The 69931-nt window shown below is 47.9% G+C and overlaps 6 protein-coding genes and 1 long non-coding RNA gene across 7 annotated transcripts in view; 4 read left to right on the top strand and 3 right to left on the bottom strand.

The window, feature by feature from the left end:
- LOC135818505 (large ribosomal subunit protein eL18B-like) overlaps window positions 1-3804 on the bottom strand; it is a 4186-nt gene extending 382 nt beyond the window's left edge. Inside the window, exons 1-5 of the mRNA XM_065331892.1 lie at window positions 3706-3804; window positions 3543-3626; window positions 3354-3461; window positions 2990-3212; window positions 764-833 (exon numbers count right to left, since the gene is read on the bottom strand). Coding sequence (XP_065187964.1) covers window positions 764-833; window positions 2990-3212; window positions 3354-3461; window positions 3543-3626; window positions 3706-3708 — 488 coding nt within the window. The 5' untranslated portion in view covers window positions 3709-3804. The remainder of the gene's footprint in view (window positions 1-763; window positions 834-2989; window positions 3213-3353; window positions 3462-3542; window positions 3627-3705) is intronic.
- A 14305-nt stretch (window positions 3805-18109) lies between these two features.
- Window positions 18110-24485, top strand: LOC135818502 (protein 60A-like). Its single transcript, XM_065331888.1, has 2 exons — window positions 18110-19586; window positions 22932-24485. Exons 1-2 carry the CDS (start codon window positions 19025-19027, stop codon window positions 23840-23842), a joined length of 1473 nt encoding a protein of 490 aa, XP_065187960.1. The 5' UTR covers window positions 18110-19024; the 3' UTR covers window positions 23843-24485.
- A 3923-nt stretch (window positions 24486-28408) lies between these two features.
- LOC135818507 (uncharacterized) lies at window positions 28409-33269 on the bottom strand. Its single transcript, XR_010553694.1, has 2 exons — window positions 32908-33269; window positions 28409-30610 (listed from the first exon to the last, which is right to left on the bottom strand). It is a non-coding gene; the product is annotated as an uncharacterized LOC135818507 (long non-coding RNA).
- A 50-nt stretch (window positions 33270-33319) lies between these two features.
- Window positions 33320-35646, top strand: LOC135818504 (guanine nucleotide-binding protein G(i) subunit alpha-like). Its single transcript, XM_065331891.1, has one exon. It carries the CDS (start codon window positions 33522-33524, stop codon window positions 34581-34583), a length of 1062 nt encoding a protein of 353 aa, XP_065187963.1. The 5' UTR covers window positions 33320-33521; the 3' UTR covers window positions 34584-35646.
- Window positions 35647-36584: 938 nt separating this feature from the next.
- LOC135818501 (eukaryotic peptide chain release factor GTP-binding subunit ERF3A-like) lies at window positions 36585-50511 on the top strand. The gene is made up of 19 exons (XM_065331887.1): window positions 36585-36856; window positions 36988-37053; window positions 39523-39630; window positions 40385-40546; window positions 41539-41572; window positions 42213-42290; window positions 42953-43133; window positions 43393-43451; window positions 43932-44027; window positions 44489-44550; window positions 45022-45103; window positions 45436-45529; window positions 46210-46290; window positions 46567-46668; window positions 47977-48048; window positions 48237-48326; window positions 48633-48685; window positions 49142-49254; window positions 49417-50511. The coding sequence occupies exons 1-19, from the start codon at window positions 36712-36714 to the stop codon at window positions 49491-49493; spliced, it is 1755 nt and encodes a 584-aa protein (XP_065187959.1). The 5' UTR covers window positions 36585-36711; the 3' UTR covers window positions 49494-50511.
- Window positions 50512-54609: 4098 nt separating this feature from the next.
- On the top strand, window positions 54610-67700 carry LOC135818503 (cyclin-dependent kinase 11B-like). Its single transcript, XM_065331889.1, has 12 exons — window positions 54610-54746; window positions 57672-58097; window positions 58847-58968; window positions 59782-59887; window positions 60626-60747; window positions 61360-61467; window positions 61889-62005; window positions 63356-63418; window positions 65023-65111; window positions 65552-65618; window positions 65850-65990; window positions 66258-67700. Exons 2-12 carry the CDS (start codon window positions 57692-57694, stop codon window positions 66279-66281), a joined length of 1365 nt encoding a protein of 454 aa, XP_065187961.1. The 5' UTR covers window positions 54610-54746; window positions 57672-57691; the 3' UTR covers window positions 66282-67700.
- Window positions 67701-68419: 719 nt separating this feature from the next.
- The window catches only part of LOC135818498 (arfaptin-2-like), a 4268-nt gene continuing 2756 nt past the window's right edge, over window positions 68420-69931 (bottom strand). Inside the window, exon 2 of the mRNA XM_065331885.1 lies at window positions 68420-69350. Coding sequence (XP_065187957.1) covers window positions 69138-69350 — 213 coding nt within the window. The 3' untranslated portion in view covers window positions 68420-69137. The remainder of the gene's footprint in view (window positions 69351-69931) is intronic.

Genomic DNA, 69931 nt, shown 5'->3' with positions numbered 1-69931 from the left:
CTGTCAATTTTCTACTTGTGAAGCGACTTCGGCGTATACAACGAAATACGATGTTGAACCGACGCATGCACTGCCGTACACAATACGTGCCAATCCAGGATGAAAACGTGCAAAATTCAGCACATCCAGTCTGACCCTCCACGTTGTCGTACATCGTACTACACTTGACAGCCTTGATCTAATTCCGCCCCCTCCCGAAAACCTAGCTGGGAAGCGACATGGTGCGGGGAGTGGATCAACGGTATTTTACGGTATGTACACAATTCTGTATAAGGAAACTTGTCTACACAACCAAATGAAATGAGCGAAAAGTTGTGACGGACTGAACATATACAAAAATAGATTCTACAGATCCCAGTTTTTGAACACTTGAATTCATATCAGTTAGTCCATAAACTGTGCACTGTAACACCAGACGCAAGTTCACAATCCCATGACGAAACCTGTTTGAAGGTAAAACAATTCGTACACAAGAAGGGTTTGTATTTGTTCTAACTTGTTCTCCAGCATGCATACAACGTACAAATGATAATTAGTCAGGGGATACTATTATCTATTTTTTTATGTGTTCAAGAGTTCGGAAAATTGCCCTTACATGCTTTCAAGAAAAATGGACATGTATCCCGATGTGCAAGGATAGACTCGGATCAAGATGCGAGTACTATTTCTGGGGTCTATGCACAGAGTCTCAATTCATCGCTCAACCACAGCCACTCCAGGGTCGGCATTCACAAAAAAAGGGAAAGAGAGGACAAAAACTTACTTGGAGTTGCTGTGGGGTACACCTGGGGCACGACCGAAATGACGGACAGCCTCACGGGCAGCACGGGGTCCTATAAAACACACAAAACAGCATTTATGCATGGTGAGTGAAAACTGCAATATAGAGGCACAAAGGTGCATAAACAAGAGAGAGGCAAGAGTGCTCCACTTGGTCTGGCCCACGGCCAAAGTCACCTTTCCTGGAGCATGAGTCACACCGTACAAGGCAAGCACTGCTAGTCTGTGGTCGCGTGAACACTACAGGGTTCTAAACTTCCATTAAGAGTATGGTGAATTTAATTTTCCTTTTGAAAGACACAAACTCATGATGAAGGCAGTCTTCCAGAGCATACTTTGTACGACATGAGGCACAGTGTCTGGAAATGGTAACACCAACAAAAAATTTGCCACGGACCACGCCATTGACCAGCTAACTGCCGAGTTGCACACTCTTGTTCATGTCCTCTTGATGCAACGGATACAGACAGAATGCCAGTTGAACAAAAAAAATTCAGCTGCACAAGCGAGCACCAGTGACAACCACCATACGACACGCGTGCACAGATATACACGCTACGGTGCACCTTAAAGGGGAAGTTAAGGCAAAAATCAAAATTTCACCTATCAGTGTGTGCAGGGAGTTTTACTGCGTAGATCGGGCAGGTTCAGAGAGCTCAGGATGCTTACATTACAGATTCAGTGATGCTATTCCCAGGCAGCACAGTGCGTCAGCGCATTGATTATGAATAATGCCAGTGCAGTGCATGTAGTTAAAGGGGAAGTTAAGGCAAAAATTAAAATTTCACCAGTTGTAGTCTTCGGGGTGCTGAGTCGAATGGTCTTGGTCCGAGAAAGCTGAGACGCTCCCTTCCTACTTGAATCCCAATCGAACTCGCGCACTTCCACCGAAACTGGGTGACTGCGCCCTACTAGATGAGGATTTGTATGCAAAATGTCACTAAAAGCGCCATTTCGTTCTTATAAAAGCATGGATGACCGCGATTGGCCCATATGTTGTACTCTTTTGGACGCTGAGTCGACTGGTTTTGGTGCGAAAAGGCTGCGATGCAGCGTTCCTCCTTTATTCCCAATCGAACATGGTTGAACAAGCGGTCACGTGCTCCTGCGTACGCTAGTCACCCGGTCACCGTGCCTGCAGGGTACAACTTACTAGCCTGTTTGACCTTTTTTGGGTGCAGTCCTGTCACTAGAGTTGAACCTTGGTGTGAAAGTTGTCGCCTGCTGGCGTGGTGACCAGGTGATTTGGGCATCCAGGAGCACATACCGCTTGTTCAACCATGTTCGATTGGGAATAAAGGAGGAACGCTGCATCGCAGCCTTTTCGGACCAAAACCAGTCGACTCAGCACCCCGAAAACGGATTTCATTAACCAGCATTGTACAAATAGTGCGATGCAATTAGATATGCACGAGCACTCCTGTGGATAGGACCCTGGGCACAGAAGACTTAGGAAAATTGCCAGTTTGGTGCATCCGGGAAATTGATCAGGGTAAGGGTCGACAGAACAAAAGTACTACTGTCACCAGTGCCAGGCCATAAATAATTGTGTCTGACCGCCTCCCTGAAACTAATAAATTAGCTTTGCAAATGAGCGGTAGCACGTGTTGTGTGAGCATTGCACAAAGCGAAATCTTGTAAAGGTTGTCCTAGATTCCAACTGCACATTAAGGTTCAAATACTGGCATGAACCAATGCCCCACGAGTAGTAAGGCAGAACACGTAATGTTGTGGGGTACGGTGCATCACTGATATGTGGGGTTGGGAATGAGTGCCATGTGAGCGCATGAGCATGCAGACATGTATAGAACTGATGTAATGTTTGTGGAGGATTGTGGCGATATACTGATACAGTCAACTTCGCTTATAACGACATTCGGCGGGGCATCAAAAAAGTGTCCTTATTATTTTTTATTAGTGTCGTTATACCCGAAGTATCATTATGTGTATTACAGTTGGAAGGAACTTTGCTCTGGGCATGGAAATTCTGTCGTTATTCGCGAATTGTCGTTATATTCGCAGTCGTTATTAGCGAAGTTGACTGTAGTTCCCTCATCAGGTCTCCAAAGGCAAATTCTTTACACATTACATTCCTGTACGAAGTTCCCATAAGCCATGCAGTGGTGTGGACGCCAAACTCAGCTGATAGTAAAACGTCTGGGAACTAAGTGCAAATTAAGATTAAGCGTTCGAAGGAACATGTCCATACCTTGCAGAATGACGGTGTTCTGGCCACGGGGTGCCTTGAGGGCGAGCTGATCGAAGGTCATGATCTCACCACCGTTTTTCAGGATTCTGGCACGAGCGCCCTCAGTGAGGCGCAGGGCACAGACCTTCAAGGCAGGAATATCCAGAATGCGGACATCGTTGGTGATGGTACCGACGATGACGGCAGTCTTGCCCTTGTTGGCTGGGTTCTTCATCTTCTTGACCTGCAGGTGCACATTGCCAAGCAGTACGCCCAGAAACTCGCACTACTTTTCTCAACATCAAAATTCACTTCCCATTATAATATTTTCATCTGGCCATTGACAATAATTATTTTTGAACAAATAACCAATGGATTTACTTACCAGACGAGCGATCGACATTGGTGGCCTGTTGATGCGGCTCATGAATAGGCGCTTCAGCACAACCTTGTTGAAGGAAGAGTCGGTCCTTCTTGCAAGGAAGCGGTACAGCTACAGAACAGGCAGCATGAACGCACATCCATGTTCACTGTGATGTCCATCCGTTAGTGGAAACTACTACACAATACCTACCTTCACGAGGAGCTTGATGTAGACATCCTCGGTGCGAGGCTCCTTGCGGGCCACGGTACGGGTCCTTTTCTTAATGTCGATGCCCTTTCAACCAACAAAAGTACAGAACAGCTACTAGGTACGGCTCCATTGCTTCAGTTTTTCGGGAAGAAAGAAAGCTCACCATCTTTCCCAAACGCCGGCAACACGCAAAAGAAAGAAAGATTCGATTCTACACCATTTTGCGCATGCTCGGCACGCCATTCAAAAATGGCGACTCGAAAAACTTTGTGACTCTGCTCATGCAAACTCTGGATGTGGAGGAAGAGTAGAAATAAAAGGGTGGCATCTTCTATCTGGCCGGGTTCTTTCTTGCTTGTTGACCCTTTGTTCTTTACAAGACTAACGTAATGCTGCAGTGATTGAGTGTTGACGAGGAAGTTGTTGTAGTATTGCGGAATGGAGACTCAACGAGATCGGTCTTGAAAACATGTACCTGTATATTTCCGTTCCTGTCTTTTCCAAGCAAATCTACTTCGAAGTACATTGTGACTCTCATAGAGCGCCGTAAGAGGAGGTCGACGACTCTATCGGTGCCTGGTAGAAACTGGTACTTCTGGACTACATGCACCTGTGCTACCTTCTGTGACTTCTTCACTCTCCATCTCAACATGCAATATCACACATTTTGGTGTTTTTTGCACCATAACTGTTTCTGGGAAAATGAATTAGTTGAAGACACACCATCCTATGGAAAACATTGATTGTTTCTTGGTGTATGCTGCAGAGCAGTTCTGTACAAATCCTCAGGATCCGAACTACAGGCTTGTCGATAGTGGTTGGTTTGTGAACAGAACTTTTGAGAAAGCCCACCAATGTGCCGTAGGTTATAGGTTTGTAGTATTGTACGTTTGCCAGTACAGTGACCTGTCCTCTCCTGTTTCCAGCGAATGGAGGCAAGCGCGAAAACTTCTCAAGTTAGTTCTGTGTGCTCCTTTAGACCTACATGTACCCCAGCTGGCTACAGTAGTCGCGCGGCGAAGAACGTGGAGTCCAAGAACGCCACAGCTATTGGTTCCGGCAGCTTTTGGGATACATATGATCAAGAGTACATAACCCCCCCAGAGTGTGCAACTCCCACATACCCTGTTGTCCCGACAGAATTTCAAGTTGACGTCATTATTTATGACGCAATGCTCCTTGCACCAGTGATTTACAACATGTGTACGGGTGTCAATGCATCACACGTTTTTCTTTGCAATAATTTGTACAGGATCGATCGGCTTCGGTCAACCACAGGTTCCGGATTCGTCTGATAATCCGTGTACAGTGCGCATTGCATCATCAAAATGACGTCAACTTGAAATTCTGTCGGGACAGCACCCATAGTGGAGTTGCACACTCTGGGGGGTTATGTACTCTTGATATGATCAAGAGTAGATAAACAAGAGTGTGCAACTCAGGGATGGGTTGGCCCGCGGCGGAATTTTTTCGACAATGCACGCGCTGCGAGTCTTTTGGAAAGTCTTGCCTCGTGCACTTGGCCGGGCTTTACATTACGAAGTCGGTGCCCAGGACGTGCTCTCACACTGCTCTGGGGCAAAATGCGCGTTCTTCTGAAAAAAGGTGACGTCAACAAAACATTCCGCCGTGGGCGGGGGTATCTGCAATTGTGCAGAAGAGATCCGGAGTTGCACACTCTTGTTTATCTACTCTTGATATGATCCAGTAGAAATTGTTTCTAAGAACGCAGCCAGATTGCTGAAAATAAGAACGCCCCAGGCTTTCCCCTGGGAAACAACGTTCTTGGACACGGGACTCTACTGTATCTCGTCACCAATGTCACAGGTACTCTGGTCGTGGCCACACACTTCCACACTATGCTATCCTTTGTCATCACAAACTGAACAGCAGTGAAAAGTTTTTGAGTGACCTGCACTCCGGCTCACCTACATTGTACACTGGCAAGAGCAATGATTATGTGCTCAAATAGATCCCGAGTAGCTTTTCTGCTGCTTTCTGTGTAATAATTTTGCAAATTTGCCCACAAGTTCATGTGCATGAATGGAACCGTTTCACCCACAGATGCGTAGAGCTCAATTCTGAGTATTATGCTGTCCCTGTGGGAATTTGCGGAAAAATTCTCGAAAACTTGTGCAAGAAATTGCAGCTGAAAACAACAAAGAATGCGACGAAAAGTGCGGATTTGGGCCAAATCACGAATTTTTTTGCTTCCGCCGATTCACAATACAGTGTACAACTTTCTGCGACGCGATGTGCGACAGTTGCTTGTCGGGAGCTGTCGCGTACAGTTGCACGCGCAAGGCACCTATCACATACATGTATGTTGAAGAAAGGACAACTTTTGTGACGCGCGACGTACACAAATGGAGTACACTGTCCCCACAGAATAACGCGGACGAAATCCTAAAATGATGCGGGCGAAAACAGGCCATTATGCTGTCCCTTTGGGAAAACGCGGCCAAGAATTCAAAATTCCGCGGCAAATTTCGCGGGGAAGAGAGGGGTTTTCTGCGGCATTTTCTGCAAGTTTTTCATCCTCCTCGCATGAAGGAGCACTTTTCATACTATCCTTTGCAGTCACCGAATGAGAGTGAAGAATCTTGGAGAGACCTACACTGGCAAGAGAAATGTCACATGTTATGTGCTCAAACAGATTGCAAAGTAGTTTTTCTGCTGCTTTCTGAGTAGTAATTTAAGTAATTTACCCCAAAAAAATCGCTGTGAACACAGTCTAATGCCGATTTTAATGGCTCTCAGTGCAAGCTTTAAAACCGATGCTGCTTTCTGTGATTTTCCGGCCAAGGATAATGGCAGTTTCTGTGAAAATTGCTGCTGCCGCAGAATCGTGTTTTTCCAAGGGGACAGACACTTCGAAGCCAAAATACAATAAAACATGGACCATGCCAGAACAGGCGGGTGTAAAAGCAATAAGAGAGGAAAACACGAACACAAAATCATAATTTGTATGGCCATACACATGTTTTCATGGGCTTGTACATGTACATGACTGTACTTCAAGTACAAGTTTATGTGATGGCAAAAATCCATTCATTTCAAGTCCCAAACATACTGCACCTGGGATTATATCACAAACCGAGCTTCAGCAACCGACAGTGCTGCAGAAGTGGAGACAAGGTGATGGCAGTGGGCCAATCAGCAGGCACCGCGCAGACCGGCAACACTGGCACACAGGAGGGAGAAACCCAGCCGGGCACGAATCCAGGCTAAGACGGACGCCAGTAGGCGCTAGGCTTCACGGTTCTTCTCGGATAACATTGAGGCTATGCACTGATTGCCCATGCCATCATGTGCTGAGAAGACCACAGGGATGACGCCTACGCGATCAACGTGTCAGATCCTTTCTCCGTAGGCCCGGCACTTCTCACGCTCGTGTCGCTTGTAGCAGGATGCCGCAGATGATGAATGATTTGATGCAGCGTGCGGGTTGAAGACCCGGATGTCAAGGTAGCTCCGTTCAAACCGGCCGCCGTAGACTCCACTTGCGACATCATCCAGCCGACCCAGGTCTTCCCGCACAGCCGTTCGATAGCGCAATTGCTCCAGTCTCTCCGGAGGCGTGGGTTCGAATCCCACCGCTGCCACCATTGTAACTCGTATACTCTCAGCACTCAAAGCACAATCATACTTGTAGTTACGTAAGTAGTTATCATTCGTTCATTGTCTCACAAGGAGAAGAAGAAGACAAGGCAGTGCGAGTATGCGCACTGCTATCCATGCATTCCTACGGTGTACTATTTATGTGTATACAAATTACGTGTCATAAAGAAGCCATGCTACACTCCCCCGTCAAGGGCTGGAGGGATGGCTCAACATTGACGTCATGCGCCACACGACCGAGTAGCTGTGCCGTGAGATCTCTCACCTCATTGTGCCGCATTACAATGAAGCCAACAGTAGCACAGAAGAGAGCATGATCACCAGACTCAGTGAATGTTGCACCATATGAGCAGGCTGACGGTAGTCGGTCTGGGTGCTAACCATAACAAAGGGCCAGCCCATCACAAAACTGGTCTTTGGACAGGGCGAAGCCATGATGTGCCAGTGGGCGGCATGTGAGGCAGCTAGACTCTGGTTCCTTTCTCGCTGCCAATTGCACGTTGGCCTTGAGGAGATGAATCATTAATTTTGCGATTTCCATGGCACGGTGAGCCAACGACCTTCGCTATTCGCTCCTTACCTAACCTTTGCATTCCCTGACCATAGCCAATGACTTTCCCAGGATACCAGTCCGAGTGTTCATTTGGTGGACTAGTGCGGCAGGGATGTGCCTAGAAGCCGAGTATTGAGTGGAGAGAGATGTAGGATCCACCTGGGCAAGACCTCCATGGTGACAGGGCCCTTGAAAACCAATGAGGCTAAAGTACTCTTGGTCGATGTGCTGGCTAGTCAGCACAGGGATGAGCTTTGCAGTGATGTGATGTTCCAGTGATTCAAGCTGGTCAGCCACTCCTCCTAGTGTTCGACAGGTGAAAGGCGATTGTGCTGGAAGCCTTTGGTGAAGGTACTATGCTGCCTGAGGTTGTATGTGTGCATACTCTGTGGTGATAGCTACCTCAGCAAGCCATGGCATTCCTCACGCTTCTTCTGGACAAAGTACCGGCAGTACTCCGGTGTGCCGATGGCAGCGCCAAGGTATCTATGGCCCTCTTGTGTGATGTGGATCCCTGAGTCAGTGAACCAACTTCTTCTCCAACCTGCAAGTTGGCTGGACCGCGGTGCCAGTTGATGACAACCGAAACTCGGGCTAGACACAGCAGGCGGATGTTGGGAATGCATGCAGCATGGTTGAGGCTGTTGAAGGCGTAAGTGGCGTCAGCCATCAGCACGCCGTTGAGGTCAGGGGAGTTGTACACATCCGTCATGGCATGAATGGCAGCCTCAATGCCGCAGGCTGGGCCTGTGCAAATTCGATGGCTGCCTGCTGCAGGCAAAACTGAGATTCCGCAAGCAAAAGTGTGAACTCTGTGATTTCTGCAGATGAAGGCGATTTCTGCGGAAACTGATTTTATGCCATGAAATTCCATGGATTGACTTGAGATTTTGGTCCCCCCCCCAAAAAAAAACGATGTTCGTTTCAGGGACGACAAAATTAGATTTAACACCAGACTTCAAGCAACCCTTGCGGAATCTTCAAGCAAGCATCATGCCTACTGTGAGCAAGGCCGCAACTGGGCCGTCTGGGGTTCGGTTCCTCTCCCAACCACCTGGGTTCAGTAGCACGGGTACGTAGTCTCGCTCTCTGTTCTAGCAGTATGTGGGTGTGATATCGGAATACATGCACTGCGCTTCTATCTATCTCGGAAGTGATGTACATGTCCTTGGATGTGCTCCATGATGCATCTTGGTACGACTGTAGTGTAGTGTAGGCTTGGGTTATCGAGATCGCAAATACTAGATCAGGTCACATGGGTATGCATCACTCGTATATCCATGTCCAAAGTTGAGGAAATGGATCTGGACTACATCGTTCGACCTTTTAGAAAAGCAGATCTACTGCACTTACCGTGCAATGCATGCCATGCAGACGTTGCTGCCAGTTGGGCGTGGTTGCTCTGATCAAATCCTGCACACTGCATTCCTGTCTTGTTCGCCATCATTGCAATTCCAGCTTGAATCCAGGTCCTCTAATATTAGACAGATACACATGATGTCATGTGCTCAGGACTGGGTTAGACCCTGAGCCGGAAATAGGACACCCACATGTCAGTTAGTTCTCAGCTAACAAGGTCTGCTGACCTCCTTAGAGATCTCTGCATCAGTGCAGCAGGGTGCCATGCCGCCGGTCAACAGAGAAGATATTCTTCCATTGTAAGCAGTATAGTGTTACCCTCATTGACTAGAGGAACTTGATGAGAGCTGGAATGCATTGGGTTGGTTTACTTTTATCCGCAATTGCAGGGTGCTCCAAAGACCGGGTACGGGGTACGGTTTCGCGCCCGGGAAGACTACATAACACATACTGTAATGATAGCATCCTTCACATAGCCAGGTGTGTTTGAAAAGAGGCTGACCAGCACCCGCTTCCTTCCTAGTTCCTACATGGTTCACTGTATGTCTTCACTTTACTTAGTACCTCAGCATGACTTGTTTCTCGTTTCTAGTTGGTAAAACAAATCAGCGCCCAGGAAGGTTGTGTCTTTGTCAGTTGAGTGTGATGATGATGTGAACGGCAGTGCATTATCGATAGCACCAACAACCATTGTAAACACGATTTGCCCTGCGTGGTTTAGTCTTGACTGTATAGAATATTCTTTCACACTTTATTAGTGAGGTTTTGCATTCCGAAATTCGGCAAAAAGATTCGGCACGCGGGAGCGAGCTCGAAAATGCACACGAAGATTCGGCATGTTTGTTCGGAAAAAGCTCACTTTGCCGAAAATATTTTTCGGATGAATTTTCCTGTAGAAGAGCGCTAGCGCGTGATTTATTCAAAGAGGTTTCTTATCTCGGCATCGCTTCGCAGGCGTCTTGGGCGCATCAGCATCGCCAGCTACTTCTGATTGCTCTTCTCCACTGTCTGTCTACTCTCTATCGCCTGGAGTGTCCTCACCGTCATCTGTGTGGCTGAAAAGACTATGGCGATACGCATAAAATTTGACTTGGCCATGGAGTTGGTTTTTCTGAGGCGACTGAGGAGGCAGGTTTGGCCCTGGAGTCTTTGGGCGATCAAAGTTCGTTGGAATCAGCAAGAAAAGGAGCACGGGACAGGACGTTGCTGATGCTGGGGCTCACGAAATGAAAACACATCATTTTCGACTTGCAAAACAAACGTTGGTGCGAAAATTCGACATTTTGATGTTCGACAAATGACCGAAGAACGCCGAACCGAAATAATTCGGAATGCAAAACCTCACTACGGAGGATTAGCAAGACGAAATTCGCGTTCGCGTTCGCTCTCCAAAGAAAGTCGAACTCAGTGACGGAATTCGCGTTACGAGAAGGATTAGCAAACAGAATTCGCACATGCATGACGTTGACACGACGTAGGCAGTACAGCGTGGTAAATTTATGACTGCCCTGACACGAATCCACGATTCGTGTTCCGACTACTTTTCCGAAAGAAAAATGCGAAAGTTCGCAATCCAGTTCGCGAACTGAAAAAATGTTTGCGAACGCGAACGCGAATTTCGTCTTGCTAATCCTCCGTACTATTGATAGACCTGATTCTTATAATTTCAGATTATAGTGGTAATGGTCTTACCTCCCTGTTCTTTTCCTGCATCTTGGTTTACAAGCTGTGTGCATGCAGTATCGGGATCTCCACTCCCCAGTGCAAGCTAAGCAGTAGCCGCGACCGTAGGCCGTGACTGTATGCCTTGAAGTTGAACCCGTCTCAATCCGCTGTCACTCCCCCGCCGCGAAGCCGCGCTCGGCCACCGTCCGCAGAACAATCGCTGCCTAGGGATTGTCTCGCTAATGCACACCGCGACGCGACATGTTTTCGTAGCATTTGATCGAGGAGTTATTTTGGCAAAATGTAGATCATGACTGTAGACCACTGGACTCCGTAGCTCGAAATCTGCATCGAATATCTAAGCTGCAAGTCCGACTGTTCGACAAATAATAATTATTCAATGCATGCAATGAGTTTGAGGAATGAGGGCCTCAGATCGATTACAAGACAGTCAGTAGTTAGTTGTAGGTGCATGCATGCCAACAGTGTGAAATTCGAAAGGTTCACTGGATTGAAATGTGTGAACTTTGAACCTTGAAGGTGGTACATGGTAGATCTACATGTACGTAGGCGTGTGCCAACAATTTTACCTGAGCGCAGGCGCTAGTACAACTACAAGGCACTGAAGCAGTTACGTACATGACTGTCGACTGCACAGTGACGGTGTAGACCTGCGGTAGAGTTTTCATCAGTAGAGATAGAAGTACCTGCTAAGTGCTACGATGTCGATGGGGCTGTAGAACTACGTGTAGATCTACATGATTGTACTGAGAACCAGGCAGTTTGTATGACTCCCTGCTGAAAACATTGCAATGGTGCCAATTACGCAATGTGCATGGCCCGACGAGCTGCGAGGTGACCTTGTCACACATGCACTCTATCAGCCTATGCGACGTTTGTTCCGGACCACATTTCGGAAGGCAATGCATGATGGTACTGAACTATATCACTCGCGCGGCAGCTGGACGAGGAGGAGAATGGCTGTTCTCACACCGCTAGACAGCCATAACAGATGGGATGGACACCTGCGTAGTGCCTAGTCGTAATGGGGTGATAACGAGTTTCAGGGGGACAGCAGCAACACAATCATGCACACATTTGGTCACATGGAGCGCAAACGGATGGCTTTTTGGTGGACACCGGCATCGGTCTGCGAGGTGGTGCGGGTTTACGTTTGATGATGGGAACACCTTGAATTGGCTTGGTATCGTCCTCATTCATCGCTGGGTTTGCTCCCCGCTGTGGCATTAGCGTTCCATGAATATGCGATGACTAGGATGAGTTGAGTGAATAAATGGATGCACCACCACAATGTACAGTATGTTTTAAGTTTTAACCCACCAACCTCTGGTAGTTATCTCGTGGTCCTGTGAGTGTCAGTCATAATACCACAAATATAATACCAGTCCTGCACATGTAGGTGAGCGTGAAACGTTCTGAAGGCGTCTAATCAACCCGACGATCCGATTTCTCGTGCGGGGCCACGCGAGATAGCATGCTACAATGTACAGTGGTGCTACCTCTCACCAGGAGTAATAGGCTTAGGACATGACTGATAACTCTTGCTATCACTTGTCAAGCCTTCCGAGCACCCTGAACACTTCAAGTGAAGTATTCAGTATTCACTGTCCACATTATAATGAATATACTGCAAGCTAGACCTCTCAGACCGGAGAAAAGGACCATCTGCCAGCTGAAGCAGCATCTGGAATTTGCAGTACAGCGTGGTACTGCTTGCACTGCATGGACAGAGATCATGGACACTTGATTACAACCATTCACACTGTTATTATTCTACGACTGCCTGTATTAGCGGCACAATCTTCCTCAAGCCTCCTTTACGGGCAAAATAAGCACAATGGATGGAATACGATACTGTATTAGCTCGCTTATACCGGTGCAAATAGACAGTTTCATAATGCTGTCCATTCACAAGCCACGCATTCTGGTGGGGCGAGCAGGGCAGGGGAGACCGCACAACGATCTAGAAAGTCAGTATGCTGTATTGTAGTGTAACTGGCAGATATGCAGATGACAAGGATTCAAATTAAAACTGCACTTGCTACATTCCGGGCTGGTGGTCCTTCTCACAAAACACAATCTCTGGCTAGACCTCCTACGTCCCTGACACCTGAGTCCTGACCCTGAGACTCTGGCCAAAGTCGAGAGTTGTCCTGGTGACATCTACTGCTTTCTACAGCAGATGCTGCGATGCGAGCGGCGACATGTTGAATAGAGCGATGTCCTCGAAACCCATTTCCGGAACAGCGAGATAAGCTAGGAATGATGAACCTTTAGTCTGTGGTGACACGATTAGCCCCTCGGGCTACTAGTATTAGCGTAGGAATGACTTCTGTATGTTCGTCAGTTGTCACACACGGTGACTCATTACCACTTCGACTGTTCCAAAGTTTACTCCACAAAATGGAGCCCACAGCGCAGCGCGTGTGAACCCGGCTGACCTACATGTACATGGCATTGTACTCTGTGGCCTGGGCTTTGCACTGTGTTGTGGGCAGGCAAATGCAATGGTTCCTTGCGTCCACCGTGATTATCCCGTGATATAATAAATTATTGCAATCAGCATCATCGAAAGGAGTTGGGAGAAAAATATGATGTCTTTTGATATTATGAGAAATCAGCAAAAGCTTGATGAACAGGTCCCGTTAGTTGAAAGTATCTTTCTAATATGTGCGTCTGCAACCACAAATGCATGTATGGCAGATAGTTGAGCATCATCAGCGCATGGGTGGACGTGCCCTTCTTGATGCCCCGGGGATTCCACGGCGCAGCACCGTGTTGGAATGCACAGCTACAAGAATGATTACTATAATCAATATGTCTGTATTAGAGAAAGAAAATGTTGAGCGGTCTTTGCTGGGATGACAGCTACACCATAGCTCAGTGGTTAGAGCATCGCTTGCCTCGAGCGAAGGTTCGAGGTTCGAGTTCTGATGGTGACAGCCAGTTTTCCCGTTTGCATCTTTCCCCCAAACCAATGAATACTAGTATGCAATACTGTGTAACTCAACGCAAAGTTGTTACAATCGAGATTTCTGGCCTTTCCTTTCCACCCACCATGTCAGCGACCACGGTGGTGCCGGTGCGGTGAGCCTTCAAAATGTGGGTACAACAATGGACAAAGAACTCAACGGATTGATTCAAATCAGGGCTTGTTGTACATGTACTACTGAACTGACTATGATTACTCCTCTCGCTATTATTATCACACCTCTCTCCACTTAGATATACCAGCGCTGCCTCCTATTCCATTATCGTTGTCTGATGATTGGTTCAGCCATGAAACTCGGAGTCACAACGGAATAAATTTGCCAAGGTTTTCATTGTGTGCCTTTGTGAACTGACTATAATAATTATTATAACTATAATTGCACATTGTAATACTGTGTAACTACTGACTATCACCATATCAACACAGTGTGTCAAGACATATCCTGCTCTACATCATGGTACATGCAGGAGCCGCCCTACTATCTTCACTGCTGCAATGCCAATGAGCTGCGTTCCAAAGGTGGGCCTGTCCCATCCAATCGGTCAGCGAACCCACCGGATTGTCTACGGGAACTGACTCATGCAGCAAATATCCGATTGGGGTACAGTATTCCATTCTGCTCTTTGGTACATGGTGCGACCAACAGTCCATGGACTTGATGAAGGCATCACCCTAGCCTAGGGTTATGACTAGGGAGTAGTACAATACCCCCGGCCCGGTATTGTACAACTCCCTGGTTATGACTGTACGTTTGGTACATGGTCCCATGGAGCATACCGGTATGCATTGATTTGGCTAGTGAGGCTGTGAATAATGTTGGAGCGGCGTTAATATTAGGCCACTGGCTATGCAACTCTGTTGTTGTTTGCTGTGTTGTACGGGCGCCGGGCGGAGCACAAAAACTGTACTTTTGCTTAGTTTTGGTACATGGAACACATGCATTGCTTTGGCTAGGGAGGCTGTGAATAACGTCAGAGCGACGTTGTCGATATCGACAAATGGTGGACAGGCAGTACACATCCGCGGCTCTTATCCGGTTATCTACAATGTGACATCCTCGCGGTGGCTTTTGAACTGTTACCTCTACTTCTCCTGCTGAGCCGCCCGGCCGCACCGTGAGCGTTGGTACGAAAAAAGAACTACTATTGTATATGCAGCTGGCCAAGCTTCACACTCACATCTACACGAAAGCAGGCAGTGGAGCAGCATTGTACTATGCTACGCAAGTGCTGCTCTAATAAGGGTGTATGCAAATACAGTCAGACCTCGCTTATCCGGTCCTCTTTTATCCGGATCCCTCGCCATCTGGAAGAAAATCGCTGGTTACCGATTTACAGCATATGTCATGCATACATACAGTATGTGTGTTCGATTATCCGGTTCCCTCGACTATCCGGATATATTTGTGGAAAGCGGATGTGTGCGGTTATGCGAGGTCTGACTGTACTTTGGTTTTCCGGAACAACCTTTTGCCGATATTCCCGACAGAGGAAGTGGAGGTTTTAAACGCCACAGTGACATACAGATACGCGCCCCCGAAACACAGCTTATAACACCGGCGCTCAGCAACAGCTAGTACCTTATCAAATCACCATACTGTACCTGTATGGACACTGAGTCAGTCCCCTTCTGACACAAGTAATAATAATTATTATTAGTTTTCCCACTCTGGAGTGTGTTGGACACCCCCGGATAGTAGACTGGGGAACAATGAGTGGCCAAAGTGTGGAGTCTTTGCATTTTGAGAAACACCGAGTCAATGTTTACGTAACGTCGTTAACATGACTATGTTTCAATCTCATCTATCCCGTTGTTTCTGTGCTCGCAAGGAAAAGTAAATAAAATAGAACAAACTACAGTGTTGCGCCTGTTGTCCGGAGATTGCATCATTGTTTGTTCGTTCGTTCGTTCGTGTGTTTGTGTGCTAATGATTCAGCTTCGCATATTCAACAGGAACTGAGCCCAGTAACAGAAAGTCGAATATGGGAGGAAAAGAAGCAAAGGAGGACAGGGGAGGCAGGAGTTTTAGAAAGTATTCTGTCATTGCCTGATCATGTTTCTGTCCTGAGTAAGGTGCACACTGACCGTGTACAGTTAGCACACCGCTATCACGGAGTAGGAGGCCCTGCAGTAGGGCAGTAGTGCAGTAGAACTTTACTGAAAAATCCATGATTATGCGGAAAGACGAGTAGAAGAATCCAAAGTCAACGCATGCTTACAGGGAATTATTAGTAGTCCCTGCTAGACTAAACAGATCCTCTAATAACCGAAGAGGCACAATATCTGATTATTCACCAGTATAATATGTGCTAATGCTCGATCGTACTACGACATCGACATAGTCATTGCTTGCCACTGGCGATTGTGGTTCTCACAAGGAGATGGTCATGACTCATGGGCTTGTGATCTGGGGACGGAATGTTTCCTGATTCTGTGTGGCCGCCCCCTGGCACGCTCAGGTGTGAAACTGAGCCCATATGGAGAAGAGTGCTCGCTGCTGCGAGCACATTTACCGCTGAATTACGTGCTGTAGAGTGTAGTGCTATTGTGCTCACTACTTTATATACACGTAGATGTACAGTGATTGATAACAGCTCAATGATAATTTACAAGTATGAGATACCGTGTGCTACGTAGGTCTATGTCATGGCAACTTGTGTGCAGCCTACAGGGCAGGCCAAGCGACTGCATCGCCTTTGACGACATCCATCAACCAAGCTCCTCATCTGAAATGGTCATGACCCATGACATGAGGCAAAGACGTCGCCCTTTAAAGAGTGAATTCCCACGATGAAGAATCTTTGCAGTGTAGTACATACAGCACCAATACATGTATCCAAAAGTTTGTCCTCCAGTCTACACCCTGCCATTTGCTTTTAGGATGGTTACAACCAACTTGTAAGTGGAAGGCCTTGAGTTGTTTTGACACGCACGCTAGCCACAGGCCTTGCATTTCTGCGCCAGGGGCTCAAGTTGATGCTGAGAGCTCCGGTGGTCGTGCCCAACCGCGAGATCTCCAATGTGATTCGAGCTAGCTGCATGCCGCAGAGTCTGGCCAACGAATCTCTTGCATCGAGACACAATGATACTGTTTTCATGTCATAGTGATCGCTGACAAAGGCCTGGAGCTGGGACTATGCAAATAAGAGCCGTGGTTACGTATTAGTTAATGTTATACGCACTCCGATTCCAGTCAATAATAGAAATTGGGTAGTGCAGGGTGTAGTATTGTACTGGTGTCTGGCGATGTAGTGTTATGTGAGGAGTGTGGCGTGCTGTGGCTAATGAACCACTGCCACTGGGCCATGGGGTAGGGGGTTGACCTCGACGTCCATGTCCAAGGAAGCCAGGTGTTCAGGCCATCACAAGATCACTCTTCGCTCAACAATGGGAAGTGCTAGCCGCACTAATCCTCATCGGGCCCACTGCTCTAGAAGCGATCAAACACAACTTAGACATCATAACTTGACTCTAAGCAGCGATGCGTTGTGATTACCGTCTCGCACGGGCTCTGGTATGTAACCTGTTTGGCGGGAGAGTGTGCATCGCTGCACTCACTGTGCAGTACAATGTATTGCATGTATCTGGAAGTACTTCGACCACGGTTACGGACTACGGTATTATCCCTACGTAGCACGATTCCTACTTTAGTACAGTGGGTTCCTTCAGATATCGATTCGTTTAGTATATTAATTGCACCTCTTCGCGTCTGAAGCATGTGAGTGTGAAAGCCATGGCCGGACACTTCGCTTCTTGAAACGATCTAGGATTTTCTCTCACTTAGGACACGCACCAGGGGACAAGTACAAATCAACTTAACGCTCGTTCTTGCCGGAACTGCCAGGACATGGCCTTTTCGGTCACGTTTTGCTTTCCGCTTTCCAGATCACCCAGCGTATGAGATGATGCCAGTGAGGCGAGCAAAACAAAACCCGCCTTCCCCCAAAGTGGGTTAGTTCTCAGCTAGCTAGCTGACGTCTCACACTACTACCACTAGTGACACGAAGAGTACATTACGTACTCTTGGTGTCACGAACACCACAGCTAGGCGACAGGGTTTCAGATGCCTGCCTATCACATACTGGAAGGATGATAACATGTGCTTTTATGGCCAAGACGACCTCCTTTCGCATATGGCTAACGACTCCGGGCACCTCCCCAGATGTTTCGTAGCGAGAGCGGACAACAGATGGTGGCTCGTGACTGGCGGAGACCAAGATCAGCAATCGATGGTCACGTGAGACCCTAGGATCAAACATCGCGACCCCGACATAACCATATTTCATAAGGCATAACGGCATAAGGCATACAACTATGTTGCCAACAGTTACATAGTGACATTGGTCGCATTGATCGGATTTAGCTGCAGAGGTGCGCCACATATTTTACCCGGTATTTCAGTTTCTCTACAGCATCTCATCGGTCTATTTTCCCTGGCGGTGTCGGTCGAATAGCTTACAGCTACGTTCAGTAATAGATACACGAGCGCAGGCTTCTGAACTTTCTCAGTTTCCTCCTTTCCTGGAGCATCATTGTGCTCTGACTGCATATTCAAGTCCTACAACTGACTGTTACTTCAGCCCTGTGTGTAATGGCCGATCTTTCGCGCTACCACAGTTGCGAATTTCACTTGGACGGCGGCCTCGCCCGCACTAACAGTGTTGCGACTTCAATGTATTTATACTAACCACTACCGGCAAATACTCAGAGTCTTATTACGAGATTAAAGACGCTGTGACGTCACCTCCGGAAAACGCCGTATTGCCCGTGCCGTTGAGATCTGAGAGTGCCTCGCCGAGTGGGAGTGCATTTGCCTAGATCTGGTGCTGCGCGGTTTGCACAAGCTAGGTGGACGCAGAGCTCCAGGTACGAGGCGTTGGCTGCGGCCCGACTGGTTCTGAGCGGCACGGAAAGCAACAACTTAGTTTGTGCCGAGTGCGGTAGTGCGTGTGGTGACCGGTGTTTTGCTTGCAGTGTTCGCGCACACCTCGACGGCTTGAACTTGGTGGTGGCCACAGTGGAGATGATACTGGAATTCCGCGAACACTCACGATTCGGAATTGCTATAAACCACTCCGGGCAGACGACCTTTGCCTTCGTTTGAGCGTTGGTGATCTACTTCTTGGATTCTTAGTTCTGTCGTGATGCGTCCGACTCGAGAAAGACTCCTCACCAATTGTGAAGTGCAGCACGTTTTTGTTATCCAACAACACTTGATAAGCGCCCGAGGCACTTGTGGGGGTGAACAGTTACTATCTCTTGTGCGAAGATATGAGTATTCTGAGTATTCACGATCCCATCTCCACGCTATCACCTCGCTCCCGCAGGACGTGGACAGATGGTGCCTGTCGAGCCTTATCAGGAGAGCGACGGAGAGGTGTGAACGATGACAGTGTAACATCGAAAGTGTCACCCAGGGTGGTGGGTGTTACACGCGCCGGTCCTGTCGGCTGGACGCTGCACTGCCTGGTCGCCATCTTGATGTGCGGTATGATGAAGGTGTTACCCTTGGGTACGCCTGCTGAGGCATCTGCCGCCTGGCACCAGTCCAACCGAGCCTCCGGGACATCAACAACAAGCTCCCGCTCGAATTATGAATATGAGGAGGGCCTGTCGAAAGCCTATGACGAACTGCCCAGGACCGGACAGCACGCCATGTTCCCAGAAGTGGAGGAAGATCGCCGATCCGCCATTGTTCCCCCCGAGGAGCTGAGCTACATGAAGGACATTTACAGTCAAAGAAATGAGCAACTGCATGCGGCCAGGATGGTGAGCGGCGAGGGGAAATGCCAAAGTCCCTCTTCGACAGTTGTACATTCCTACCCGTACAGAGGTAAGGCAGAGAAAGATCAGGCACACTGTTCATACTAGTAGTACAATGTAGTTGAAGAAAGACAGCTGGACATTGACTTCACACCACTCCAAATCAATGTCTCTGTCAGGCGCTTGGAAACTGCTCAACTGGACTTGGTAACACGGTTTGGAGTGGTGTTACAAAGTGTCGCACGCTGAAACCATGTCTGCGACGAAGTCTTGATTGGTCTAATGCGAGCTGTGTTGCCAGAGGATAGTCAAAACTATTAATTCTAATCTGAACACGGCCATTGCGCACGCGAATACAAATTACAATGTCAGGGGGACCTTACTCACGAGGAATTGCGAAGTAAAACCTCATATCCTTTGCGCGAGCATGGTGAAACGAAAGCTTATAATGAATGCAAACCGTACAGTAGTACAAACGTTCCTCGGATCGGAGTCACCTATCCGTAGCACCAAGAGTACATAACCGTACTCTTGGTAGCACACATGTTTCCTAGGAGCCCTACTGCATGCCAGTCCACTTAGAGCCGATGGGACTGAGTTTGTAACCCGATCTCATGGGGGAGTAGCAAGCATGGCAGTCTATTTAGACTACTGGTGTAGATCCACTGACAAGGAGTCCTCAGTGAGACCAGGATGGATGGGAAAGACCTATCTGTCACGCCATGATTCGAAGTTTCCAAGTGTTGTCCGCCAAACCCTAACAGCCTAATGATGTATCTCCAAAGAAAATCCAAACTTACAAGTATGACGTTGACAAAAGTGATAGGAATCTACCGTATTGACTATTGTCTCTGGAGACTCCAAAAGATGTTAATACAAACAGGGCCCTGAGGAGCCCAAGGATATACTTCGAAGTAGTCGAGAAACCTCACAAGTTCAACATTCACTCGAACAAAAATAGAAAACGCCGTGTACTAAAGCAATCAGCCCTGTCGAAAGCCCCTCGAATTCCAAAGCCAAGGCCCAAAACTAAAGTCAACACAGTTGCTTCTACATGTACCGGTACATGTACTTCCATAGTACTGTAGCACACCTTCATGCGACCTAGTGTTCCGATGATGTGAATCATGCGCTGCAAGATCTTATGCCACTGGTCGGGGGTGCTGATAGAAAACAGAATATCACCAGAGAGTCGTACAGGACTTGCACGATCCACTCACTGCATGGTATCCACATCCAATATTGGTCTACCTTACCAATCCGGGAACAGTATACTTCGAAGAAGGAGCATTGGAGATGCGACCTTGTCCATGAGCCACGAGCGACTCGAGTGCACGCAGGCCTGGGCTGCGTATTCTAAAGGCAAAGGAAAGGTAGGAATCTCTGAGGGTTAGAGTGGTACGAGTACATGTATATGTACTGGCTATATAGAACTCACTATAGCCTTGAATAACCAGTACCCTGGAAAGAATGTCTCGCCGAGTGATGGGCACGATAAACCCAGTGATTAAGCGAACGCTGAAAAACAGAAGAAGGAAGAGTCGATCTTTGACAACCCTGCTTTCTCTTCTTCATCACAGTGAGAAGGAGAGAGGCCGAAGGATACTTGGTAGGCTGTGACGTCATGCATGGGAAAACTGGGTACAGTACCATGTACTAGTATGTTCGTGTAGCATGGCGGTAGTCAGGGAATAGTGAAGTACCAGTACGGCAGTAGTACAGTGTACCGAATACTCCCTAGCACTAGTACTTCCCTAGCACTAGTGTTTTTGCCCCTAGCCTAGGTGCCGGAGGGGAGGGGGGCAGCTAGGGGTCATGTTCTTCTCGTGAACTCGCCCCTAAAACCAAATCGTGAGAGCTAGGCGTGCTGCAAGAGGATTTCCTCAAGAGCCTGCCATAAAGACCACGTGGACGAGCATTGTACGATACAGTAAAAACTGTACCATCCATCTAGAACACAAGTTTCATTCAGAAAGCTTGAAAAGCAGTGACGTTTGGTATACCTACGCAGTGATACATGCAGCATGGGGGACAGAAGACGGGACACAACTTAGACAAGCTGAAGGGCTGGGATAAAATGAAGCAGTAGGGCCCAGTGACCTGATCAAAGAGTAAGGTACTGTAGATAAGATACCGGTACGCGGAAAGGGCGAGGACCCGGTATGGCAGAAAGAACCTCTCGCATGGAAGCCAAGTCAGGACAGTAGATAACTAGAGAGTGGTTTCACATCCCTGTCACGAGGCTAAAACATTTATTTTTTGTAGAAAGTGATTACGGCATGTGGGCAGTTGAACAAGCATGCCGACATCATTTGACCCATGCTATCATAGAGTGCAGGGGCGGAGTTGGAGCCGATATGTCTACCCTGTATGGTAATGAGATAAATGTGCAACAGCTATAATATGCCATGTCACGTGGACTCCCATGATCAGAACCATTAGATCATGTTCTGTGGCGCTAATCGACTCCTCGATCCTCGCCAAACCTATCATTCCATGTCTTCCACCTGCAGCATGCAAGTAGCAGTGTTTATTGTGATTCCTTGTCGGCCCTAACTATTAAAGTGGGTTTAATTAACGGCTTACAGTCCTAGCCTCCATTGGATCATTCTTCACACAGGAGCGTATACTAATAGGTTCGTATAGGTTGCTGGACGCTCAGCCCTTACACCATCGTTCATTGCCAGCGAAGTGAATACTGTAGTAGTCATACTGGCCGAAGTTAAAAAAATCCCCTCAGCATAAACTAGTATCAAGAGTATTTATACATGTTTAGTTTACTCTTGCTACTATTTTGACCGTCTACGACTTAAAAAAACACATCTATCGCTACATGTATTGAGACTCATCTGGCGTTCAAGTTCGAACTTGAATCCTGGAGCCATGGTTAGTAAACATATTAGGTTTTCAAGAGTTCCAACAGAGCAGACACAAGTGGCTGTTTACGTTGCGCTGAGAATCCATGAAGAGAACGCCTACACAATACATGTACAGACACCGGGCTGAGTTCCTTTTGACAACCTCTGCAACATTTAAAAATTAATAGTGTATTGCGTTTCAGAGGGACTTGAGAGTGAAGAACATGTTGCTCCTCTGAGACTTACCATCCCGGATCCTAGAGAGTCGCCGGACTCCCTGAATCATTTCCAAACTGTGGAATTAGATTAGGGCACATGTAATGATACTTCCAAGGCAAAATTAGGAGCTCTGTGCCCAAGAGTGAAGTTATAGTAACCCAGGGCATTTTCTATCCCCGTGTTCCTATGCATGTAGCTGAAGATTTACGAGAAGGTGTGGGGTTCTCAGGGATATTCTTTGACTCCTGTAGGTTCGTCAATTCTGGTTGGTTCATAACGCATTAGTGCGATCATTTTCTTCTCTTTCCTGGTCGCTTCTCTTCCCATCTCCATTGTAGGACTTCAGGACCGCCACCTGCATTTCAGAGTTCACAGGACCGCCGACAGTGAGGACCTCTGTCACGCAGCGCTGCGCATCCACCTGGTCTCCTCGGGAAACCTCCAGTCCACAGCTGGATACCTGCGGAGACTGAGAGGCAGTTTGCTAATCAGGTTGGACATATTCGCTCTCCGACCCTACAGCAATGCCACCATGCTAATCACCTCGCAAACAAGAACCCTTCCGTCCATCGACTCCAGTGGCTGGTTCAGTCTGGACGTCATGGACGCACTGAGCATGCACAGTCGGCACTCAAAGGGCGACTTCAACCTGTTCCTCATGCCCTACGTGCAGATGTACAGTAGTGGTGCAAGGGTGAGGATAACGACGGGTCGTCGCCATGACAATCACCCCCAGCTAGTGGCGTACAACTACGTGGATCCGGATGCGGAAGATGAGGAGTTTCTGGCGGCTTTGCAGAGGGTTCGGGAGTTACAAGACAGTGCAGAGCAGGGTACGGAGCAGCAACATCAAGAACAGGAAGCGAGCAAGGAGAACAGTCTGTACGCCCGTCGGAGAAAACGAGCCTTCTTCTTTCACACTCAGCACTGCAAAGTGCATCGGAGGATCGTCCCCATGAGTGCAATTGGATTTCCGCATGCCATTATTCCCAGTCAGTTCCCAATGACCTATTGCCAGGGCTCCTGTCACCATCCTGTCGTCCACCCTATCGAGTCCAGTGTACACGGACGAGTCATGGCATTGCTCAACGTGATGGGCAGCAAACGCCAGCGACCTCGGGCTCCACAGCCTTGCTGCGCACCCAGAGGCTTGCTAGCCGGACTGGACATTATCTACTTCTGGCCGTATGGTGGCTTCACCATACGTTACCATGCCAACATGATAGCGACGGCATGCGGCTGCGATTGAGGCAATTTGAGCAAGCAACGGATTCCCCTATCAGTTTGTTCAAGAGCACATAACCTATGGGAGTTTTTTTAAGCAACGGATTCAATTGCCAGTTTGTTCAAAAGTACAATGTACCTAACGCCTGAGAGTTGTGTACTCCTGGTTGAAACATGCAGTGCGAGTGTTGAATTCATTGAGTACTTGTTATTACGGTAAGGTATAACCTTGGTAACACTGATTTGAGAAACAATATAGCCTTGAAAAGATACAAACCTGCTACTTGACATAACTAAGCTACTATCAAGAGTAAATGTCAGGAATTTTGCGTACTTTTATTTCTATCTGCTGTCATATCGTGGATAAAATAGTTTTTGAGTACATGTAGGTGGGGAAAACTTCCATGTTATCCTCCGTCCATTGTCATCAGTCCCACATTATTAATGGTGATGCACCCGGTGTCTGTTTTACCCAGTACAGTACCACGAATCATAACGATATTCTAATTGAGGAATGCAATAGCTATTGTAAGTGAAAAACGTGCTTGACTTGAGCACATGGACGATTTATCCTTACCACCCTTTTCTATAACCTTTATATGGCCGGTGGTGCTCCCGTCGTTCTTTATCGTCATCTAAAGCATCAAAGTAACAAACTTCTAACATTATCAGCATCTTCGAGTATTGCCTTCGAGCTGTGATTGACCAATACAAAGCACTCGTGCTAAAACAAGGTTTCTGTCGGAATACAAGTTACGAGAGTAGTTTAGTTATGGAGCGACACCTGTGCTGACAACTACAAGTCGCATAATGACCCGTGGAGAGGCGTGATTGAAAAAAGAACATCTGTCGCATGCTAATAGCCTAATATGGCAATTACTTCAACTCACTCTCTAGCCATTTGCTAAGCTTTACAGTGCACATGCACCACTAAGATCGGGAGCGTCCTTGGAGACTGACAGGGTCACGGATAGCAACGCCAAGAGTCCATAACGCTATGTACTCTTGGTGATAGCCAGCCATGGTATACATGCCATGGTAGGGTGAAAGTGAAATCTTGATTGACCGAGAGGTCAACGACACAGTCATGTTGGCGTGATTATGATTCCTGTGCACATGTGATCAGTAGTTTCTGATAAGAAATCAACCAATGGCCTTAATGTTATGGGATGTGGATCTACGCCTCGTGCACACGTTCGCCTCAAGTCCATGTATTCCCCCAGATAGGCGTTAGCCTTTGGGTAATCCTGAAACGAGAGAGCTTGGGAAGCTCAGGGCCCTACGCTATGCTTTGTTTCCTAGCTCATCGTGCATGTTGTTAGAACTGGTGGAAATGTTTTTTTTCTTTGATTAGCTACAACATTGTATTGCAAAAACGTTTCAATGAGTTACTGAAGTAACGTCTTCTGCATAGCTACGGGACTGGCGCTGACTCTGACGATCACGGGCGTTCTGGAGTCGACGCGATGTCTGTCCTGACGGTTCCTGGGACCGGCGCTGACTCTGCCGATCACGGGCGTTCTGGAAATCCTGAAACGAGAGAGCTTGGGAAGCTCAGGGCCCTACGCTATGCTTTGTTTCCTAGCTCATCGTGCATGTTGTTAGAACTGGTGGAAATGTTCTTTTCCTCTGATTAGCTACAACATTGTATTGCAAAAACCGTTTTCAATGAGTTACTGAAGTAACGTCTTCTGCATAGCTACGAGACTGGCGCTGACTCTGACGATCACGGGCGTTCTGGAGTCGACGCGATGTCTGTCCTGACGTTTCCTGGGACCGGCGCTGACTCTCCCGATCACGGGCGTTCTGGAGTTGTTGTTGTTGTTGTTGTTTATTTTACTTCGCAGATTCTAACGGAGTCGACGGGATGTCTGTCCTGACGTGTCCTGGGACCGGCGCTGACTCTGCCGATCACGGGCGTTCAGGAGTCGACGGGATCTCTCTTCCGACGTTTCCTCTGACCGGCGCTCGCTCGACCGTTCACGCTTATTTTGGAGACGACGGAATCTCTCTTCCAAAGTATGTTTTTGCTGACGCATCCTATCACCTATTCGGCAACTAACGTCCATTCTAATTGCATTTCCTCCTCGTCTCCCTATTTCTTTCCAGAAAATCAGGGAGTCGTATACATAATACTGAAGTACGACGAATACGGTACGGGACAGATACGGGAGCCAGCAAATATTGTGGCCAGCTGTGTTTGATGGTGCGGTAAGGTACGTGACAGCTGTACAGATACGGGATAGCGCCAGACGGAGGTCCGTCCGCTACAAACAAACAAAATAAATACCGTATATTCTCTATTATAAGCAGGGAGTAGTACAATACCGGTATTGTACTACTCCCTGATTATAAGCGCCGTGCCATAGTTATATTTTTTCAACACCCCTCTACCCCGTGCTTATAATGGAGACCGTGCTACCAATACATCCATACAGAGCAAGAAGAAATACATGCTAGATATTATGCATGCAGCATTGATTTCCACCAAGACCGTGCTACTACTGTGCTAGTAATAGAGACTGTGCTTATAAATGTTTCGAAAGGTGCTCACAGTGTGCTAGTACAGTCGTCCCTCTCTAATCCGGCACCTTTTGCAACGGCATTTTCTGCTGGATAAACAAGGGTGCTGGATTATCAAATCCTGTCCTCCAACCCGGCCGACCTACTAACATACATGTTTGTGTTGTACGTCAAAAACGCAGTGATTTTCCGTGTCAATCCAAGTACTTTGTGGAATACATGTCTATACAGTGCATAGGATATTCCCAAGTGTATGTTACATGTAGAATGCTCCCTGATAAGTAGTTCATGCACTGACCAAACTGACATAGCTGTGCTCCGTTAGGGTGTGCGATGTACAACTGCTGGATTAGAAAACCAAATAATGTACAGTTTGAGCGATTTGTTGCAGAAAATCGCTGCTGGAGGCGGAATTCAAGTGCCGGATTAAAGCGTAGAAAATGAACTGAAAAATCCGTTTTGCCAGAAAGTGTGCTGGTTTGCAAGGGTGCTGGATAAACAAATGCCGGATTAGAGAGGGACGACTGTATTAGAGACTGTGCTTGTAATAGAGAATATACATGTACGGTAAACACCAAATTAAAGCTGTGTGGACCCTGGCTAGCGCCAGATGTTACTAAAGTAACGTCTTGTGCATAGCTACGGGAATTAAAGCTGTGTGGACCCTGGCTAGCGCCAGACATTACTGAAGTAACCTCTTCTGCATAGCTACGAGAATAAAGATAATAATTATTATTATGATTGTACATGTATCTCAGTGACCTCGAAGCGTCCGTTGAACTATCGCTACAACGAACCCGAGTCCTCTTTCGGACAGACATCAATGCCACTGTAGGAATTAGGTGAGCAAATGTAAGACATGTACATGTATAACTTGCAAGAGTATAATACTCTTGGTGCTGTATAAGGAATACCGGCACTACTTTGTAGTCATTTCGAGATGGATGAGGTCACTGAGGTCTGAGTATCGATGAGGGTTAGCCGTAACTTAGCCCCCAGAATTGGCGGATTATGCCGGCATAATATTTGGCATAATCTTGGGATTTCGTCCAAAAATTATGCTCCGGCATAATATACGGATTCCAACGTGTAAGGTCGGCATAATCTTTCGGTTTTAGACAAAAAAATTATGCTTAGGGCATGGCCGTGTGTGTATGCGTGGTTTCTCAATCCTCTATGTACAGCGTGAATACATAGTGGAGCGGAGCATAATTCAGCATATTTGTTGGCATAATTGTGGCATAATCAAAAGCATAATTTGACGATTGGCCGAGCATAATCCGCCAATGGCTAATGAGGGTACTATTAATTCAAGGGGGGGGGGGGGGGCGTTCGAATTTTCTTCGTCAACTGTTCGAACAAATTTTTAAAAGAGATCAGTTCGAGTGTCCCAATACGGCAATAGAACGGTTTCTATCGTTTTAGAGTTTTTCAGTGGAATTGTCATGGCGATAATGACGTCCGATCAGATCGACCATCTCGACGTACATGATATGTAGCTACATGTATTCCAAACTCTTCGGAACTAATCCACCTCTCCCATCGGATGAGGTTGTGGAGTTCCGTTTTTCTGAAGAGGCCAATAAGCCACCTCTTCAGAAAAACGAAACTCCTCGAAAGGTCAAAGAGTGACAATTCGAACGCACCCTGAAGGTGAAGGTAACCAATACTACATGATGTGTGTATTAGTACATAACTCAATCTGCGGACAGAACTGTTTCGACCTTTGTGTACTCATCAGCGCAGCACAGAGAAGATGAGGCCGAACAGTAGTACAGTTTGTTAACTGTACTACTGTACAGTAATATGTCAGTAGTCAACTCTGACAGTAGCACCAGGAGGTGTTACAAGCCTCCTGGTTTCAATGATCTCCACAATCATACTAGTACTAGTAGTGAAGACGGTGCGTATCTCTACTCTCTCCTCACGATGAGGGTACAGTTTGTATACTAATTTTATAGGGGCATAATGTCATGGACATGTACAATACCAAAGTACATAACGGGATTATGTACTCTTGATAATACCCAATGCTGTAGACAGGAACCAGAGCCTAGGAACCATAATATCTTTTGGGTACATGTACAATGTATAAAGAGTGAATTGCAACAGAAATGTCGCTTTGCTGATGCCGTGCTTTGGCAAGTGGTAACAACAGTTTAATGTCTAACATACATCGTAACATGTCTTATACAGACTAATACATTGCGTAAAACGGTGATACAGAATATTGCTTACTATGACGTGCGTTGCACTGCCCTCCTCCCAATACGCACCTTTTTTCTACCGGAAGGGTGCTGCCCCCTCCTACCCTCCCATCAGTGCACTAGTGGGCCCATGGCTAGGACATTATGTGGCACCCATACACGTACTGGGCCATAGCTACATGTGCATGTAGCACTCAGTCAAGGCCAATCAAGGAGGAGGTACTGCACTCGCCTGCGACCCGAGAGGTCGCGGGTTCGAGCCCCGCAGTCGCACATCTGACTGCAAAATCCCCACGACGCAGCTCACCAGATCAAGGTGTGGGTCCTCTGCACTCAGTAGAGTCAAGTCGAGCGAGCTGCTACTCCCGGTGCCAAAAGGCGGGCTAACGCCCCTACATGGCTACTTCCCCTTGTCTAACCCCCAAGACGAAAATCATGATAGTAGCCGACTGGCCGAAATTAAAAAAAAAGGAGGAGGTGAGGGCGATTATAGCCAGCCATGGCACTTTTAGTAGCTTGCATAAAAGAATGATAACAGAGAATGCAGGTGTGCACATCACAGCTCAACTTCTGAAGCCAAAGCTGAAAGGCAGGAGGGGAAGGGAGGGGGGGGGGGGTATCAATCTGGCCCGGGTCCTTGAAAAGTAAAGTGGTGTTATGTACTGTACACGCGTTAGAGTGACTGCGTGAGTGAGTCGTCACGGATCAATTCATTGCTGGACTAAGCAATACTACTAGTAGATTGCCAGTCCACTTAGCGTGACTGTGTGAGTAAGTCACGGACCATTGCTGGGCAAAGCATACCACTGAGTGTGTACTAATATGCAGGGATAGCATGATGGAGCAACAGCAGTAGCACACAGTGGCACATGACTGCAAGGAGAAACACTGAATTTAGAAAGCGATCCTTCACAGGCTTCAGCTTTTCTATGGTCACAAATTCAATGTAAGAGCTAACGACACAGAATAGCTGTTACATGATTGTAGCCCAACAGCTGTCCGCTTGCCTGAACTGGTTGAAGACAGTGAAGTGCTGATGAGGACACCACTGGAGTCGGCAGGTGGGATGCAGTGCTGTGCAGATGCAAAGGGCTGGTACTCAAGGATGCAATAAAGTGGCTCAATGTAGCCAGGAGTAAAGCAGACTGTCAACTAGGATATTACAGTACTGATTAAATTTTTGCTGTGGCCAAGGCACATAATACAACTTTACAAGTTAGTTAGGCTTCTTATTCCCAGAGCATGGCTCTGTCCACAGTGCAGAGCAATGGTGAGAGAGGCAGAGGAACAGTTAGAAAAACAGATTATAGTTTTAAACAGTTACTACTAGTATTTACTTGTTGGTGTCTGATCCAGAATTCAGAATAGCTGGCGCACTGTTAACAGCCGAAGGCAAGTGGGTTTGCCTGCTGTGGACTATACTGTAGTTATATTAGTTTTCTAAGAGGAAACCCAGTCCAATACAGCAAGCCAATGAATGAAAACCGCAAGGGCACAGGAGATAACTGGTGTGGAACAGACGGACAAGGAAGGAAAGTCCAGCAGGACTCCTTCCCTGGCCGCAATGAATGGAGCCGGCAGCGAACTGACGCAAGCCTTGAAAGGACCTTGCAAAATCAAGGTCTTACAGACCACAGCACACAGACACCCACACAATAATAAATGGAAAAAAAGGAGTTGGTAGTGGCACTGACCAACCAGCTAACAGTACAATGTACTACTACAACAATAATACCAAGAGCACTGTAGGCTAGTACTAGTAGTAGTAGTAGTAGTAGCGGATGGCTAGTTGTTGACGTTTGCTCGAAAATTTATTGGCCTTCTTACTTATACAGTAGCAGAAACTATTTAAAAAAAGCCAGCGCCAAGACTAAAACTCAACAAAGCCTGGCGACAATCCACACATAACAACCTAGAGTTAGGCTAGCTTACAACTATGCTCCCATAGTGTGAAACCACGTCTGCTCCCCGTGAATTCCGGGGCAGAATATTAGAAATTCCGTGCGGAATCCTGCGGCTGAAAACAGTAAATTCTGCGCTAATTCTGCACATCCTTCCAAATGCTGCAAGGGAAATGAGCGTAAAAACAGATCAAATTTCCGCAAACCCACCGAAGTTTGTTGTCCCTATAAATTCTGAACCAAAATTATGCGAAATCCTGGTCCAAAAATTGAAAGCTCCAAAATGTACCGTGCAAGTTGATTTTGAAAGTTACAAGCAGGTTGGTTTGGCTGTGATATACATCAAAGGTCTCCAGAAAAAGCACCTCTTTTCTGCAATATTCTGTCGGATTTTTTGAATTCTGCGGAAATTCTGCAATCGGCGGAATCGAGAAATTCAATTTCGAACGCCATTACGCACCAAGACTACCAGTAGATTGTGTTTCTTTCAGATCACCTAGAACAATTATCCTGCGAGTCTGCACACTCACCCATCGGGCGAATCAAAAAACAAATGAAAGGCAATGGATATGTTGCATCAGACCTGAGCCTGAGGCCTGTAGACGAATGCAAGACAACACAAAAAAGCCGGCAGTATACTCTACGCACGTTTACATTGCTGCAGTGACGTGCGTCCATAGTTGACACATATCTTGTAGATAAGGAGCTGTATGTTCACAATTAATCCCAGAATGATCCGTGGGGGATTAGAGCGTACAGCAGAAACCCAGGCGAATACGCCATTCGCCCAAGGCAGTGGTTCTCAACTACGGCACAAGTCAGTTTACAAACTGTGTTTTCACCAAACAAAGATATGCCAGGAAGACGGCAGTGTTTCCAACTAAGCCCTGCCATCAGCAAACAACATTCACTTCACAAAGGAATGCTGACTTTCGGACCTTGATTGTGATTGAAGTAGTAGATGATTTAGGAAGATTCACAGCCACAGGTAATAGGTGACAGCAACAGTACAGAGTCATGTACTCTTGGTGACAGGTACATCATGTACTAGGTCACCACAGCTGCCGTACCCCCCCCCCCCCTTGTATGGGCCCAGGGAAACCTGCACTGCCATACCCCTCCCCCCCCCCCCTTTGTATGGGCCCAGAGACACCTGTGCTGCTGGCATGGTAAGGACCCAGGGAACAAATAAAATTATTCTGACGTGCCAAGTTTTTCAGTTCCCTGTTCAAGACGGGATTATGTAGATGACACGGCGTACATATTGTAGTGCTGTGTATAGATGCCATCTCTACAATGTACCAGTACCAGGCGCATAATCTACACGTAAATGTATGTACCGGCATGCGCAGTATGCACTGTATACATAATACCAAGAGTGCATACACACGAGTAAGCAACTGTGGTTATGGGTCAGTGCGCGGCGCGCTGCCTTCATTACGTAACTTGCCTCCATCACTCTCTGAAAGCATGCACTCAAACTCACAATTTTTCGTACAAGCCAATCCATCCGTTTTTGCTCGATTCGTTCCAGTACCTACGCGATCTCTAAATTGTGGCACGTAAACTCCAGTTCCGTACAAAAGTTCAATTCAAACCAGAGGGAAAATGCGATGCTTGATTTTCCGCAGTGCACGGACTGCAGCTGAATGATGTGATGAAGGCTGGGCGCCGCGCATCTGGCCCACAGAAAAGAGATCACAGTTCCATGCTATTGTTTTATGGACTCTTAAAAAATAATACCAGCCAATATCTGTGCGAATCCATAGTTCAAGGCAGTAGCAATGGCTTGCTATTACCAGCATGGCTTTCAGTACAGTGCAATGGCGGCCAATGCTACTCATGGATACTAGTAGAAGTGCAGCCAGAAGTTGGAGTTGATTCCGTTTCGCCATTGCTATCATCCGATGCAGGACGCAACAAGTTGTTGCTCCCTACTGGAAGTAAGCTAGTTGATAGCACTGTAAGGCCAACGTCAAGTAAAAGCACATCTGGCCTAGTACTACTAGTAGTGTTATAGCTAGCTAGCTCAGCCCTACTTCCGGATGCACCCAAGCTGGATGTCAGTGCATACATGTAGCCAACAAACCAGCCAGTCAAGCATGAAAATACGAGCACATCAAACCAAGCATAACGGCGGAATTCAACTAATTGCAACATCTGCTCCTACTCTAGGGCTAGTTGCAGTCCGGTTAAGACTCGCGATCTTGTTTGAAAGCCACTGGATAGGCTGTTCACCTAACTCCGAACCAGAACTCAGGCGGAACCATGCATAACAGTCTAGTCTGTGACCCGCTCCTAAAATATTATATTAGCAATGTATAGAATAAATTATCACAACCATTGCTGGGGATCCGGAGACTCGACTAAAAAAAATTTGTACTGCACCATAATTATTACATGTATAGACTCACTAGACCAGTGGTGAGTATGACCATTCAAAAGTAAACTTTACTTACCGCCTACCGATGGCTCCGTCCGTCCTAGTCATGAAAGACGTTTGGAAAGCACACGTATCCTCCCTGAGCCAGGCGATGTCATTCGAATATTCAAGTACATAATTCCACCGTACTGCATACGCATAATCCCCACCAAGATGAGGCAGTAGACCAACAATTTCCTACAGCTAATCTTGTCCCATAGGCTCTTCCTTCGGGAAAAGAATATTACTAGTAAACAAGGGCACTCGTGCCGTCGTGGCGCACACTAATGACTACCTTCAACACACCGAGACAAGCGTGAGCACCTTGAAATCCTCACAACCAAATCTGGACGTGAACCAGCTGATTGAAGCTGGAAAACAACTCCAACGACGCTTGACAGCACCATTTGCGTAGTATGTGCGCATGCGCAGTGGCGTAGGTGGTTGGACCGAGAACTGGGATCACGTCCACTTCAGTTGGAAGGATTTGTTTGAGTGTTGTGAAGGCTTCCTTCGATTACTTTTCTTCAGATCCCTCTTTCATAGTACCTCCTTTGCGTTTCGTAGTAGGGCAGAGAAGGTATTTATTCTAGTGTCCTCTGGATACTGTATATGAGTCAGTAATAAGTGCGCTTCGTGAGGTGGCCGAAGATGGGGTGTGCCGCGAGTGTTGACAAGGAGGCTGCAGAGAGGAGTAAGCGAATTGATCAGAAAATCAGGCAAGATAATGAGGCTGCCATGCGAGAAGTTAAGCTTTTGCTGCTTGGAGCGGGAGAGTCTGGTAAAAGCACGATCGTCAAGCAAATGAAAATTATCCACGACAATGGTTATTCTTCAGAGGATTGCAAGCAATTCAAACCTGTCGTTCACAGCAACACTCTCCAATCTATTCTTGCCATCGTCAAGGCCATGGAGAACCTGAGCATATCTTATGGTGACGATGGAGTGAAGGAGACTGCTGATCGTTTAGTGGATGTGGCCAGCAAACAGGAGGAGGCCGAGCTAACACCTGAAATTCTTACGATGCTGAAGAGTTTGTGGGCTGACAGTGGAATCAAGGAATGTTTTAGCCGCTCACGCGAGTATCAGCTCAACGATTCCGCAGGTTACCTCCTAGACGCACTGGATCGAATTGGTGCTCCTGATTACATTCCCAGTGAACAAGACGTTCTGCGGACTCGCGTCAAGACAACGGGTATTGTTGAGACACACTTCACATTCAAAGATCTCAATTTCAAAATGTTTGACGTGGGTGGCCAGCGATCAGAGAGAAAGAAGTGGATTCACTGCTTCGAAGGCGTGACGGCGATTATCTTCTGTGCATCTCTATCAGCGTATGACCTTGTACTTGCGGAGGATGAAACTGTCAACAGAATGACGGAGAGCATGAAGCTGTTCGACTCCATATGCAACAACAAGTGGTTCGTTGATACGTCCATCATTTTGTTCTTGAACAAAAAGGATATATTCCAGCAGAAGATCACAGTGTCACCCCTATCGTTTTGCTTCCCAGAATATCCGGGCCCCAACACGTTTGTTGAGGCATCCAACTACATCAAGCAGAAGTTCGAGGACCTGAACAAGAAGAAGGACACGAAGGAGATTTACGCTCATCTGACCTGCGCAACGGACACGAACAACATCCAGTTTGTGTTTGACGTTGTTACCGATGTCATCATCAAGAACAACCTTCGGGATTGTGGACTGTTCTAGGCTTTTCCTTGCTAATGGGGTTGCCGAGCCCTCGTTCCCGTATCGTCAGGCACTGGCCGCATGCTTGGCACACGCAATAGAGCTGTCTTCGCCGTTAGCTGACTCCTCTAAGCAGAATTCTGAGTCTGCAAAACAAATAAGCATTGTATATGCTGTTCCCTCACTCCATGCAACAACTAGGCAAAGAAGATGATAATGATTGCCCCACATTCATGTCCATGTAACTCGGCAGCGCCACTGTACACCCGCGGACAAGTGTACCAGGTGCTGCTGCTGTCTTTGAAATTGGCATGGGTTAGTTCTTGATGTAGCCACATACCTGTGGTGTCATTATGCTGCGTCTCGCACTTGGTATACCCAGTGCAGACTTTGGCTGATTTTCGTATATATGATAGGTATTGTGTCTGTTGTCGTTCATACACCTCCGTCCGTTTTTAATCATTCCATGTGAACTAAAAATCTTCTGCTTTCTAGGATACTCTTCTCATATACATACCTACCTTCTTTCCGTAAGCTTTCATTCCTGTTGAGCTTTGTCATTGTTTTCTTCCCTCCGTCGGCGTAGCGCACACACAAACTCCATCGCATGTCTCCATTATTCGAAAAGATGTTATTTGATACGCCGCCCCTTCCCCAAAGTTCCTTTTGGCATATTTCTTCTGTCAGTCCCAATGCTGTGCAAAGCAAAAAATTTGCTGCATTTCTGCTTCTTTTTATTTCTGCTTTCTGATGTTTTTGCTGTTGCAGCACTTAGCACTGTTTACAGGCGATGGACTATTATTCAGCTGCACATAGTGGGCCTTCTGTAATTGTATGCGTTGTCTTGATTTTTCACTCTCGAATATTATCGCTATGTAAAGAAAAGTCTTTTTTTTTTTGGTAACTACGTGTAGCATTGTAGTTCTTGTGGATTTGTGTTGAAGCAGTGCGTGTGTGTGTGTTTGTGTAGAGCAAAGAAAGTGCGAGCTTCTGGAAGCTGCTGCTGCGCTCTGCATGTGACTGCCTTCAAAAGCGAGTTGCACAAATTCTTGCCACTGTTTGATCATAAATTTGCCAATCTCAACCAGACAGTCCTGCCTTGTCCTTGATTTCATTTCCAGTACCTGTGTTTGCTGGTTCTAGGGGCTTGATTGTTCCTGTGCGCCCTCGATCCTCCATATCCCCACGTTTCCAAGCTATCCATCTTTTTGTTTGTTGCTATTTAGTGACCAAAGCCGACCATGCCAGTGTTCTTGTTTGCCTGCTGCCGAGTTAGCAGTCAGATGCAATCAGCCGGCCCGGTTCAGCTGTCTTCTTTTCGTCTTGCCTGTCATTTTCAGTGAGTGAGTGAACGAGCGGCATGGCACTGACTCTGTAAATAATTACATAATGTCGGCACGATTCTGCATGGTTGTGGCATGCATACCGGTGTGCATGTTGTTTATGACTTGTGTTCAGCTGAAATCGTCTGTACAATGTGCATCATGTACTTTTTTGGTGGCATTTTTATTGTGATGTCATGTTGCAGAGATGATGACATAGCCTAGCCATCACTACTTACATTATTCATTTGCATAATTATCCCCACTGTGCATGTGCCGGTGTGCAGGTGTGTGTGTGCATATACCGTGCGCAACATACATAACCCAGGAGGTTATCAATGGTTATGACTGTATTCTTCAGTCTCTTGTCATCGGAGATAATTATTTTTACAAGCTGCAAGAGCTAGATATGTATCATGTATCGAGCACTTGGCCATAATAATTATTATTACATCAAATGCGCAATAGTTTGAGTTCTTTTTTGGTGCGTGTACGCAGGCACACCTACATATAAATTTGAGACATGTGGAGGTGCTTTCATTCGAATTTTTAGTTTTGGGCGGCACGCATGCATGCATGCAGCGCACTGGCGAGTCTAGTCTGCCATACCAGTGCAGTGCAGTGCATGCTACGTCTATCGACGGTGCAAGCTAGCCACGCGAAGTCCTTGGCTTGGTTTGTTGAACTCCACATGCACTGTTGACTAGACTGCATGGAAATGTGTGAAGATTTTTTTTGTCTGAGCTGAAGTGCCTTTGTGTAGGAATTTTGTAAGGACCCTTTTGTGTTTGCCTTGCGTTATTTCTAGTCATCTTTGACCAGTGAACATGTCTGCTCCCGATTCTTGGGAGTCCATTGCGGACGATCAGGCAGAGCCTCCCGCTCTCAATCCGAATGCTGGGGCATTTGTCCCGGGCAAGAACATCCATGCATCATCATTCGTCCCTCGCATTCCTGCCAGCACAAATGTCGGTAAGTAATAATTATTACAAAGAATATTGAACATTGCAGCACTCCCCAATAACTTGCAAATGTCTCGGGCATAATCAGACACATGTGAAACAGATGCCTGTTGTATTGTGTTTGATGTTCCGATTGCGTAGAGCCGCCCCAGCAGCAACCAGCTTCCAGTGCTGCAGCTACTACTGATACACAGCAGTCAACTGAAGGTGAATTCACGCAATTGCTGTGTGTGTGTGTGTGTGTGTGTGTGTGTGTGTGTGTATGTATGTGTGTGCGTGTGTGTGTTGTGTGTGTGCACGCGCGCGTGTGTGTGCGTGCGCATGTGTGTGTGTTTGTGCGCGTGCGCATGCGTTTGTGTGTGTGTGTACGCATGAGTGTATTGTCCCATAGTATGCATTGTATGGCATTTACACGTGTATTGCAAGTTTTAAAGAAAGCCTGTGATTGGGTTTGAAGCCCAGTTTGATACTGCCCTATTAAAATATGAAAAATAAATAATAATAATACAGTTTCTGGCAGTGGTGTGCATTGCATACACATGTGAACGCGTACATTCAATGACAGGACATAGCCTCATTCCGTCCCAATGCACTCTGCCTGACCTAGTCTGATGAAGTTTAGGGTTCACGGCTTGCCACTAAAAGCACCCGTCACGTGCGCCTCCATTTTGGATTATGGAGGCGCGCGACAGGCCACGATAGCGCCTGTCGAAGTAAAAAAATATCAACTCGAAGTCTAGCCGGAGAGCATACTTTTTGAATTTTTCCTTCACTTTACTTGGGCTTTGCATTTTTGCTTCGGTTTTTCTGACTGACCTGGACTTGATGATGGCGGCGGTGGCGGTCTTGGCGAAAGATCCAGTTCCATCTGAGACACTCTGTCGCCTTTTCTTGTCTGCTGAGGTTCTGGCAAAGCGCAGCTGCATCGAACCTGACTAGATGTAGCTGCACGCATCCTTTGTTTGCCCTGCAAATCTCGATCTGTTGCTCTTCTTGCTGTTTGGCCGAAATGGCTGATGCCAAGGAAGAAAATATTCTTCCTGTAAAGAGGCCGAAGCTGAGCAAGGGCACGTCAAGATATATATGTAGGGTATACAAAGAAAAAGAAATGTGATGGTCGTTTCAGCAGCTCACGACAGCTAACACGCTCCATCGTGTCGGGGTTGGAAGTATCCAGCACGGCTGTTCCGAGCGCTGCTGCTCTTGTTATTCTTCTTCAGAAATTCTGCACACCTTGTCGGCCAAAGTACGCGCGCGCGTGCACGGAAAATAAATGCGCTGAGCCGTTTCTTGTTCGATTTTGACAAATAATGGTTTGTTGTTTTGCTCTCGACCTTGGCTATCCTTTTGCCGTTCAATATTTTACGGAAACGCAACGGCTCCCCCTGTTTTTTAGCCGAACTTTGGCCAAAGTTACTAGAAAACCCAGAACTCGTTTGAAAAAATACGAACGGTGGAAGTCTTGGAACGTCTTTCGTGCGTGTGGATTCAAAAATTCAGGCAGTTTGAGCCAACCGTAATGAATCCCGTAGAGTTGAAAGTGAGTGATATTGATGGGAAAATGCGATTTGAGCACTCATCGATTGTGTGGTACAGTATCTGCACGCGCCTGTCACGTGCATGATGTAGCTGGCGACGCTAGCATGCCAATCTGTGAACCCTAAAGTTGGTCAGATTGCGTACTGGGCAACAGGTGTTCAGAGTGAATCATGATGCTTCTTCTACATGTATGTATGACGTCATGGCTGATGGCGCTTGACCATGATAGTCCGAATCATCTATTGATAGTCCTGTGTCCGAAATTCGCAAGTTCTCTTCGTGATGTTAGCATGCATGCACATGGACATCAGGTAGTCAGTGCATCTAGGGCGACACCATGAGCAGTTGGAACTTGAAGCAGTGTGGGCCTCACTCTTTGTTCTGACCGTGCCAGGCGCCCCTGGAACAGAGCTGATTTATGAACTTGTTGCATGTTATCATGGCTCTGGGCCACGTTTGGAGTTGGGGAATCACTGCCTCAGCTTCAAATGTGTGTTGCGTAGATGGCTGATAGATCTTGGATCGAGGCCCACATAGATTTTAGTTGCATCCAAAGCTAAGCCCCCCCCCCCCCCCGTCCATCTTCAGGTCCCCGTTGTATGGTGTCAGTGTGCACACTTTGCGTGATTCTCTATTGTAAGCCATGCTTGCTTGTTCGACCTTTGGGTGCATTGTATTTTTTTCAAGTTCGACTTGTATCCAGAGAAGTATGATAGACTCAGCTCCCTTCCCTGGCTGATACTAAACATCCTACGATTGCATAACATTTTGAGTAAAGGGCGCGTCAGATGAAAAAAACTGTGTTATGTTATCACTGGCCTCAGTACATGTTGAGTACAGGACCTGCCAGATGGAAGACTGCACTATGTTATCACTGGGCTCAGTACATGTTGAGTACAGGACCTGCCAGATGGAAGACTGCACTATGTTATCACTGGCCTCAGTACATGTTGAGTACATGGCCTGCCAGATGGAAGACTGCATTACACCACTAGCCTCGGTACATGTACTAGCACAGTAGTAGACCCCCAGTGGGTATACCACCTTGCCAGTGTGCCGAGCCCGACTAACGATTGAGATGCAATCACCCCCCCCCCCCCCCATCCTAATTTCCTTTGTGCATCGTATTTATTTCAGAACGACCGGCAGAAGAACAGGCACCAGCCGAGACTAGCCCGCCCGCTGACACCGCTACTGATGCGGCAGCTGCTACAAGCAATGGAGCAGCTGCAGAGGCCGCGGAAGGTTAGCTTTGGCACGAATCTGAGACTGCTTGCTTGGCTGGCCAGTGACGAGCAGACGTTTCTGAGTTATGCTGCGGTATTTTTTCCAGCTGATGCTGTTTTATTGGGTATTCTTCAATCCACATGGAACATGTGAGAATGTGCTCTGCCCTTCCACGGGTCAGAAGAGTTACGTTGCAATGTAACTACAGTCAAACCTGTAACTAAATACCACCGTGACTAGCGACCAGCCTGGTACTACAGACCGCTTCGCCAGGCACGGACGGTCTCACATTCATTATATGGTTGTGCGGTGCAGACCTCTAACTAAGGACCACCTGCCACTAAACACCGCTTTCTCTAGCCCCAAGGGGTGGCCGTTAGTCACAGGTTTTACTGTAAAGCGGAAAGTGTGAATTCCAACTTTTGTATTGCAGTATGGTGTGTAGACAAATCAACATGACGCATCGCAGATTTGCGGACTGGTTATCTGTTGGTGCTCCTGGCTGCATGGTGGAGAAGAGAGAGAGAGAGAGAGAGAGAGAGAGAGAGAGAGAGAGAGAGAGAGAGAGAGAGAGAGAGAGAGAGAGAGAGAGAGAGAGAGAGAGAGAGAGAGAGAGAGAGGAAAGCCCATTGCAGGGTTTCACGCTTTCACCATCGCCTGGCAATGTGTCCGGCTTCATTTTTATTTCATTTTCCGGTTGTTGATGAAATCCCAATGAAGCTACACATTCCCATGGTGGTGTTTGTCCTTCCTCTTTCTTTTTTTGTCTTAGCATGCTCAGCTCCCGCTGTTCAGGCATCAGCAGCGGCGGCGGCGGAAAGTGTAGCTTCGTCCGATGTTGCACAGGAGGTAGAGGCAGGCAAGGCGGAAGCGCTCGCCGAAGCTGCCTTCCCCAGCCATGAGAATGTTAACATCGTCTTCATTGGTCACGTTGGTAAGTGAGCAGGAGGAGTATGGGGAGTGTTTGTTTGGCAGGCTGCACAGTGTTCGTTTTGCCATCTGCAGGTGATAGGCTGTTCGTTTGAATGGACCTACCCGTTCAGTGTCTGCTCCAGCGCCGGGTGAGCCGGGTAATCCACCCGGTTGGGCGGCGCTTGGACTCGGTTGAAAATATAGTACCGGGTGACCTGTGACCCGGTTGGTACTTTATACTTTCGAACTTTGAAAGGACTGACTACATGGCTTGTTAGGCGCTGCATCTGCCGCTAGGGTTTATCGGGTGTTAGCGGCCGTCGTGAGTTCCCTTCGGGAACGGATACGATAATTTACTCTTTTTTTTTACATGGCTTGTATGTGTCAGATACTTCTTCTTCTTTCGTAATTTTCTAATTCTTGTCCTCTCTTTTCTAAATGCGGCTTATCCATTTGCCTTTATATCATTGGGCCTAGTTCCCGTTTATTCTCCGGATTAAAATAAACCATCAAACCAGTTAAAGCATGTGACTCGGCTGGTGAGACAGCGCCAGGTACATGTGTACCCGGCTCCGACCCGGTTGAAATGGTTGCGCCAGGTACACGTGTACCCGGCTGTCCTACAATCCTAGAGCAGACACTGCCGTTGTACAACATACATGTACCTCATCAAGCCATGCTCTTTGCCATAGGTGTTGCATCCCAAACAATTTTGGGGGGGGGGGGGTGTGCTTGTAATGGCACAAGATTACAAAAGGACTGCTAACACTTTCCCACACACTCCATATCGCGCTACATATCACATGTCTTGATAATTGTTATGCTGGGCTTGCCACATTCATGGTAAAAAATAGCAATAGTATCAGCCAGGGTCAGTATCGATTTTCGTCTGATGCTCCATTCTATTCGTGAAACTCAGAATTACGAAACAGCAACTGCTTGTCCTGTCTGTGGACTGCTAACTAACGTATTCTTTTTTTAACCCTTCTTTTGTGTTCTGCTTGTCCTCACCAGATGCTGGAAAATCAACCATTGGTGGACAACTGCTGTAAGTTGAGGTGTTAGTGACGCGTAGTGATCTGTCGTCTTTACCGGTCTGGCTTTACCGCTGCTACTGCCACATGCGGAGTGTCAGCGTGCCCCTATCTCTATCTCTCTCTCTCCCTCCCTCCCGATATTATCAGCATGGGAAAACTACGAGATAGCGGTAACGACTTCGGCCCTAGTAGAGGAAATGTGTGTTGCTCCCAATGTGAGAGCTTGCACGTTTCCTGCCGACTTGACTTGACACTGGCTGACTCATGAAGCATGCAAGAAGTCCATTGAATCCTCCACACGGCAAGCCTTCATTTTCAAGAAAGCATCACTCTTTGCTTAGTTCACAGTGTTTAGGGGAATTAAGTTCAATTAACCCCTCAGCAGTTGAAACACTGTGCTTTGAGCAAGGAGCGGTGCTTTCTTGCAGGTTTTCAGATTGGATTGCTTCTGGTATGTTCTGAATCCCAGTCGCGAGTCAGTCAAGCGTCAAATTGACAGGAAAATATGGGAATAATACTATATGATACGTATAGACATACTCATGTTTGCTTTCTCTGGACATCTCAGTTCCCTGGTGTTTTCTGTTTTGAGGATAGCTCTGTCTCTAAACCTTTTTTTATTTTTTATTTTTTTCCTGACTTGTTTTGCAGGAAGCTCACCGGTATGGTCGACAAGCGTACGCTTGAGAAGTATGAACGAGAGGCGAAAGAAAAGAACAGAGAGAGCTGGTGAGTACGGCATTCCTCCTGTTGTCCTTCCCAGGTGGTCTTGTAGACTTGCTACTTCTGGGCTGTGGAATCCGCCAATGCTTTGCCATCTTGGATCTGTTGACCAAGTGTACTTTAGTCTGAGCCACTATTTGGCGTTTTGGTCACGCTTCTAACAGACACTTTTCAATGCTCAACATACTTCGAAGTATCATTCTATGGCAAGATTGGAGGCATAAGGCAACACTGGCGCCCAGTCCTGCTTGGCTAGCATAACATGCGACATTGGACAACGCATGTACACACTGTATTGAGGATGTGTAGTCATCCAGATGATGATTGTACTTTTCTTTATCATTGACATTGCTCTTTAGGTCTGCATTCGACACTGAGGATATATGGGCGAGGTGGTGCCCAGCCGGTGCGAATGTCTTTGCTTGACGTGTTCCTCAACACGTCGGATGTTGCGGCCGCGAATCCGGCTAACTTTTCTTTTCTTTATAAATCGGATGTTGAGCCAATAGCATTTAGTAAAGAGAAAGAACCAATAAGTTACTAGGTATGACTAACAGTCCACCAAGACAACGAGATAATATACAGTCAGATAGTGCAACAAGGCACAAAACTGACAAGGATATTGAGACATTCAACGACCTGTCTTTGCTTTTTTTTTTGCTCCTTAGGTACCTATCTTGGGCCCTTGACACAAACACAGAGGAGCGAGAGAAGGGAAAGACTGTGGAGGTTGGCCGTGCCATGTTCAACACGGAGAAGAAACGTTTCACCATTCTCGATGCGCCCGGCCATCGCTCATTTGTACCCAACATGATCAACGGTGCTGCACAGGCTGATATCGCTATCCTGGTGAGTCGGAGTGGCCAACCAGTTGATGTAGCTGTGGTGTGTGTACTGTGTGGGTGGGGGTGGGTGTGTGTGTGTACGTGCACGCACGCCTGTGTGCGTTTGTGCGGGTGGGTGTGGATTTGTACCATCATGCTTGTGTCCGGAATTTTGTATATATGTATAGTTAATGTGCGTCCTTGGCTCACACTTGTCCTTATCTTTTTCCTAATCTAGTTACATTGTATGTTGTGCCTTCCCATCTTTGTCTTTTCTCTCTAAGGTCATCTCTGCTCGCCGTGGAGAGTTCGAGACTGGATTTGAACGTGGCGGTCAGACACGGTATGTTGTTTGACGGTGTGGTGGTTGGGGGTTGTTTGGCCATGCGATGCTTGGGATGTGTTTGATCGTGCAGTGGTTGTTTGTGCTGCCACACAACCTGTACGCTATACGTGGTAGCTTGAGATAGTGAAAGCATTCATCCTTGATATTGTTCTCCTTCGTCTGGATGTACGTTCACAAGCATATTGCTTCGATCTCAGCTCCATGGTTGTGAATTAGTGTCGACTCAGACGCCGTTAACGTTACATCTATTTTGCTTTCCATATTGAAGTACAGCCGTAACTTCAGCACTCTCTTTTGAAGGGAGACGGAGGGAGAGCGTAACAGAGGGGGCAGAGACAGACAGGTGGATAGTATCGGGTGTGCACTGCATGTACACTCATAGTATATGCACTCCCACTCTGGTGGCTCTTTCCTGCTGTTCCTCACTGATCATTGCATTGTTGTTGTATGGTGTGTACTTGCTGTTGTCGCACACAGTGAGCATGCTATGTTGGCAAAGACGGCTGGTGTCAAACACCTGATCATTCTCGTCAACAAGATGGACGACTCCACAGTCCAGTGGAAGGGAGAGAGGTAACTTTATGCTTGATTTTTTTGTGGTGTTACCATACGAAAGCAATCATGCATGGCTTGTGTTGCTTGAACTGCTCATCGATTGACTGAGTACTGCATTGGAATATTTCTGTTTCACTTAGTACAGGTTTATGGGATTTGAAGCAAAGATCTGTGCAGCTTGTGCAGGGTGTGCATTGAAATGTGTGGTGACTGCCTGGTCCTGCTGTAGTCTGGGCTGTCCTAATCATATTTCATGCAACGACAACGTTCCTCTGATCCCCAGGAGGGTCTTTGTCAATTTTACTCGTACTCTGCGTGTATGATCATTGCTCTCTTCCTCGCGGGGCGCTTAGGCTGATTTCGTGTTCCTGGAAGACAGCCATCAGCCATCGGGCTGCATGTGATTTGAGCTATGAACATTGCCGAACAGTAGCCGTTGACGAACGTGGTGCTTTGTCGTGTTGCTTCTTTTCCTGTAGATATGAGGAATGCAAGAGCAAGCTCATGCCCTATCTCAAGCAGGTCGGCTTCCGCAAGACCGGTATGTGCTTGCCTGCTCTTTCTTTCTTGCTTGGCTAATGCTCCCGTGTGGTATTGAGTAGCACAACCCTACGTACGAGTATCCAAGGTACTCCTTATCCCAACATACTTGTACTTCAGTATGGATCTATACGTACATCCGTGCTCCGGCCAATGTCCGTACTAAGCAAGAGCATTATCAGAGTATTGTGCTAAGTGAGTGGCAGGCTGTGACTGTGGCCGTTCTCTAGTACTGCTTGCAAGAGGTGTGGTTTGCATGGTAATGAAGTTTCTTGTGTGGGTGGGTGTATGTGCGTGTGTACGGGTGTGTTTGGTCTAGTTGCATGTTCTCTTCTCTGCACGTATGGCCCTTGCCTTATCCCCTTTGGGTTTTTTTATTCTCTCTCTCTCTCTCTCTATGTCTGTCGGTCTCGTTGACGCAGCCGCATCATGTTTTAAATGTTACTTGTTGGTTTGTGGTGTTGTTGTGCAGACTGCTACTTCATGCCAGTATCAGGTCTGACCGGTACAGGTCTCAAGGAGAGAGTGGACGCCAAGAGTTGCCCATGGTACACGTAAGTTCACAGACCAACACATGGCGAGGCGGATTCTTTGCCAGGTTTTCTTCCACTGCACATGTTCCATTCTTTGGCGAATGACAACGTTGTTGTGGTTTCTCAGAGGTGTGTCAATGTACGTGTTTGGCCCGTTTAGTCCATGGCGTGTGGTACAAGCAGTGACCTCTGTCTGTTGTGGATGTTGATGTTTAGCTGTATAGTCTTTATAAATGTGGTGGACTTCGGATCAAATCTGCCTTCGCTGTGTACTAGCACATGTACTGGTGCCAGAGCCATGTGTGATTGTTCTAATTGTATGTTATGTTTGGCTTGCTCTCTCGCTCTGCCAGTGGCCCAGCATTCTTGGAGTACTTGGATCAGCTGCCGACTATCACGCGCAGCTCTTCCGGTCCCATTCGAATTCCCATTGTTGACCGCTACAAGGTACGAACACCACCATGCATCTTCTTGCTGTTAGGCCCTCTGCAGACTACGTACATAGAACATCCAGTACAAAATCACTTAAAACCTAAAAGGCAACATTTTTCCAACCCTGCATTCAGACTACACATTTTACATGCAATATACAGGCAACCTTTGACCCTACGCTATTGCGCAATGGACCTGGGATGTGTGAAAGCAGCCGGCAGTCGTACCTGGGTTCAAAGTCTGTACGTTTGTACAACTACCTGGTGAGAAAGTACGATAAATGCAGGAAAGTTGCCTTGTACAAGGGTTCGTACCCTACCTGAAAGGATTGGGCAGCTTTTTAGGCTTCCTGCCAGATTCTTGTTGTTGTCTTGGAAACTTCTATGTAAATGTGACTTATAGGCTGTTTTGTACCTAGTCTGAAGAGGGCCTAAGCTCTCTGTCTATCTGTTCTTCTCTTCTCTCTGCCTCTCTCTCTCTCTCTCTCTCCGGAAAACCGCCGATCCACTCAGGCAACAACTTGTGGATAAAATGCTCTCTTTTGCAGCGGTATATTTATTCTCTTGTTCTGTGCTAGCATTGCCCGGGTCTTTTAGCAACCTCCGGCCCTGAAATCTTAAAACATTGCTTCTCTTCCGCGTGTGCAAGTATAGAGTATTGCATTTGTTTGTTGTTGCTTCTGCTTCTTGTCTTAGGACATGGGTACTATCATCATGGGAAAGCTCGAGTCAGGTGGACTTACCAAGGGCCAGTCCATGGTTCTCATGCCAAACAGGGTGAGCAAAGCAATTTGTCCAGAGCTGTGGGTGTGGGAGTTTGTGCGTGTGTGTGTGTGTGTGTCTCTCTCTCTCCATCTCTCTCTCTCTCTCTCTCTCTCTCTCTCTCTCTCTCTCTCTCTCTCTCTCAGACACATGCACGCAGACATAGACACGAGTAAACCCACTTTTGTTCTCTCTTTCTCTTGTTTGCTTGCTCCTTCAGTCCTTTGGCTAATTTCCAATCATCTTTGAGGTTTGTAACTTTCGTGCGTTGTCTCTTCTGGTCATTTGCAGGCCAATGTTGATGCACTGGCGGTTTTCACTGAGGACGAGGAAGTTCAGCAGGCACGCGCCGGTGAGAATATCAAGCTGAAGCTGAAGGGAGTCGAAGAGGAGGTATGTGATGTGTTTTCTGTGTGTGCGTGTGTGTGTGTCCCAGCACAAAAGTTGCTATATCTAACATAGCTGTTCGCTATCATCACTTCTGCGATGGGCAGGTCCGAGGTCCGAGGTGTGTGCGTGTGTGTGCATGCGCGTGCTCATGTGCACTCTGGAGCTGTTGCTTGTTGGTGACAATGTGCACAGTGGAATATCACACTCTCCTGCTGGACGTGATTGTATGCTGTACAGTTGAGGTGTTGAAGCATCTGTAGCCCAATGTACTGACGGGAACAAGTATCGTATTTTCCGGAGTATAAGTCGCACCACCCTTTTGAGTGTTCAACGTGCGGCTTGTACTGGGGAAAATACGGTATCTGGTTTTCAGACGGATGTTGGACACTGTAGCATTGATTGCTTTCCCATGTCCTGCTCTGCATTGCATGTACCATGACTATTGGTGGTTTAGCGTGTGCGCTAAGCCCTGTTAACGAACGTGGAACATCTACCACTCATACTTAGTCTGATGATCGTGCATCTGATTATGATGTCATTGCTATACATGCGCATGCGCAGCGCGCGCCACTCTCCCACGCATGCATTCCAAATCTTGCTTTAGAAAGAGAGAAGGAGAAAAGAGAGACTCCTTTGTCACTTTTGCTTTCTGACGACTTGACTGTTCACTGGTTTGTCCGTCAGTGTCAATTTCCCCTTCCCTCCCGACCCCATTCGACTGGGGATCACTATCTCTCCGTCACTGTCACCATAATTTCCTCAATAACAGTGTCAGTACAACTCTTGTCAATATACTTATATCGGGTGAGGGCAGTCTATCTCCGCAGCTGGCTCATTTCAATCACTACCGGTCGCAGCTCCTGCCCACGGCAGGCCGACCGTCTCTCGTTCACACTCTGTGTGCTCCAGGTCACAGCTCCTGCGCAGAGCAGGCCGACCTGTCTGTCTCTCTCTCACACACACTATGTGTGCACCGGGTCACAGCTCCTGCGCAGAGCAGGCCGACCTGTCTTTCTCATGCACGCCAGCTGCTCCGCCCAATATCCCTGATATGCCAACCAGAAAACAATGTGTTCTGAGCCGGGTGCATGCCTGTATGTGGAGAGTGCGTTAATGTATGTATACAGACTGCTGCCATTTGCTACTTTAGTTTCTATTGAAACTTTGTGTGTGCGCGTTTCGCTTCTTCTGGCACCTGTCCTCTGTCCTCTGCTGACCTCCTGTTTGAATTAGTTTTGTTAATGGTAGCATCCGTTTGATCCGTGTGTGTGTGTGTGTCTCTGTGTGTTTGTTTGTCTGTTTCTTCCACAGGATGTGTCCCCAGGATTTGTTCTCTGCAGCCCTGGCAACCTTTGCCACACCACTCGCGTATTCGACGCTCAGGTAAAGAGCTTCAGGAAAATCAGTTATTGTTTGTAAATTATGAGCTGCTGATTTCCGTGATGTTTGCTTTAGCTTTCACACATGCAGTGATAATTCTTTGTGAAATTTCTAGAATCCACGTCTGTTGCATATCATCTGTGTATTACAACCTATCTTGTGGGTTCTTCTTGTGTTTTGTTATGGTGCAGGTTGTGGTGATGGAGTACAAGTCCATCATCTGCGCCGGTTATGGTGCTGTACTGCATGTGCACACAGCTGTGGAGGATGTCAAGATCACGGTAAATAGCACCACCACCAGCTGCAGTGTGGTTGACTTCGCTGTGTTTTAGTGATGTGCTTATCTCCCTCTCACTCTCTCTCTCTCTCACTCATGCTCTCTCTCTCTCTCTCTCTCTCTCTCTCTCTCTCTCTCTCACTCATGCTCTCTCTCTCTCTCTCTCTCTCTCTCTCTCTCTCTCTCTCTCTCTCTCTCTCTCTCTCTCTCTCTCTCTCTCACACACACACACACACACACACATTTTGTCTGGCAGCATTATAATGGTTGTGTTGTGCTGTTGCTTCTTCCTATTTTTTCCTGTACACAGAATCTGATTGCGACTATTGACAGGAAGACTGGTCAGAAGAAACCAAGGCCGAGGTATGCATGTGTGTGTGCGTAGGTGGGAGAGAGAGAGAGAGAGAGAGAGAGGGGGGGGGGGGGGGGGGGACAGGGACAGAGAGAGATGCACGCAGCAGTAAATCCCTTTGGCTTTGTTCAAGTTTGTTGCCATGCGGCAGCTCAGTGTGCAGCGGTACTTTCCGATGCCGAAGAAGGTGCCATACATGACTACAGCTTGGAGATGTCCTTATCGATTGCAATTCCAGCGTTCTTATTCTAACATACTTCAGCTGCTCACGCCATTGCGACCCCCGCCTGGCTGTTTTTTGGCAGGCAGCTCTTCAGAACCCAGCAGTACTGTGCTGTGTCTTGAGCGTCAACTGCGCTCTATAACATATTTCTAACCCTAGTTCGCGTGGGAATCTATTTTTGACTTTTTTCCGGGGTGACGCCAACTTCTGCTGTTTCCTGCTCTGTAATATGCTTGCTGTTCAGGTTCATCAAACAAGATATGAGTGCAATTGTGCGTCTGGAGACGTCTGGCGTGATTTGCTTGGAAACCTTCAAGGAGTTCCCGCAGCTGGGACGCTTCACTCTGAGAGATGAAGGTGCGTTGGTGATGTGATCTTCCCCGGGTTGTCTGTGTTGAGACTTCTTTTTAAAGTTCATTGACTTGTACGCATCTTTCACTTGTATGAGAACAACAGGAGAGCGAAATGACACATTTTGATTGGTCGTCGTGTTCATGTTTGTGCTGTGATTGTGCTCAGGCAAGACTGTTGCTGTTGGTAAAGTGCTGAAGCTTATCAGCACGGGAGACGTACCATCCTCCGGTGCCGCTAACTGAGGAGACAGCAAGACACGGCTGAACAGAAGAAGAAGAAGACGAAAGAAGAGGGCGGCACGCAGCGTGTGGCTTCCGTGAGCTCCCATCTTCTAGTCTAACTGCTGCCGTGTGCACTCGGTGCCGCGCACATGTGTGTGTGCTCTGCTCTGCCCTCCTTTGGGTGATGGTGTTGATAGCATTGGCCCTAGCGCCTACACAAGCACCCTGCAGGAGCGGCAGCAGTGATCGGCATTGCAACTTATTGTGACTGTACACATCTGCCAGTACGGCAATGCTGTCTCTCTGAGCCACGTTACCATCATTAAAAAAAAGTACACAGCTGCTCCCTGCGCCTCTCGTCTTCTGCCTCACTACCGATTTGTACTCGTGCTGCACCTGCCTGCAACTGTGTGTCTGTGTTGGCGATGCACAGTGCCGCCGCAGGTCAGGCAGCACACTTCTTTCCTGGTGGTCTCCGCCGCCGTTGTCTGTGTGTCTCTTTGTCTTGTGTGTGTGTGTGTGTGTGTGTGTGTGTGTGTGTGTGTGTGTGTGTGTGTGTGTGTGTGTGTGCTGTGTTCATAGCTAACTGTCTGCTATTGCTCACACACTACCAGCTGTCAGCTACACGCTCACGCGTGCGCGCGCACCCACTCGCACATTCTCATTTTGCCAAGGTAGCGTTTTTGTGCGCTCTGTGGCGGCATGCCGTTGTAGCTGCGAGCTGGACAGTATATTCTCTTCTTTTTCTTTGAGCCACGGGAGCACGGTGGTGCTGCCGACAATCAGTCGCGGCTCCTGTTTTACAACGCTCAGCAGTAGAAACGTCCTGTTTCAATGCGGGGCCGTATTGTCCTCTCTTTCATGCCAATTCGTTCTTTACGTGTTCCTGCCGCTGATTATTGATGTGTTGGGCATTTTTCTGGAAATCTAGCCCGCCTTTGTTACGCTTTGTACATTGCATTCACGTGGATAAGTCAACTCTCAGCTGACAGACTCTGCCCGATCTGTCAGCAGCTTCCTGAACAGTAACCCAAACTGACCTCGGTTTATTAAAGCGTGCGTGATGTTTTCTGGGGAGTTCTGGCCGCTAGCCGGACGCCTGTGGTGTGCGTGTGTGTGTGTGTGTGTGTGTGTACCTTTGTTGGTTCCAGGGTTCATATACTTTCTATTTGAAGTATACATACCTGCTAACCATGGACTGCTTCTGGCTAGATTAACTCTTGTGTAATCAATGGTGCTAGTGACTTATATCAGATCCACTCTGATTTAGCCACCCACACTAGTAGCACGTATTACCTTCACTGGGGGCAGGGGTAACTGCAGTTGGATCCCTGGACGGATACCTGATGCCATCAATCCTTTTTCTGCACCTTGTCCTCACCCACTTACTGAGGTGTGGTGAGCCCACAAGTGGGATCATTTTCCAAGTCCACCCATAGCTTGGGGATTCCAGGGGGTGTCGGCCGTTGGGCGGTTCAATAGCCAATTGAGGTCAGAGCCATCTTTCCAAGATTCCTTTTGAGTCTTTCTCCCCTCTCCCGGGGAGACCCACGTGACCAGTTTTGGCAGTGAGCAAGTACAAGTGTGTGTGTGTGTGTTGCCAGAGCATTTCGGAATTTGGGGCTAGTTTCTGCTCCACAATCCAGTTTGTCGTTACTATTATAGCTTTCATGGCTGAGGTTGTTGGTATGTCTATTGGCTCTGGGTTCCCAATACCCAGTTGCCGAGGCTGGTTGGTAAACTAACTACAATTTCACTTCAATGTACTGAGCTCCAAGGCACGCCTTATTTATTAAGGCCACCGTCACCACTGCCCAAGGCCCAGTCTGGCAAGGAGCGCCGCAGAGTACGTCACAGCCAGGAATTTGTATTCTGCTTCTCCAGCCTTCGTTGCACAATACTGACTATACAGTACTATCAATTGCGTGATCAAAAAACAAGCAAAAAATAATTTCCCAAGACACGCTATGCGCAGACAAACCGCAGAGACGGGGCACGCCTGGCTTTCAATAGGGATTTGAGGCTTTATGAGCATGCAAATCATTGTAAGTTATGTACATATACACGTACACTCTCCGCCATCACAGTTATCGTTATCAGTTTTGATCATCCACACAGCGCTGTGTATGTACTGACTTTGACTCAACCTCGGCCGTGAGTTGCCCAGCCCGGAACCAACCCGAACCTGCGACAGCCGGGCAAATGCTGCTGCCTTCCTGGATAGCGATAGCGGCACTGTACTGAGCAGCATGTCCGGACCGGCAGTGGTTAGCTTCCGATGCGATGTACTGCACGGGTGCATTCAGATTCCGAGCCAAAACAGCTGGTTCACCGCGGTGATTGCAGATGACCACCAACTAAACACCCGTGGGTGCTGCATGGCACGATACGCATCGGCGTCTGGTTGGAATGAGCGGCATTAGCGAGAACGCTGTCGGCGCTGTAAGTTTGACCAGCGACCAACACACGCTTGCAAACTTGGTAACTTGTCCTTGTTTTTGGCCGGCATCTGATCGGAGTCCTGACTGCGCAGCACAGCCGCACTGAAGCCAAGCCTGGCGGAAAACAAGGGATCCGAATCCTTTTCGCATTCCGACTTGCACAGGCTCTCAACCAGGCCGTTCAGCTCCAGTACATCCTTGGCCGAGAACGTAAATCCTAGCAGTAGGTGGAGTATGTCGATGGCAACAGCACGCATGGCTTTGTCCTTGGTTTTCTCTGCGATCGCCCAGATGACTTCGGCGGTGGTCAAATGCTGCGATGCACGGCGAAGGGTGCGACTGCGGCCCGGTTTCATCTCCGGGTAGAGGACGCATTCAACACGACACATAAGCATCTTGTAGTCCCTACGCTGCGAGCACGATAGCAGGAGTTCTTTGAGTGCACACAAGCACTCGGAGTGATTGGTCTGTGTACCACCGCCAGATTTTAGTGGAATCGGCTTCCAGATAGCTGCGCCGACCGTCTCAGTGCACTGCGGATGCGACACGAACACCTCCAGCCACTGGCCCCGCGAGCACACGTCGACCAGGATGGGCAGCACGCGGGGAAATGCAGCTCCACGCCGGAGATACTCCAACAGCGTGTCCAGATAGCCCGGGTGCTGGCAATGAAAGAACAGCGCGTCCGACAACTCCACCCCTCGGCACATCATCCCAAACGCCGCTAGAATGTCCAGCACAATGCCTTGCCAGTCGTCGGCACCCCGCAATGTGGGGTCCAGGTACTTTTCAAGCTTGCTGACAATTCTGTTCTTCATCAGGCTGCGGAAAGTCAATGCCGACGCAGACAGGAGACGAGCAACCAGCCTTATGACTGCCTTCCAGCTTGGCGGCGCGCTGAGGGTCTCTATACGTATCTCGGCGTAGAGCTTCTGGCACAGGATACCCTCAACATGGGTTGACAGCAATGCCGGTGACGAGAGGCACGCGTCCGTCAGTACGTTCAGCGCACACAGCCTAGTGACGTGCTCGCCGTCAGCCACAAAACGCCGAAACACGTTCAGCGTGTCGCCGATGAAGAGCGACCTCGCCGCCACCGCTGGGTACCGCCTTGCCGTCTCCGTCAGGAACCACGTGGCCGCTTCGGCGCAGACGTAGACGGGATGGCGGATGTGCAGCGCCACCAGCGCACCCACCTGCTCGCAAGCCGCTCTGCAGCCCGCCTTGCTAGCCAGCGTGCTGTTCACCAGCTGCAGGCAGACATGCAGCACGGACGAGAGAGGGTGATTGCCACCCAGCACCTGTCTGAAGCCGTTCGTCACGCTGTACTTCTCAAAGGTCCAATATGGTGCCAGCTTCAACGCGTTGTTGCACCATTGCTTCTGACAGACTGGGTCCTTAGTCGTCGAGAACGTGTCGAAGTACTGGCTCACGCTAAGCAGCTTCGACAGCAGCTCGAGCTTATGTTCAGTGCCTTCCTGGTGGGTGTCGCTCACAAACTTGTTTATCAGATTCATGATGTGTACTGTGTCCGGTTCCATTCGGCACGCGGCCTCATAAACCTCATAAAGACTGGCCAAAAACTCGTCTTGAGTGTTGGATTCGGCCACTGGTTCCGGTGGTATGCCGGCAGGTCGGTCGCTTTCAGCCATCTTCAAGTTTAGCCGTCACAAATAAGTACTTCGCCCTTGCCGTCACGTCGAGCCTTTCGCCGAGCTTTTCTAGGATAGGTGCCTGTAGGCTGTCAGACACCGCCTGCAGTCCTGTCCGCTCAAACGGCATGCAAGCGGGGCACTTTTGGGTAGCTAGCTGGTGTCGGATTCTTCGAGGCGAGCGAGACCTTCACTCCGGCATGCAGCAGCGCAGTGCGGCTGAGTTGTTGCTGATCTAACCACACCAAGCCCAGTGAACAGGTGAACCAACAGGGCCGTAAACCCCTGCAGCGTCTGCTCGTACCGATGCTCTAGACTAGTTGTCGGAATCCGTCCGGTCCTGCGGCCTAGCGGCACGTCATGTCCCCCGCAACGCCCGATTTAGCATGCACTTGCGCAATGCATGTGCGTCGTCATCGTGTCGACGTTTTGTGGCGTGAGGAGGCGTTGGCGGAGTGCTCCGGAAAGAAAGTAGTTGAGCTCGAGAGGTAGATCTACCCACTGTGCCATGTGGCGATGTCTAGTCTTTGTCACCACCACACGAGCGTATGCACGGAGGAAGGAAATCAGAATTTATAATATTTATGAGCAAGGAAGCGAAAACTGGGAAGAAGTAGTTCAAGTAGCATGGTATGTAGCTAGGTCGACAGTAGACCTACGAACTACTAGTAGTAGTAGTAGTAGTAGTAGTACAAAGTAGTAGTAGTAAGTGCTACATCAGGATTCAGGGAGTCATCATTATTATCAACGACGATCCCTAGGCTAGGCCCTGGCCGGCCTGGGCTTGGGCTACTACATGACTGTGTACATGGCCATATGCATAATGGCCAGCTGCAGGCTAGGCATGCGTCCGACCACGCGCACTCATACTCCATCACCATGGTCACGTCACTTCGAAGCATGCATGCATGCGCGATATATATGCAGCTACGCGAGCTCGCAGCTCCTGCACTGGAACAATCGGGGATTTTCCCTTCGCAGTTCAAAAAGTCTTTGTCGCAGAACAAAAATCATCCAAATCTCATGTATTGTTGCAGCTGCAGAATATTTTTAGATACAGCGACGTTACCTGTTGAAGTGCCGTGCAGGTATGAGCTCGGTTGCTGGGAGGTTTTCTGGTTCTCGATCGGGTCCTCGAGTCCAACTGTTGTGTGATTACAGGCCAGGAAACTTACTGAGAGGTAAGGACTGTGGAGAGATGGATCGTTGCCATACAGTACTGCCATGAGGTCCAGTGGCTTGCCATGTTAGATTAAAGGGGAAGTTAAGGCAAAAATTAAAATTTCACCAGTTGTAGTCTTCGGGGTGCTGAGTCGAATGGTCGTGGTCCGAGGAAGCTGAGACGCTCCCTTCCTACTTGAATCCCAATCGAACTCGCGCACTTCCACCGAAACTGGGTGACGGCGCCCTACTAGATGGGGATTTGTATGCAAAATGTCACTAAAAGCGCCATTTCGTTCTTATAAAAGCACGGATGACCGCGATTGGCCCATATGTTGTAGTCTTTTGGACGCTGAGTCGACTGGTTTTGGTCCGAAAAGGCTGCGATGCAGCGTTCCTCCTTTATTCCCAATCGAACATGGTTGAAGAAGCGGTCACGTGCTCCTGCGTACACCAGTCACCTGATCACCGTGCCTGCAGGGTACAACTTACTAGCCTGTTTGACCTTTTTTGGGTGCAGTCCTGTCACTCGAGTTGAACCTTGGTGTGAAAGTTGTCGCCTGCTGGCGTGGTGACCAGGTGATTTGGGAACCTAGGAGCACGTGACCACTTGTTCAACCATGTTCGATTGGGAATAAAGGAGGAACGCTGCATCGCAGCCTTTTCGGACCAAAACCAGTCGACTCAGCGTCCAAAAGACTACAACATATGGGCCAATCGCGGTCATCCGTGCTTTTATAAGAACGAAATGGCGCTTTTAGTGACATTTTGCATACAAATCCCCATCTAGTAGGGCGCAGTCACCCAGTTTCGGTGGAAGTGCGCGAGTTCGATTGGGATTCAAGTAGGAAGGGAGCGTCTCAGCTTTCTCGGACCAAGACCATTCGACTCAGCACCCCGAAGACTACAACTGGTGAAATTTTAATTTTTGCCTTAACTTCCCCTTTAACTACATGCACTGCACTGGCATTATTCATAATCAATGCGCTGACGCACTGTGCTGCCTGGGAATAGCATCACTGAATCTGTAATGTAAGCATCCTGAGCTCTCTGAACCTGCCCGATCTACGCAGTAAAACTCCCTGCACACACTGATAGCTTTTCACTACACTGATGATGTTGTTGGTTTGACAGCATGGAACAAGGTGGAGGACACACCGTGTTCGGAAACAGTGACCTTTCTACAAGCGTTCACAACATGTATTAGTATTGCCATGAGTACACAACCCGAAGAGTGTGCAGCTCTGATGTCAGAGCCCTGCGCCGCACGCTCCCTTCATTACGTAGTGAAATGACGATCAAGCTGGCTGGATTTGCTGGATTTGAGTTTCCCACTGTTCAGGACAGGGTCACACATAATTTTTTGACGTTCAAAAGAAATGCCTGTGCACACGGCACCACGCACAAAACTATCCGAAATCTCAGAGAAATACGTACTTGGAAGCTGGAAACCTGCAGCAGATCAATAACGGCACAATGCCCCAGCCGATTCTCCAGTTCGTGGCTACGTAAGGTGGGCAGCTTGCCGAGCAAGAGCCCGTGTGCAGAGTTGCATACTCCTGGGATTACACACACTTGACGTTGAGAGGAATCGAAAGCGTTAATTCCTGCTGTACCTCTGGGTTTCGCTTTTGATTCCTCTGAAGTGTGTGTACTAGGCTCTGTACCTTGGAGTATTGAGCACTGTCACGAGCAACCACAACTCTCTCCGAGTGTACTCCTGGGAGTATGTACTCTTGGTATTCACAGGAGGGTGCAGGCGCGTGCGTCGGTGCCCTTCAAAGGGGGGAGGGGGTTCCGGGGCCTCCCCGGGGAAATTTTCAAAAAATGAAACAAAATCCTGCATTTTGAGCGAGAGAGGGGGGGGGGGGGGTTCCGGGCACCCAGGATTCCATACGGGGCACGCGTCTGGGTGTACCCAGTGTGCTGACAGTGCTCAACACCGCGGAGGCAGAGCGTAACACAGAGCAGAACAACAAGGACAATCAAGGCTGGTTTGCTGCTACTTCAAGTTTTGATTGCGAGAGCATGAAACTTGAAGTAGCAGCAAACAAGCCTTGATTGTCCTTTTTGTTCTGTACTGTTGGTATTCCTATGATCTCATACTTCCTATTCCACATATTGCTGCACTATGTTTCGGTTTGTTAAAACACTTGGAAAAAAACTAGGAAAAAACGTGGCAAGTATTACGCAAACCACCGTTCAAGAAAACGGAGCTTGAGAAACTGCTTCAAACATCCGAACAGTTCACTTTCCTATCTATTTGAACTGCTTTTCTATCTGCGCACCATGATGTTTTGTCTTGTCGCCACGGTGCAGCTCAAGGATTGATTATGCATACATATTTGGTAATGCATGCTAAGTGGATGCTGATATTACTGTCTCTACACATGCAAAGAAGGGAAAAGAATGCTGCCTTGCTGACAACTGTTTCGTTGCCTCTCTATGCACACAGATTATATATGATATGACTGTCCTTCATGTAGTTTTCTGCTCTCTCTCTCTCTGTCCCTCTCTCTCTCTTTCTCTCTCTCTCTCTCTCTCTCTCTCTCTCTCTCTCTCTCTCTCTCTCTCTCTCTCTCTCTCTCTCTCTCTCTCTCTCTCTCTCTCTCTCTTCTCTCTCTCTCTCTCTCCCCCCCCCTCTCTCCCCCCCCCCTCTCTCTCTCTCTCTCTCTCTCTCTCTCTCTCTCTCTCTCTCTCTCTCTCTCTCTCTCTCTCTCCCCCCTCTCTCCCCCCCTCTCTCTCTCTCTCTCTCTCTCTCTCTCTCTCTCTCTCTCTCTCTCTCTCTCTCTCTCTCTCTCTCTCTCTCTCTCTCTCTCTCTCTCTCTCTCTCCCCCCCTCTCTCCGCCCCTCTCTCTCTCTCTCTCTCTCTCTCTCTCTCTCTCTCTCTCTCTCTCTCTCTCTCTCTCTCTCTCTCTCCCTTTCTCCTTTGTCCCTGTTTGCAGTGTAACTGCTATAACTATCAATGGGGGACTCTGAGCGCATCGTGCTTACCAGCCTAGCCGGGTACGGTGCTTGGGACCAGCCAGTGCCCGCTGCAAGGCGTGCCGGCGATTCCCGGCACGTCCGGCCACCAGGTGTCAAGCGGGTGCGGTCAGAGGCCGACTGCCCCGATGCAAAGCGCCGGGCATCGCACTACGGTGACGTCGAATCGCGGCAGCATTGCACGGGCAGCCCTACTGCTACCTCCACCGTCACCACGACTGCACGTGATGACACCAGCAGGCACCGCCACGACAACAACAACTCTTTGCACTGGTCATGCAGTACTGGCGAGCGGCCTTGTCGAAGTGTCAACGAGTACGAATGCCTGAATCGCATCGAAGAGGGAACGTACGGTGTCGTATTCCGGGGACGAGAGCGAGCTACTGGTAAGTACGTACCATCAGTCAGTTTAAAATCACCGGCCCACTGGTACTAAGGTACTCTAAAACCTGGAAATTTCGGATTTTGTCGCTTTCGTTGACTGTATAAGATCTGGTTATGTTGGTGGACAGTTAGTCATAACTCGTAACATTTTGTCCTTCTCCTTCTTTTATCATAATTTTCGGTGGTGTAATATTTTCGGTATTTCCCCAGATCAACGGTTCGGTAGCGCGAAATTTTCGGCAAAACAGTTTTCCAGATCCAAAAATGCCCTTTGCACAACGTGTAGCATGGCATGGTTGAATTTAGGTCGCATTTTATTTTATGTAAAATTACCTGTACCAAAGTTGCCGAAGAAAAATCTGCACCGAAATTTTCTGGTTGTACAGTACATGTTCTGTCAGATATTTTTTAGGGGCCTTACCTCAATCACCAAACTGTATTCCCCGAATATAAGTCGCACCTTTTTACACTAAAATTCAAGGGTAAAAAGGGGGATGCGACTTACAATCAAGCATGACTTACTATGTAGTGACGTGAATGTATCCAAACTGGCTCAAACCTGAAAACGGGATTGCGACTTACAATCAAGTGCGACTTATAATCGGGGAAATACAGTAGTAGGGCTTAAAAGTGATGATGTCAAAGGTAAGAAAAATATCAAGAATATAGCGACTTGTTTTAGCTTCGAGTTTCACCGTAAATGGTTATCGTCTGACAACAAAGATTGCCGGCGTGTGTGTGTTTTGGTCAGGTGCCATTGTTGCACTAAAGAGGATCAAAGTGGAGCAGGAACGCAACGGCTTTCCCAGCACCGCCCTGCGTGAAGTGAGCATTCTGCTGGGACTACGACATGCTAACATTGTGCAGGTCAAGGTAAGTAGCTTTTTGGAGTTAATTATTAGAAGTTGGTAACGGCATGCATCAGTTGCGAGGCGAGATGCTAATTTGTAGTGTGGAAAGCATGTACCGGTACATGTCGTAATGTATTTTCCAGTGTGTAAGCCACAGCAGAGTTTAGGCTGCACGCCGCCCCCACCCCTTTTTCGGGCCCAAATGTCATATTTTTGTTGACATTCGGAGTATAAGCTGCACATCTGATTTTGAATTTTTGGGTCCCCGTACATACTAGACATTACAAATGGTTTAAAAAACAGTTTAAAAGAAGCACGACTGAAGTCACATATTGTAGTCCAGCAACAATTTTTCGGTTTTCCTTCACTCTGAACTGACATGTATAAGCTTTATGCTAGTGCAATGATGGATTGCGCTACATGAAAAGCTATCGAATGACACCATATATACGATATATGCATGGAGTGCGACAGTGCTGATTCATTCGCATCCAGCCTTCGAGGTCCACAGGGGCGATTTCAGGTTTTTTCTGCATTTTAAAGTGCAACTAACACCCATAAAATACAGTTAGCAATGGTCTGGAGCCCTGACTCCCACCACAAGATCTGAATGTCTTACATGTCTATTTCCATTCTCTTTCATTGTCTTGTTGCTGCTACTGTTTCTACTGCTGCTGCTGCTGCTGCTGCTGCTATTGTTGCTGCTGTTGCTGCTGTTGTTGCTGCTGTTGCTGCTGTTGTTACTGCTGCTGCTACTGCTGTTGCTGCTGCTGCTGCTATTGTTGCTGATTTTGCTGCTACTGCTTTTGGTGCTACTGCTGCTACTGCTGAGCAGGAGGTCGTGGTGAGTGCTGATCCGGTGAAGGTCTTTCTGGTGATGGAGTATGTGGAGCATGACCTGAAGACTCTGAGCAACTCAATGCGAGATGGCTTCCTCATGGGTGAGCACTGAGCAACGACAGTCATCGTTTATCCTTGTAACAGTCTTTTGGTGGTGGAGATCGGTGTCTTCACGGTTTTTGACGTCTTAGTGAGATGAGTCAGTCAAGTGAGAATTCAAGTCGGCAGGAAAACCGTGAGCTCCCATGTAGGGAGCAACATATTCTTCCCCTTCAAATAGAAAGTATATGAATCCTGAAACCAACAAAGGTGGCAGGTACAACATAGTCATTACGCATTCAAGTATCCGAGCCTGTTGGCCACAGTCCCAACACTATCTGGCATAAATGTATCCACCAACCGTTCACTCTCCTCGAAACAAGCACAGTGATGTACTGGTATGCTTGATTCAATTCACCCATGGCTGATAGATGCATGTTTATTGTTTGCACGGTACAACAGTGGAGCAAGGCTAGCTTGGTGCAACTCCTCTCAGTTTCGTGCTCAGTGCATCTCTCGGGTGCAGCAACGGGCGCGGCGCCGAGGCAAACGTGAGCACGAAACTCAGAGACCTAGTGCGGCGTACGGTTTAGCGGGGCTGCTATGCATCCAAGGTCTAATGACTTGGATGACTTAGCATGAGCAGGGTACCGACAAAACATGTACACGTACATGTAGTGTATATTGTGTGCACATTATGCTGGTGTACACTTCCGCTCATTCTTGACCCTTCTCCTCGTAGATTTTCCGTTGCTTGAAACCTGGTTTACCATACCGTTGCTTTTGTTTTCCTTGCGCAGGCGAGATCAAGACATTGATGCTGCAGTTGCTCAGTGCAGTGGCGTATCTGCACGACAACTGGGTCATGCATCGCGATCTGAAGCCCTCCAATCTGCTACTCAGTCACAAGGGCGTGCTCAAGGTGAGCTACCGAGGGTGTTGTCATTCAGAATACCGTTACCCCACCCCACCTGTGGTGATCGTTCCTCTATTGATACTTGGACAACCTTTGCCGGGGGTGTGAGGTGTCATCAGTGAACGGTGCACAGTCGTCCCTCTCTAATCCGGCACCCTTTGCAACAGCGTTTTCTGCTGGATAAACCAGGGTGCTGGATTATCAAATCCTGCCCTCCAACCCGGCCCACATGTTAACATACATGTTTGTGTCGTGCGTCAAAACATAGGGATTTTCTGTGTCAATCCAAGTACTTTGTGGAATGCATGTCTTTTTAGGAATATCCTATGTACTGGCTTAGGATACTCTCAAGTGTATGTTACATGTGTTGGGTATGTTACAATGGTCCCTGACAGTATGCGATGTACAACTGCTGGATTAGAAAATCAAATTATGTACAGTTTGAGTGATTTGTTGCAGAAAATCGCTGCTGGAGGCGGAATTCAAGTGCCGGATTAAAGCGTAGAAAATGAACTGAAAAAATCCGTTTTGCCAGAAAGTGTGCTGGTTTGCAAGGGTGCTGGATAAACAAGTGCCGGATTAGAGAGGGACGACTGTATTCCTATTTGCTTCACGCAGGTCGGGGACTTTGGCTTGGCCAGGGAGTACTGCAACCCACCCAAAGCCTACACGCCTGTTGTCTGCACCCTGTGGTATCGTGCGCCGGAGGTCCTGCTTGGTGATGAGGTCAGTTGAATCTGTGTTGTGTGTTTCTGTGGAACTTGGACTTGCACCAAGATCACCAATGTGTGAAAGACTACCCTACCACTCCCTTCTGCGGGGTTCTCTCTGATTTCTTGTGTGTGCGTATGTGTGTGTGTGTGTGTGTGTGTGTGTGTGTGTGTGTGTGTGTGTGTGTGTGTGTGTGTGTGTGTGTGTGTGTGTGTGTGTGTGAATTCATCAGCCTTGCAAGCTGTTGAATGGTGTAATCCCAGCACAAGTTGCTATGTCTAACATAGCTGTTCGCTATCATCGCTTCCGCGATGGGCATGTCTGAGGTGTGTGTGTGTGTGTGTGTGTGCGTGTGTGCGTATGTGCGTGTGTGCGTGTGCATGCACGTGTGCGCGTGTGTGTATGCGTGCACGCACGCATGTGTGGTGCGTTGCAGATGTACACAACAGCAATTGACGTGTGGTCAGTCGGCAGCATATTTGCCGAGCTGGTGCAGAAGCGCCCGCTTTTCGAAGGCTCGTCGCAAATAACGCAGATCCAGCAAATATTCAAGGTGAGCCTGTGTTAACTACAATCGTGGCCAATGTAATGTTAGTGAGTATAATACATATCAGCCAAAGAAATCCGACCCACGGGTCATATAATTAGGGGTCAAACGGGTGTACCTTTAACTAACGAACGGGTAATTTTCTTACCGGGCGGGTTAACGGGTACCCTTTAGCAGCCATGTTTAATTTTTACGCATTTTTACATACATGTAAATCATTATTTTAATTCATCTGGTCTCATGTTGCATTTTGATATCACATTGTGATTCGCAAATTGATTTGTGTCTGATAGTTGCAGAGGTAGACCTACTACTGTACGTGCGAAAATGCAACAACAATGCAGACATCCAGGGTAGAGTTGTAAATAATTGACTCCCGCCGGGAATGCGCGATCCCAGCGGTGTTGTTCCGTGCTGACTGGATCATCGAAATCCAAACGAGTACCCTTTTACTAACGGTACCAGAGATTAACGGGCGGGTACCCGGGTACCCGGAACACCCCTTTGACCCCTACATATAATTATAGCTCACGGGTCGGACTTCTTTGGCCACGGCTATATTTAAAATCACATCAAGTCCAAAGATGTGTTACACCTACTAACTTCTGCATGCCCATGTGGTGTGTCCCGCTTTCCCTCTCAAACAATTTCCAATCCTCTGCTTGAGAATTCTCTGCCTGTCCATGTAGCCTTGTAGGGCTAGTCATTCCACAAGCGCTCACACAACCTTCGGTGTCAGCGAAGCCATGTCACTCACGCTTCCTTCACAGTTAACTGAACACCTAGTAAAGGAAGAATAAATAATAATTTGATAACCGCAATCAATAAAATTAGCTGAACCGACATTTTTTTTGCTAATTTTATTGATTGCGGTTATAAAATTATTGTCTCCTCGCCGTTTGTTTAAATAAATATTAATAACACATGTGAACGGTTGGAACCCTCCGTGTGGGAACCGAGCATACCCGTATCCATGTACAATGACTATGTAGTCATAGTTCCTGCAAGGGAGTGGTAAAATAGCGGCATTTTAATACTCTCTTGTTTCTGTTTCCCACAGTTATTTGGGAACTCGTGGCCTTGGGGCGAGGGTAGCGTGTATGCAATAAATGGGATTTTCGGTCTTTGACCACTTTGTGGTGGGTCTGGTCTACTCCCCTTCCACCCCTTTAGGAGCTGCATCTGTGCCTTGATCCTCGATGGTGGCATGGTGGCATGGTGGCGGCGTTCCTACGGATGCGGAGAACTAGGTATAACCAAGTCTCATGCGAACTGTTCAATTTTTTTGTTCCTGCCTGTGTGCTCGTTGACTGATTCGCCTTCGTATTGTTTTTCTGTGTGCCACTACATCTGTAGTTGCTGGGAACGCCGAGCGAAAAGATCTGGCCAGGTTGGAGCAACCTACGAATTGTGAAGACCGTAAGTCCTCAATTCGAACTGAAATGTCACACTGATACGGTCAACCTTACGAATAACGACCCTCAGTCATGCATGAGAAAAATGCTTCAGGGGAAATGGGTCTTGTGCCGTGATGTCTGCGCTCCACAGAGGCAGAGTCCAGTGTTTGAACCATGGAGTAGTAAAAACACCACTCCCTGAGTAGTAAAAACACCACTCCCTGAGTAGTAAAAACACCACTCCCTGAGTAGTACAATACTACAGTACTGTCGGACGCCGAAGAACTGGGGGGGGGGGGGGGGGGGGGGTCAGGGTTCTAGCCTAGCCCGTTCTTATTTTTAGCGAACACAGCGGTTTCGTTCTTATTCGATGGTACAATTTTACATGTACATTTATGCAGAGTTGTACGTCCGAGTGTGCATTATAGTGTACATGACGGTTTCCGTTCTTATCTGCAAAACATCCAGCCTAGACCGTTCTTAAAAATTGATGAAATTCTGGCCTGGCCGTTCTTCGGCGCCCGACAGTACTGTACTCTCTAGTTGAACAGTGCTCAGCATGACCTCTGTATAATGCATACATTCCCACCATGTAGTAGTAAGCAACCAAACATTTTCATAGGGTTTGCGAGCAGCTTCCACTCATGGCGAGTGAATGTGTCTATAGAGCTCTTGTCCATGGGCTGTTATTATCATCTCAATGCTTATGCAGGGGCGTTGGAAGGTAATTTAGTGTGGTACTGTCTGCCATCTGAAGTACAATTTACTTGTGGGGGAGGGGTGGCTGAGCCGAAAATTTTCAAAATTCAGAGCCCAGATCTGTGCATTTCATTGATTCACAGGGCACCGGGGGGCAAAGAGTGGTAACGGTCAATACCGTAGTGACCGTACCGTGTGCGCCGCCCCTGTTATGGTAGCCCTGAGTTAGTGGCATTGAATCTCGCTTTCTTAAAACTTTTGACCGTTGTTGACATGCACTCAAGTACTGTACTACACTGCAGTATTGTTTGCTTTTCAAAATTGTGTTTTTTTTTCAAGAACAATTTGGCTAGCCTTGACTTTGTTCGGCATATACTATATTAGTATGCAATTATACTTGGTCCTGCTTGTCAAGTATGTCAAGTAGTGCTACCAGTACATGCAAACCTCACAAGCGAATAGTATGTACCACAAACATGTGGACATGCCACGACCCTATCACCTTGTTAGCCACTCTTCTTGCCACCCTCTCACCGTCGTCATCGTTGGTTGAGAGTATAGCTGTACAGTTAGGCGAGAAGGCAGAACTGCCCATGTGTCTGGTGGGGTAGAGTCAAATCAAACAAAACGCCGAGTAAGTGAGTGACGATGGCTGTCAGGTAGTGTATTTGCCGTATTTTCGGCAATACATGTACTGGCCGAGGCGCTTAGTAGTTCGCGAGCCCTAAAACTTCACCCAATTTGAACAAGATCCACACAAAAGCCCCTGAAATGACGTGGCACTGATTTCAGGCAGGCGGTAATAAAAGACCGGCGCTACTTTCCAAAAACACAGTGTCGTGTGTAACCCGTTCCTACTGTACTGACGTGCATGTCAGCCAAGAATCTCTGTGTCGTTTTGCCTCTCACACTCCTGCTTTTCCCCAGGTGACGTTTGCCGTTGAGCCGTACAATCGTCTGACCTCGAAGGCATCGCTTGCCAAGCTCTCGCAGAGCGGTTTTAAGTTGCTCAACCAGTGAGAATTCTGCCATTGACTGTGATAGTGTATTGGCTGTCAAGGGCGTAGCTCGTAAATCTGTGCTGTGGTGACCAAGTACTGGCACACCGTCTGTTTTTGTTTTTTGTTTTGTTTATATTTTACAAAATACACCATTTTACGGCACAAAGCAGCAAGGCAGCAATGAGACAAGTCGTATGGAATGGCAGGAGCGGGGGAGAGGCAGGGGCAGCTTTGTCGACTGTGTAAACTTAGTTATGTACATGTAGCACCTATGACGGCGGCCGTTTGTTGGTGCGGTGAGCGGACAATGCTGACTACACACAGGCTACGCACCTGGGCCTGGCTGTGTTCTGTGTCTTGCTTGGTGCTTTGGACGTGAACTTGCCCGCAGTCTGGCATCTCCAGCAATGAGTAGTGGAGTCCGCGTTGGTGTGCTTTCTTTGCCTTGTTTCCAGCTTGCTGACGTATGATCCACGCAAGCGCGCCACTGCCAAGGAGGCACTCAGCTCCGAGTTCTTTGAGGTGAGACTGGGCGCGCGCGTGCATGCGTGGGAAGCCACTCTATGGGCACAGGATGGGCGTGTGCTCGTGTTGGGCTCAACTTGGTAGCACTGTTTTGTGCCAGCTCTTGAATGCTGGAGAAAGCTTTCATTTCCTTGTTTGACTTCTCTGCACCTGTCTCTTCACCTGTTCACCCATCCAACGCTGGATGTTTGTCAAGGTTTGTTTCTATCCCCTCCTGCTCATGTACAGGAATCGCCTCTTCCTGTCGACTCGTCGCTGTTCCCGACTTGGCCAGCCAAGTCAGAGCTGGCCAAGGGCGTGTATCGCTCGGGGAGCCCCGGCAGATCGCAAGGTCGCAACCAGTCTATGCCACAAGCGGCTGGTTCTACGGTAAGTTAGTGTTGTACGGGGCCACTCACCAGCACCTATGCATGTACTACTACAATCTACCTAGTTGGTCCGTGTGGTACTGCGTCAAATGATCTAGTTCGGACAAACGATGCAAGGCAGCCTCCCCGGACCAAGATCATTCGACCCGGCACCCTAAACTCTACAGGCTGACGGTTTTTTTTTAAATCTGTGTGTGGGTCCCCTTTATGGTTCCTCTTTCTGTCCTTTAATAGTCTCTAAACTCTGGTGTTCTGTATCCTCTTGCAGGATTCTCGCTTTAGATTCAAGTAACAGCATCAGCTGGATGATGGTGTGCAGTCATATGGATATGTTACCACCCAAGATCACTACAGGCTTTGCTCCACCTTCATACTCCGTATCCGCCCGCCATCTGGAATTCATCCTACGCTGGCCTATGACATCAGTGCCGTGCAAACGCTCAATGGCGAGAACTAATTTGCCACCGGAGATGACATCGTGCCGAGCGTGTGGAGTTGCCATGGCAAGACCTGGGCATGTTTAGACCATGGCTTAACATGGCCTGCAACATGATGGGCCATCTAGCGTGTATCTGCGATGTGTTCGGTTTGGAATGTACCAGTGGTCATGGGCATGCCTCGTATTGTTCCAAAGTACAATTGTACTGATATGATAAAGTTCCAAGTGCTGATATGTCCTCGCGCACCTGAAAGGCTCTCCACGTCCACACCGACTTTTCGTGAAAGCCCCGGCACGCTGCTGCTGACACTGCTGAACAGAATACATGCAGACCTGTGTGCACCCCTGTGCTATGCCTGCAACAGGGACATTCCATTGAGGTAGCTGTGTTGGCCGTCCATGCCATAATACCATCCCAACAGTGAGTGCTTCCTACTCGTACGGTGTCAGGCGTCGCTGCAAGTCCAGTGCGTGTTGTTGGTATGCCCAGCGTGCTCTGCTCGTCCTCAGGTTACAGTATTAGTTGGCGACACATGCACAGTTGGTAGCGATGAGCTTGTCCAGCTGCATGCTTCCACCAGCTTCGGTCGGTGCGTGACGTGCCCAAGACGGTATATCTACAGTCACATCCAGTAACAGTGTTTGTGCACGTGTGAAGATGCTGCAGGGCATCCGTACGTTGTGCAGGTGCTGCAGTGCATCCGTACGTTGTGCAGGGGCACTTGTGTATACTATCACTCAGTCATGCACTCTGCTGGCACCGGAAAACCTGTACTGCCCCCAGTCACTGGTATCCTACGACTGCCCCTGCTTAGTCCAGTGAGTGCAGGGCAATTGTGTGGAGTAAGCCGTGCACACTGCTGGCATATGGATTGAAAAGAACCTGTGCTGCGCTCAATGATCACATGCAGTCACTGACAACGGCATTCTGCTTTGTCTATCCAGTGCAGATTACCATCAGGAAGCCTACCCCCCCCCCCCCCCTCTTTCTCTCTCCCTTGCAGGAGGTTGTTTTGCTGTACAAGTACTAGGAGTAGCAGAGCTCACTTATAGTGTAGATATACCTGCTTACAAACGCAGCATTGCCTCTAATAGTTTATGCCACTGATATGCTTTTGCCTTCAATTTGGCGCTATTATGAAGTCATCGCCGATGTTGTTCTCGCTCTCTGTGCGTCTATCACTTTGCATTGTCCTCGAGAGTCTGGACAGCGTCACTATGGTTTTGTGTGAACAGTGAAATGCTTGCTTGCCGTATGAAGGTGCACAGTAAGACCTGTCAAATGTGACCACTCTGATAAGGCGTGCGGTGGACACCTGTACCAGTCTTAGCCGTGGGCAGAGGACCACTACTACCAGGACCAAGGGGTGCTTTTGGATTGCACAGGAGCATCTTTCTCACACTGGTCATGGGTCCGTATTAATTTTATTCCTGATCGAGAACAGGGAGTAGTGCAATGCCTACGGTAGTACGACTCCCTGATCGAGAATATGCAGAGCTTAGATTATGTAGAGTATTCTACCGCCCGATGGTATGCGGATCAAGGCTGTGGCTGACTGCAATGTATGCGCAGGAGTTCTATTACTACCCAATGGAGTTACTCACTCTGATCATGGTGATGGGCTATGCACTAGTCTATAGCTCTGGAGATACATGATGGTGATGCTGCCTAACTTGTCATTAATTTTGTGAAAAAAAGAAAGAAAGAATGGGTATCTTCGAAAGTAAAATGCGTTTTCGAGGGTATATTCTGGAGCTGAAAAACTTGAATGGGCACCCTAAAAAAATACCCATGTCAACTGGAGAACGTTGTGCACTTTCAAACAGCCCCTTCTGTCTCTGCCAAGAATCCAACACCCGTGAACTTCTGTTTCTATCATCTGCAGGGTGCTAGTGCTAGTAGTCAACAGGTCCCGGTGCATGGGAAAACACCTGCCCCTACACATGCAGCGGCCCAGCCCGACAACAACACCACCTCGTGACAAGCACCATCAAGATGAGTACATGTACGTACTGGAAGGTCGCAATCGTTGCAATGTCCCTAGTCAGCACCGTCACTGACAAACAAGACGACACGGGCGAATTGATAACAATGTAAAATACCGGTGAGCACATCTGGTGGCCAATACAAAGAATCCCATCTACAACCATAGGAAAACAATACAGCTGTACCACTAACAACCCATAACGAGTCCTACGCAAGAGATTTGAAGAATAAAAAAGAGAATCATGTATACGAAAGTAAGGATGAGATGGACAAAGAATAAATAATCTTGGTGAGCCATTCAGGGGTACAACCACACGCATCCAAAAGTAATGGTAGCGGCTATTCCCCATCCAGTCGCAGCCAGCCATACCGCATTCCGGTGGCGACAATGCACCGGGTAAACTGTATCAAAACTGCAGGCTCGATCAAAACGCAGCATTGAATGAATTGACAAATGTGCGGTGTAAGTTTTGGTGAACGTTTCAGAATTAAAAAATGAATAAGGGACTCGCGGTCCGGTGCAGCGTGGCCACGGCGCTCTCGGTGCATACACAATATCGTGTAGATCATGTAACGGTGGTCAGGTCGAGAGCTCACAGCTGCCGGAGAGCACCGAATTGCTCTCCCTCCTCTTCGTCGCGTTCATGCTGGACTCCTGCTGTGCAAGGCTGTTCACACTCACGGTATCGTCACAGCAGCAGAAGTGTGCCAAACGGGAGAAGTCAGAACTCGTCGATCGAGTGCCCTGTGCCGTTGTTCATGGGCAGCTCTTGCAGGGTGGACTTGACCTCGGTGCTGGTGGGCAGCGCGGTGGCCAGGTCCAGCCGTCGGATGTGATACGACTTCAGGCAGCGCTCCAACACCTCAATGTCGCCAGTGAAAAAGCCCGACGTTGCGTTGTGCAAGAGAACAAGCTGCTTCTGCATGACGGTAATCTGCAAGCGGCGAGAAGCACAAAGACACGTGTACAGTAAAAGTTCAAATCCGTTGATCTCCGAGCTGCAGAGAGTGCTCAATGTCAAAGACAGAGCTCAGAACATAGCAGACTCAGCGGAGGACGTTCAGCTTGGTTGTAAATCTGATGATTGCCCAGCGGCATGAAATCCAGAGTTACAACCAACCTGAACGTCCTCCGCTCAGTCTGCTATGCACAGTAAAAGTTCAACATCCTAAGTACACTTGATGTACCAGGAAAGTTGTGAGCGGCACCATTCGAAGGACTTGAAGTACTCGTAGCCCTTTCATTGAATTATTGGTGTGTGTGTAATGGCTACTAAGGGTAGTCAGATGAGAGCGCACGGAGGAGAAGAGATTGTTACACTTGATGTAATATACTTTTATCTTGGGAATGGAAGTGAAGCACTTTTCTCAGGACTCTGCACATCCTTTCCCGTCACACGACCTTGGATGTACAGTACTTCAGCTAGCAAGCACAGATGTGTGTGTCCCCTTATTAAAGGTATGCCATACTGAAATTCCCCCCGGTGCATACTACTAAATGCGGAATGAAACTTAC

This window comes from Sycon ciliatum, chromosome 5 (assembly GCF_964019385.1).
Source record: "Sycon ciliatum chromosome 5, ocSycCili1.1, whole genome shotgun sequence".
Taxonomy (NCBI): domain Eukaryota; kingdom Metazoa; phylum Porifera; class Calcarea; order Leucosolenida; family Sycettidae; genus Sycon; species Sycon ciliatum.
The sequence above is the reverse complement of the archived record's forward strand: the minus strand, read 5'-3'. Positions and strand labels throughout refer to the sequence as shown.

Coding starts and splice junctions, on each gene's coding strand:
- LOC135818502 (XM_065331888.1), top strand. CDS start 19,025: ATGAGTATTCTGAGTATTCACGATCCCATCTCCACGCTATCACCTCGC. Junction 19,587..22,931: donor ACATTCCTACCCGTACAGAG/GTAAGGCAGAGA, acceptor TCTCCATTGTAG/GACTTCAGGACCGCCACCTG.
- LOC135818504 (XM_065331891.1), top strand. CDS start 33,522: ATGGGGTGTGCCGCGAGTGTTGACAAGGAGGCTGCAGAGAGGAGTAAG.
- LOC135818501 (XM_065331887.1), top strand. CDS start 36,712: ATGTCTGCTCCCGATTCTTGGGAGTCCATTGCGGACGATCAGGCAGAG. Junction 40,547..41,538: donor CGTCTTCATTGGTCACGTTG/GTAAGTGAGCAG, acceptor TGTCCTCACCAG/ATGCTGGAAAATCAACCATT. Junction 44,551..45,021: donor GGTCGGCTTCCGCAAGACCG/GTATGTGCTTGC, acceptor GTTGTTGTGCAG/ACTGCTACTTCATGCCAGTA.
- LOC135818503 (XM_065331889.1), top strand. CDS start 57,692: ATGGGGGACTCTGAGCGCATCGTGCTTACCAGCCTAGCCGGGTACGGT. Junction 58,098..58,846: donor GGGACGAGAGCGAGCTACTG/GTAAGTACGTAC, acceptor TGTTTTGGTCAG/GTGCCATTGTTGCACTAAAG. Junction 65,619..65,849: donor TCAGCTCCGAGTTCTTTGAG/GTGAGACTGGGC, acceptor GCTCATGTACAG/GAATCGCCTCTTCCTGTCGA.